General features: G+C 37.2%; 1 protein-coding gene across 2 annotated transcripts; it reads left to right on the forward strand.

Moving 5' to 3' along the window:
- Nucleotides 1-7,945: 7,945 nt before the first annotated feature.
- Nucleotides 7,946-57,765, forward strand: rora.S (RAR related orphan receptor A S homeolog). 2 transcript variants are annotated; one of them, XM_018255571.2, is made up of 11 exons: nucleotides 8,047-8,140; nucleotides 25,108-25,216; nucleotides 33,797-33,882; nucleotides 40,563-40,704; nucleotides 40,872-41,246; nucleotides 44,292-44,413; nucleotides 46,763-46,895; nucleotides 48,254-48,361; nucleotides 49,983-50,093; nucleotides 53,211-53,323; nucleotides 54,252-57,765. In XM_018255571.2, exons 2-11 carry the CDS (start codon nucleotides 25,186-25,188, stop codon nucleotides 54,414-54,416), a joined length of 1,386 nt encoding a protein of 461 aa, XP_018111060.1. In that variant the 5' UTR covers nucleotides 8,047-8,140; nucleotides 25,108-25,185; the 3' UTR covers nucleotides 54,417-57,765. The 2 variants fall into 2 exon arrangements, with proteins under 2 accessions (XP_018111059.1, XP_018111060.1); XM_018255570.2 differs by lacking the exon at nucleotides 25,108-25,216 and having other exon boundaries at nucleotides 7,946-8,140.
- Nucleotides 57,766-72,089: the final 14,324 nt, after the last annotated feature.

The raw sequence follows: 72,089 nt of genomic DNA on the forward strand, positions 1-72,089 counted from the left end.
AATTAAAGCCATAATATTTGAACAAAACAGACCATTTGGCTTTGGTTAAACAGCAGATGAAAGATGTCATTTTATATGTACGTGATAGTATGTCAATCAAATTATAATTACTGTACACTTTTTTAAGGATTAATATTTGTGCGCCTTTGCAGCGGTGGGTGGGCAAAGTTGAAAGGGATAATATATATGCTATCACCTGCACTTTATTACATAGTTTTGTTCATTTTAGCCAATTTTTCTCCATTATACAATTGTTTCTATTACCAACCTCTACTTCCCAATATAATCATTATGTATTTATGCATAATAATACATGCAAACATTAACAATACACCTATTAGCTGCCAGCCCCATGCTGTGGCATCATTATTCATCTTGACTTTGTGGCATTAAGAAGATAGCAGTTGGGCAGCTTCTCACTATAGGCTTCTCACCAAATAAAGGCTATTAGATTTATTTTGATACAAGGGAAACTACATACAGTATATATCATGTATGAGCTTCATAAGATGCAGCACCTTGCTTTAATGTCTGCCCCAACATTTGCCTGCTTTTGGCAATACATTTCTGATTAGTTTGTTGTTTCTTTGTGACATTTATACCGAAGGCTATTCCCATTACTTTCTAAAATCATGCTACATCTCAGAACTTTACCTTCTGTATTACACAGATGGGTGTATGTTACTTAAAGATAACTGATGCAGACAATAGTATCCTAAGACACATTGCAGTTAGTCTTCATTTTTATTCTATGCCATTTATTAAAATATATTTTGTTCTTTAACTTTCAAGCTTGTTATTTCAGCTGCTGTCTGGATACCAGAACCTGAAAATAAACATACACAATAAAAATAAGAGCAGCCATAATACTAAACCCTATTGTCAAATTTTTACTTTGGTTGCAGGGGCCAGTTGCTCCAACACCCAGATAACAGTTTGGCTGCAAGCTATAAATAAAGCAAAATAGAAATACTGATAATTATAAGATGAAGACCAAAACACTGATCCAATAAAGATTAATTTTGAAGAAAATTTCCCTGTGTGCACCAGCATCTACCTGCTTATATTGTTGAACTTCTGGTAGCACGGGGTAATTTTTTTAAAATCATTAGGCGGGGGTGCAATGAGTGTGTGACCACAAAATACATATGGAATTTTGTATTTTTCCATATGTATTTTGTGGTCACACCCTCATTGCACCCCCGCCTAATGATTTTAAAAATTAGTGGTGAGCACAACTTTCCCTTGTTTGTTATAGTTATACAGGAGCAGTGACCAGCTCCATGTTGTAGCTCCCACCTTTCCCAACTATAGTCAGGTGATCCCTCTGGTGTCTAATAAAAGGGCTGCCAAGTTTGGGAGTTTTATTTTGAAAGCAGCTAGTAAGTTGCAGGTAAAACTTAGTCCCTTTGTAAAATGTATAATGAAGCAATAGAATTCTTAATGAATCAGATGAAAATTAAGCGTAGGACTGGCCAGATATGGGATGACTTTGACGTAGTTGGCCAGCTTAAATATTTTTCAGTAGCAGTATGCACAAAATGTCTCTGTCTTAAATATATTGATAATGGGTTGAGTGCAGAGGAATTTTGTATTTTTCCATCAGGAAAAAAGGCTTAATTTTGAACAGAATATTGTCACATTTAGAGCTTTAAATTCACATGGCTTTTAAAGTTCAGATTCAGATGCAAATTCAAAAGGTGCTGGGATGATAAAATATTTACTTCTAAATGTCAGTAAATAATATCTTGTACTATTGCTTGAATATAATCACACTCTCCCACAACTTGCAATTTTCATAAAGTGAAATAAACATCTATTCTTAGCAATTCACACAACTACCCACCAGCAAGCAATGTGACACATGTTGGCACTTTTCACAACAATAGGACAATATTATCAATGGGTATGAATGAAGACCAATCAAAAGAACTTGCAGGACTGGATTGTGAGCTGCAAACACAGAAATGGTTTATCTGAACAAATACATTTGCGCTAAAAGGAAAACTGCAAACAGGAAAACTAACAAGCAAAGAACAGGGAACTCACAGACTTCTGCACAGTATTAAACTGTAAAGCATGTAATAACAGTATTGCCTGAAAAATGGAAAGGGAGATATAGCTGAAAACTTCAAGGAATTGTTCAGTATAAAAATAAAAACTGGGTAAATAGATAGGATGTGCAAAATAAAAAATGTTTCTATTATAGTTAGTTAGCCAAAAATGTAATGTATAAAGGCTGGAGTGACTGAATGTCTAACATAATAGCCAGAACACTACTTCTTGCTTTGCAGCTCTCTTGGTTTCCACTGATTGGTTACCAGGCAGTAACTAATCAGTGACTTGAGGGGGGGCACATGGGTCATATCTGTTGCTTCTGAATCTGAGCCGCATGCTAAGGATCAATTGCAAACTCACTGAACAGTTATGTCCCATGTGGCCCCCCTTCAAGTCGCTGACAAACTCAGAGTTAGAGAGCTGAAAAGCAGGAACTCGTATTCTGTTCTTTTATACATACACTCACTCCAGCCTTTATACATTACATTTTTGGCTAACTAACTATATTAGAAACATTTTTTATTTTGCACAACCTATCTATCTACCCAGTTTTTGTTTTTACACTGAACTGTTCCTTTAAGGATAACAAAACTTTGAATCAAAAACCTAGCTATCTGTTATATAGTAGTAAACTACAGGTCCATGGTTCAAATGCAGGCGCCAGGCAGGATCTTACAGTGGTTTATTGATCCACCTATAGACTATTTATCACAATATACCCCTTGCTACCCCGTGCTTGCATGATAAATCTCATTTTGTGACACAACCTGTGTACATTTACTATCCTTGCAATTGTGTGTTTCATTTGTGATCTCTAATACTGCAAGAACACCATACTGATATGTTCATCACAATCACAATATTCAAATAGTTCCCTAGTAGGTTATTTCTTTTCAATATTACTTATACACCTTCAAATATTTTAAAGAGAATTCAAAGAAACTGATCTGATGCCTTTGTTCAATGTCACTATAGTTGTACAAGTTTATCACTTTTTTTTTTGTCTGATGATTTGAAAGCGGCCCCCTAACCTTTCTGTCTTACCCCTTGGTGACAAGTGCCAATGGTGATGTGTGTCATACATGTAGCAAAGGGATTAATAGCTATTACAGACAGAGGGGAATAGGTGACCTTGTGGCAAAGACAGAACTGAGGTGTATTCTGAGACAGTCTGCAGGGACAGTTATATCCAAGCCAAGCTGTGTCCTTTAGCTTGTTCACATCTGACAGACACAGATACTGCAAAGTATTTTATTTTTTTACACACAACAACAGTTACACAGTGACACAATATAGATATGTAGCAAACTGTGAACTTTATTTCACTAATACAATAATGCGCAGGAGGCTGCATGCATACAGTATGCACAGAGGTACAATACACAGGGTTATATCAGCAAGTTTAAGTTCTCAGTAAACACTGCCACTTTTAATATGAACTGAGGCATTTTCATGTGGCATTTTCATTTACTTTTCATGTGGACCAAAGCATCATCCACATGGGATAAAGTAAGAACTGTCTTGATAGTAACTGTGTTACTGATTGTGTTATATCATAATAGGTAGGGATAGCTTTAAATCAGCAACAGTTTAAGAGCCACAGACTGCTAGTTATTACACAGTGGTATTATTTGACTGCATTAGGGATTATACATGGGACTGCCTTTTCTACTTTGCTGGTTAAGTGTGTTTAATGGTTAGCAGCCACAGTTCATATTTACTACATTTAAGTACAACTAACCACATGGTGAAATGAGGTGCAGAAAAGTGCATTAGGCTCCGTCATATGCACAATGTCCTATTTGTCTGCAACCTAATGCATTGTGGTAATGCATTTACTTACCCTTAAAATTTAGATTGCTCCCTTGGCTGTTGTGTGCTTAATACATTTTCAAACACAGCAATAATGCACATTTAATATACTGAAATTATGTTTGGGGCAACAAAACTACTAGTGGATGTTCAAAGAAACCATAGTATGTCATACAGGTTTGCTCTCTCAACTTGTGTTTAGCCAAATGCTAAGTAAAACATTGTGATGTGGAGGAAATGTGTCTCTCTTGTAAACACTTTTACTCACAAACACAACTGAGTGGTTACTCTTACATGTATGAACACCCCCCCCCCCACAGGACAGGACTAAAACAATATGCTACAGGTATGGGATCTGTTATCCGGAAACCCATTATGCACATACAGTACCTCTCAACTGTATCATTTTCTGCAGAACAGTCCCGATTTTGACAGCTCAGCCCACAGACCCTGATTTTTATTAAAAAGTCCTGAGTTTCTCCTGCACTGACACCAGAAAAAGATGAAAGGTTTCTGAAACTTTATTAAAATAAGACCCTTTTTTTTTCCAAAGAGCCCAGAATACTAAGCAGCTGCACTTTGATACAGTTGTAACAATTTAAGTTTTTCTTATATTTTCTTTGCAATGTCGAACACACAAGATAAAAATGAAGCCAGTTATTATCCTAAGCATCAGTGCCCACTGGGTCTTTTCACTGCTCTGCATTTACAGTCGTTTTTTTAAACTTTGCCTGTCGGTTATGAAGGTGAAAACTTCGGTGCAGCTTCTGTTTCTCCTCTAACAGAGGAAATTGCTAGAGGAATACAAGTCTTACATGACAATAGAAACAATGCAAAAAAATATTAACCAGATCAGGGGCGTAACTATAGAGGAAGCAGACCCTGCGGCTGCTGGGGGCCCCAGGAGGTATAGGGGCCCCATGAGGCCCTAATTCGTATACAATTTCAATAAATGTTGGTAAAATATGTCAATCTCTAGACATTTTGGGGGCCTGAAAAATAATTTGCTGTGGGGCCCAGTAACATCTAGTTACGCCACTGAACCAGATAAAACAGGGATATTTTATTAGAATGGCCAAAAAGGTATTAGTATGAATAGTGTGAACTCTCTGCAGAGAGAACTTGGTTCCACAACTCCTCATTTGTTTCCTTCCCTAACTGCTCTATTGAACATATTTATTTCCTTATATATTCCAGTTTTAACAAAGAAAGTTGAATAAATAAATGACAGAAGTAAGTATAGATACCAAATGTAAAGGTTTTATTGAAATATGGAATATATACTGTAAACTTAATCTGTTGCGGGAATCTCATGTCCCCCCAGGGATGATTATTGCCAAGTTGCTGCCAACACAATGTGTACACAATACACCAGTATGGACAAACGATATGGCCATTTTAATAAATTGCTTAAAAATTGCTGCTTGTGTCATTTCCCAGTTGCAGGTATTGACGCAACCGTTAAAGTGAACTCTGGAATCACCAGCTCATCCAGGCTTGTGTTAGATCCAAGGTCCCCTAGCATTCATGTATGCAGGGCCGCCATTAGAAATCACGGGGCCCCGTACAACAAAATTTTTGGGGCCCCCTGGGCCCCGCCCACACTGACGACCAAGCTCCGCCCCATATCCCGCCCACATCGCAGTTAAAAGACCACACAGACATCAGCGCTAAAAAAGTAACCCCCCCCCACACAAGTTGTAAAAAGCTATTGATGGTCAGGGCCCCCTTATAAAAAAAATTGGGGCCCCAAAAAAAAAAAATTAAAATTTTTTTTTTTTTAAAAACATTGGTGGCAGGGGCCCCCTGTTAAAAAAAACTTGGGGCCCCAACAAAAAAAAATGTAAAAAAAACTAAAAAATAAACAAACATTGGTGGCAGGGGCCCCCTTCTAAGTTAAAAACAAATTGGGGCCCCAAAAAAAATTTGAAAAAAAATTAATTTTTTTTTGAAAAAAAAAAAAAACATTGGCGGCAGGGGCCCCCTTATAAGTTAAAAACAAATTGGGGCCCCAAAAAAAAATTTGGAGAAAAAAAATTTTTTTTGAAAAAAAAAAAAATGGTGGCAGGGGCCCCCTTACAAGTTAAAAACAAATTGGGGCCCCAAAAAAAATTTAAAAAAAATATAATTTTTTTTTGAAAAAAAAAAAAAAACTGGTGGCAGGGGCCCCCTTACAAGTTAAAAAAATTTGGAGCCACCAAAAAGAAAATTAATTTTTTTTTAAAAAAAAACCCCAAAAAAAACAATGGTGGCAAGGGGCCCCTTACGAGTTAAAAAAAAAATTGGGGCCCCAAAAACAAAAGTTTTAAAAAAAAAGATTGGTGGCAGGGGCCTATAGAATATTAAAATAATACATTGGTGGCCAGGGGATTAAAAAAAAAAAAAACACAAACTGGTGTTCAGTAGAATTGAACTCATGGCTTCAGTACTTCAACTTCGCCTCCTTTCGTGACTTCGGGTCTTTTCACCGCTTCAGGACTTCGGCTTCGGCTGTTTTCGTGACTTCGGGTCTTTGCGCTGCTTCAGGACTTCGGCTTCGGCTGTTTTCGTGACTTCGGGTCTTTTCGGCGCTTCGTGACTTCGGGACTTCGGCTTTTTCCGTGACTTCGGGTCTTTTCGTCGCATCGGCTTCGGCTTTTCGGCACTTCCGCATTCGGCACTGAAGAGGCAAGACGTACGGCTCGGGCGCTCGTAAGGGGGGCCCGGATCTTCAAAAAAATGCAGCGCTGCCGGGCCCCCCTTCATGCCCGGGCCCGGTACGCTTGTCCCCCCTGTCCCCCCCTGATGGCGGCCCTGCATGTATGCACTTGCATTCTATTTATCAGAGCAGGCTGGATGGGTGTATTACCACTGCACTTGATAAAAGGCCGAGATCAGGCCTGAAACGTTGCTTTGTCACAGGTCGGAAGCCATATATTCAAATAGAGGCTTTTTAAATTAAATTCCTGCATTGGTGGTGCTGTGTCATATACTGTATTACCACTCCCAGCAATAGAGACAAGCTTGCATTGAGAAACTCTGTAAAGTTTGGTAGAATAGTATCATGCAATTAACTGTCTGTTGCACAATATTTTGGGGATCTTTTTGGAGAATTATATTGCTGTTTTCTATTTTTCCCTTCAATAGTTCTGGATGATGTACAGTATTAGAAGACAGTCTAAATCCTAAGAATTCAATTCAAAAGAATGTCAGTCTATAGGTGATTACAGATGTCACCACTTTGGTGTATATACTGACTAAAGTATAAATTAAGTTAAGCTCCCCATAGACGCGACGATTCTTCTTTGGTGAACTACCGATTTCAGCGCAGTCCGACCAATCTGTCAAATTATCGTGCGGTTAGTGGGATTCGAACGATCGTACACCTTACGATTTTTCGCCCATCTGTCACAAAATTGATCGGCTAGGTTAAAAAGTCTTTATCGGTCCCAGTGCAATCTATCTATGTTTGCAGGGCCAAGCAGGCAGCTCCCCTTCAGTTTTGCTGGAAATATCACCTGAAATGGTCTTTTTAGTTGATGGACAATTCGTACATTTAAACGATCATTTCGAAATAATCGTGGCCTCACGATAACGATTGGCTCGTTTACAAAGCTTTACATCTATGGCCAGCTTTAGTAGATGTTTGTCACATTCGTGGTTGATTTGTGTACAGACAATATGAACGTTTGTGTAGTGGAATCCCCCTGTGAAATCAGTGGAAACTACAGCTTCAAAGCAGAGTCGGGGTCCACTTTTAACGCTGTGACAGCTTCAGTTTCACATTCTCTCTCATATTTCTGTGTATTTCTCGCCTGGTTTGTACTGTGCCTGTTTGAAAGAAAAAGTCTATCCCCGCTGCAGCCTCTGTCTTCCCTTCTATACTCTTCCTCCTCACTTATGTCTCTAAGTGATCCATCTGCTTCTGCCACTCTTCCTCCGCGTGTGAATCCCAGTCTTTTTCAGCGTTGCCGCCCCTGGAACTCCCCATCTCAACCTTCACTCACTGCCTCGCCTGCTGCTGTCACACGGTGGCCACGTGTAAGGCGTGTTCCAGGATGGAAGGGGTGTGTCTAGTTGGACAGTTTCCGGGAATTTGATTGGTCGCTCTGGCGGTTGTGGGACGTGCCTGCTGTCAGTTTTGCGGGCGTTACCTGAATAGGTCACATGGACTCTCATATGGCAGCTACTGGAGGGGGATGTGGTAGAGCGAAGCTGGCAGCTGGCGAGGTTGGACTATACGGGTGCTTCTGGGGCACAGCCATGTATTATGTGATCGCCGCCATGAAAGGTGAGCTTTGTATAATAGCAGAAACTAGCAAAGGATTGACACCGAGGAGGGCTGGTCTGTAACAAGTACTCTGAGCCCTCTGTGCATTGGCTTCTCCATACTCCTGCCTCTTTCCATTCCGTCGGTGTGTTTGGCCATTTATTGGGGTTTCTTGGTGACTCCGCTTCATACAAATTATGCTCTAGCCTAGGACCTTTATAGGGTATGGGTGTCATCTACATGTTCCCATAGATCAGGGCTCTCCAGCCTGCGGCCCTTCAGCTGCCAGTGTTCTCCAAATACAACACTAACTCACCTCCAGCTGTTCTTAGACTTCAACTCGTAACATTGCCCCAAGGCTTCAACTGTTGGAGGAACCAGGGAGCCAAACAGCTGGAGGGGACCTGAGGGGATTCATTGTATCCACTTACCAACCAACTCACTTTCCTTTTCCAAAGGTGAATATTTCATTTGAATGGAATGGTGAGGATGACATTTAATAGTGTTAACATAAAGTAGCAGCAAAGTGTCGCAAAACTGAGGAAACTGCAGTGTTTAACCTTAGTTAGCTGAGTATTTCTACATGTACAAATAGGTACCTTTCCAATGCTGCGCCTGCTTCACTTTGTGCACTTGAATTATCAGTGCCACTCCAGTAGAGACTGTGTCTACTTCACAATAACTCTCTTTAGAACAGTAAAGTCAACATCCCCTTGCTTGTTCACATTATACCATCCCCAAGCGCAAGGTAAATTGTTCCAATTCCCAAACCACTACATTAGACCAGATATAGGGCTCTGGTGGAAAAGTAACATTATTAAATGACTTCCAGCAAGTGTTGCACTCGGGGAAAGCAAGGCACAAGTGTTTCTAAGAGTCACAGGCCTGCTCTTGTGTTGTAGTGAGACCTCTACTTAATCCGTGTGCCTGTACATGTGTGTGCTTATAAATGACTTGCCATTAGCATCAACAGACCTGCTAATTATGTATTTCATAACATCTAAGCAAACTGCTTGTGTCTGTAGTTCACATCTAATTGCTGTTACTAACCCCTTGTTTGCCAGAAATAGCTAGTTTTGTCATTCTGAAATATTCGTATAGGTCACATTTTTATTTCACCTGTTATCTCATGCACAGATCATTTAATGTGGCATTTTAAAATATTTTTGTACCTTTTTGGTGGAAAAAAATTCTCCCTGAGTTTGAAATCCATCAGACAACAATACACAAGTATCTCAGCATTTGTGTTCATATACTTTTAAGGTTGCTAGCATTATTTAAGGTTTTCTAGATATGTAACGTTTGGTACAATAAAATAACATTGAGAAAGTTGCCTGACCCAGTTTGTGGTGTTTTTAGGATATGTAGATAACCATTTACTCAGTCAATCTGACATTGCAGTACTCAACCCAAAGTGAACATTAGAGTGGATTTTACTTTCTTAGCAGGCAGTATTATTACCATGAGCACACTTAAATATTAACTAACATTTTTTAACATGGTAAGATGGAGAGAATGGGGGAAAGCTATTTAACAGCTGCCAGGGGAGAATTACCGTTGGTTTAATATATCCTAATAACCATTAACATAGATGTATATTTATATTATGATGATGTCTGTGTAAACTTAAGGTCCATATAAAAATAAAGCAATAATCTGAGCCACAAAATAAGAGAGATGTTGTATAAGGCCATAGCATAAGCACTGTGTTATATGTTTAAACCAACAAAACACATAATATTATAACATTGCGGTTAATGAAATATTAATTGTACGCGGTAGTACCTAAATTTACAGCTCTGCACAGGGCCTGTGTATCAAGTTTCCTATTATAATGTTGCCCTGTATCCATTAACACTCGACTACTGGGATTGCAGCTCTGATTCACATGGGATAAGAGAGGTATTCCCTTGCATTCTGTTATTAATTTTAAAATTTGGAGTGGTACATGGTTTCAGTTGAAAATTTATTTTTTAAAGTAAACTTAAGATATATTCTGTTTATTTGTTAGTGTTGACTCAAGAACTGTAAATAAGTCCTACAACTGTTAAAAAACAATTACCACTGGCACCAGAAAGATGCATACGTTTAGCTGTAGAAGTGGTAATGTGTGGTCAATTTTTAACAACAAACATGTGTGGTGTTAAAATACAAACCATAAAACACTATTCTACATCATGTAAAAATTCCGAAGCTGTGTAATGTATTTAGGCAAGTGTGTAGCTGAAAGGGAAATTCTTGTGTAAATAGAGGTGTTGAGAGCTTGAAAAACACAATGTAGAAACAGTCGCTTTTTATGTTACTTCTAACACTGATTGAAGTTCCATTGACTGCAATGGGTTACAACAGGTTTGAGGTGCTGTAAGATAATGGTATATAGATATATATGTGCATAACACATATTTTACACCATTTTATGGTGTAAAACATTTTACACACCTACAGTGACCGGAGGAAAAGGGCATACAAAATATCTTGCTCTTTTGAAGAAAATGCTTCACTAAGAATAATTCTTCAACATATGTCTTTCTATCTGAACTACAGCTCTCAGACTCCCAAAGCTGGAGTAGAAGGTAGGAACTGGGAGTTGTAGGTCACACAGAAGCTGGACAGCCACAGATTCTGGTATTCTACAGCACTATAATCATTGTCATAGTTCTACCCTTGGTTGTAGTTCAGACATCAGATAATCGCATCTGTAAAGAGATGTGATGTTTAATGGCTGGGAAATATCCAGGTCATTAAAAAAGGCAAGTATCTAGAGACAGAAATACCCCAAAACATATGGATGCGTAGGAAAATGTAACTTGCTCAGCTTCAATTTCGTATGACTAAGCCAACTAAAATGAGAAGGGATTTGCCACTCAATGCTGGGTCAGGAGGATAAATGTGTCAGAAGTCTTGTTTAGGTTACCTTGCTACTTATTCTTTAAATTATATATATATATATATATATATATATATATATATATATATATATATATATATATATATATATATATATATATATATATATATATTAAGTGTTACTGTATCTTTTCCTGTGTGGGTGGTAGATGGGGTGATGAGAACAGAAAATGTTGACTGCTCACCCTCCAAGCGGTTCCATTCAAAAATATATTTATTAGTGTGTTATATGCATATAAATGGATATTTCCTGTCACTGTTGAGATGGAAGATTATTTTAACAAATATTTTAACACATTGGAAGGGTAACACATGCCACAAAGTTTGCATGTGTGTGTCCATGAAGCCTTACTCTAATTTGATTTAAGCTCTGATGCTGTTCACTAGAACTGTCCATCTAAACGGTTTTTGGGCATGATGTGGCCATTCAATATATTTTATAGGCCCCCAACCTTTTTAGTAGGCAATTCTGTCGCTCACCATCTAGAAGAAGTTGAACATTACCTCTGTACACAAATGTTTTTGTGTAGGGCACTCATCGGCTTTGTAGTGTAGCTTTTCTGCACACAATTAGGTTGCTTTCCTATTCTTATTTTAATATAATTTGTTTATACCTTTAAAAACATGATTGAATGATTCCCCTTTCCCCATTTTGAGTAACACAAGTTACACAATGATTTCTTCTGTGGGTAGTAGAAACAAGAAATTAAATGTAACATTCTTCTCATGTTTGGACCATGTTTTTGTAAAATTAGAGCAAACTGTATTTTTACCTTTTGATATGAACAGTCCAAAATCCTATACAGGTACAAGTGAATAGAGAGCTGGGGAGTTCCCCTTCTAATGAATTGTAGTGAGCACTGTTTTCACTCCCCTCTCACTTTCTTTCTGACCTTTAAGATTACATTCTCACTAAAACTTTATTTTACAGATAAACTACAGGCAATTTGAAAGCATATTTGTCCTTTCAATTTTGTAGAACCCTGTAAAACAGCATTGGAATGAGATTTTTGGGAGATTTTTAGAGTGGCCTCCTTACAGTATTGTGTAGATGAAGGAATCTTTGACTGATAGGGTCAGACCAATGCTTTAATCTGCAAGTCTGTCAGACCTTCACACACCCTGCAAACATAATTTACAGACTGTCATAGATAATAAAGTTATACTTTATATACAACTAGTTGGATCAAAGTCTGCATTAGTGCACTGTGAACAAGGCCTAAAAGTTAAAATATTTCATCTAATCCCTAGCTACAAGGTGATAGCTGCATGTCAATATGAGAAAGATATAAAGGTCAGGTCATTTTATATTTGTGAACATTGAATTCTGACATTTTTACTATTTGTTGCAATTATTATGCAAAGTAAAGTATAAATCTTATTTATTCCATATTTTTAATTAACATTAAAACATAGACTGCCCAGCCAAGTGTTACTGACAAACTATGCTATGTAAATTACTGAGTCTGAATATAATATAGTTATAATTATGGTTTTTCAGTATTCACTAGATAATATTAATATTTTAATGTTTTGTTCTAAAAATATGAAAATTAATAATACTATCATCACTTTAGAGTATAAATGTTGACACAATAAGATTGATAACCAGTTTGTAAATATATACTTTCTCTCTCTCTCTCTCTCTCTCTCTCTCTCTCTCTCTCTTTCTCTCTCTCTCTCGATATATATATATATATATATATATATATATATATATATATATATATATATATATATGAATAAATACAGATTTTTTCACTAAGCATTGGAGTGCGGGTCCTTGATATAATACTAGATGTTCAATATTTGGCCCAGCACCCGAAGTTGATAAAGACTGGATCAGAGTGCGAGCGCTTACCGGCATATACAAATAGAGAGAGAGAGAACATTATCTATTATTTAACACCTAATATTGTCATGATTACATTTATTATATATATTTACTATGCTAACATTGCAATATATATATATATATATATAATATGTAAATACAAGGAATTTAAGATTCAGACTTCACAAAACCTGTTGATATGATAATTAGTTTCATTTGATTATTAATATGATGTGTTATATGAGACGGTTATATGTAGTTTTGGAAAAAAAATATTAAATGCATGTATATTTCTTTCTACAAATGAACTGATCTTCGCAAAAACTACCCATATAGCCAAGCTCATAAAAATATCCACAAAATCAAAATGCCGTAAGTGATATTTTAGGTCTTATTGTTTCCAGGGATTATGTTTTATTCAGTGTGTAAAGAACATTTGTAATACAGGTATGGGACTTGTTATCCAGAATGCTAGGGACCTGGGGTATTCCGGATAATGGATCTTTCCGTAATTTGGATCTTCATACCTTAGGTCTACTTAAAAATCGTTTAAACATTAAATAAACCCATTAGGCTGGTTTTTACTTCCAATAAGGATCAATTATATCTTAGCTCGGATAAAGTACAAGATATGGTTTTATTATTACAGAGAAATCATTTTTAAAAATTTGGATTATTTAGATAAAATTGAGTCTATTGGAGACAGCCAACCTGTAGTTCGTAACTTTCTGGATAACGGGTTTCTGGATAATGGATCCCATACCTGTACTGTTTTTAAATAGCTTTATTATATGTTTTGCTGCAAGTATATAGCTTTCTCATCTGTTAGCTATAGGAAAGTACTTTTGATTCTGAAGTGCTCAGGACTGGGCAGATAGGAGTATTTCATTTGGAACCCCAAATTTAGGGTAGTAATGGAGTGTATAATAGTCATTAATTAGCATAACAGTTACAGTATTTGCTCTGTTGCTGGATTTTTAACGACCAATATATTAAAAGGCAGTTGTAGTTCATCGTAAAGATTCCACACACCATATATAAAATCCTAGAAGGGCAGTACATATTGTTAGAAACTTTCACTTGTATAAATTCTGGTTGGATGCTAATATCAGCCCACTGGCAGAAATTTATAATTTGGAGAAAGATAGCAAATGAAACTTATTTAATAGTCACTCTTCTTATGGGCACAGATTTAACTCAGCTTACTGAATATGTGTTCTGCTGATTCCCGATCATGCACACTTGCCACAGGGCACTTTGCTACATCTCTAGACAGATCTCATGATGATGCCAGGGCATAACCAGTTTCTGTTGCATTACTCATTCCCACTTGGAACCACAATACATATCGTGCCTCCACCCTGAGCCAGCTTCATCTACACAGGATTAAGACTTTAGTCTTGCCAAGTATCATAAAGTATAAACTGTGCAAATTATAGTTCAGTGCCGCCTTTGTTGTTATTGTTCTAAGTTATGTAATTTGCCCTTTCTTAATGGCTTCCACTTACATGCTCTAGACAATACTATGCATTCTACTGAATACTACTCTTAAATGTGTCCCAAATCTGGTAACTCTGAAAATTCTTAAATTATGCTGAAGTTAATTGTTTGGCTTGTATTTCCATGGCAAGAAATAAGTAGCAAGGAGGTAGCCTACTTTTTACTGCAGATCACCATCATCAACAGTCCTCCCGTTCCAGGGGGGTAATCTGTTATCTTGTTTTATTGCTACATCATATTTATATTAGGCTGGTTATGAAAGCTGGTATGCTAGGCACGTGCAACCCTAATTACATCACTGCTAATATATGTAATTATAAGTGTAATGACCCTTTATTACCATCTTTCAAAGCAAGTGTAATACTGCAAGCCTTGTTGCCAAGGGCAGGGAGGGTCAATGCCTCCGTGATAACAGATGTAATACATTGTTTAGCAAAGAGAACACACTCTAGCTCCGACTCCTTGATGAAGAGACACAGATTTCTATGACGGATACTTAAGTGGACTTGATTATTTAAGAAACGGTTCAGAATTTTTAACTGAGAATTATTTTAATGTAATTTGTCTAAATTTTACATTAACACAAGCAAAATGTATTTAATGACAAATCTCTTATTTGTCATTAGTTGTTTGATTCTTAAATGGTACTCCAGATTCATAAATGTGGTTCTGGGATCACTAAGTTAACACAAAAAAACAATGTATTGGAGTGAGGCTTTTGTGAATTTGACAATTTTTAAAGACAATTTTATTCCATTCATTCCATTCTTTCTTACTCTAGTTTTATTCCAAACGAATATGCCGTCATGCTGCATCTGGTTATCTGTCCTGCTGCATGTGAATTTTTTTGAACTCTTCTGTGATGTAGTAGCAACTGTAGTCTTTCTATATACTTAAAAGGCATCTCATTTTTTAAAACCTAAAGGGGATCTTCCAGTTACAGGAGTGCCTGCCAAAAAATACTATTACATACAGTAGATGCATGCACTCATAGGATTGCTATGTACCTATATTGGTCAGGTGTTTCTTATGAATAACTCATTTGTCTCTATTTAATCTATTCATAGGTAAAAAAAAAAAAAAAAGGTCATAAATGGAAAGACATTATACAACCATGGGATCTGTTATCTGTAAACCCGTTATGCAGAAAGCTCCGAATTATAGATAGGCCGGCTCCCATAGACTCCATTCTATCCAGTCAATGCAATCCTTTTTCTTTTTAATAATAAAACAGTAGCTTGTATGTAATCCAAACTAAGATATAATTATTCCTTGTTGGAAGCAGAACCAGCCTATTGGGTTTATTTAATGTTTACATGATTTTCTAGTACTTATGGTATGAAGAACCAAATTACAAAAATATCCGTTATCCGGAAAGCCCCAGATCTCGAACATTCTGGATAACAGGTCACATACCTGTGTAACTTTGACTACTCTCTAATAATGACCGTTTTCTAAAAACTGCTTCTTTACCCGAGACACTAAGAACTAATTTAGAACGTGTTTTTGTAAGGTTTATAGCCATAATAAAATGCCATAATATATAGGTTTAGTATCACAATAATGTTCAACAGGACATGTTATTAAAAGGCTTAAATATGTATTTATGCATTTGAGGAAATACACGCTTTTGTAACACCATCATGATGTTCTAGTTTACTATAGAACTTTTAGTTGGTTGAATGTAGTATGAAGTATATTGTCCTGATATCTACACCTTATATTGAGAATGAAACTTTACTTGAAATATGTTCCTATGCGTTTATGCATATTTAGTATCTGATACTGTCAGTTACCCATATCATCATGTAATTTTATTTACTCTGGTGTATGTGATAAAATAGGTGTTGTGTTGATGATCCCTTTTTAGACTGATATTCTACTTAACGTTGTTACCCAGCAAAGGAAGTAAATGCTTCCTGCTGTATTTTCCTTTCTGCGTGTCATTACAGCAGAGCCTATCCCACCAATGGACACCAGAGAATGGAATACAAGGGGTGAATGTAAAGAATGACGTTGTAAGCTCAATTTATCGATGTCTAGGAAACAGTTGGTTTGCAGTTAGTTTGCAACGCAAACAACTTTGTTTCCACTACCTGACATAATTCATGAGGAAATGATTTACCACCTGTTTAATGGAAAAACAGTAAAGTGTTCACAATTTTCTTTTGAACATTATAAAGCATTCTTATAAACAGGGGAATAGTGTAGCCACATCTCTCCTATAGTAAGTGAAGGCTAATATGTTTTAAATAAACATTTTGAAAGATGGTAAACCGCTAAAAAGTAAACGTATCTGGGAATTATCACTGTAGCATGCAAATAAAAGTTACATTTATTCTGTCATATAACACTATACACATTATCGTTCACGCACAAGTAAAGGTGGCTGTACACGATAAGATCTGCTCATTTGGCAAGCTCGCCAAACAAGTTCTTAACTCGATATGCCCACCAAAGGCAGGGTGATATCGGGTTAATCTGATCGTTCGGCTCTAGAACCAAACAAATGGATTACAACAAAAGAATTGGGCGCCGGTGGGACGAGGGTCGCATTAACCAGCCAACGTGGTCCTCTATTGCCAAAAAATCAAACCTGCCTGATCAATATCTAGCCAATATTTGGCCTGATATTAATCGGGGAGACCTGTCGGAATGCCCCCTACATGGGCAGATAAGCTGCCAAATTGGTCTAAAGGACTGACATTGGCAGCTATAATCTGCCCGTATACAAAACTAGTCGACCCTTTAACATTTTACGATTTATAATAAACCCATGTGTCATAGGAAGCTTACATTATTATCAATGGGCGAGAAGTGTGCTACCTTATTCTGCATGTGTAATCAGAACCCAGCATGCAGTGCATCTGGCACAACTATTTACCAGGCACCTTCATTGCCTTTCTTTTGATTTTTTCTTTTTAAAAGGGATAGTATACTTTTGAGTTAATTATTAGCACATTAACTTGGCACATTTTCAGTTGGTCTTCATTATTTATTTTTTCCTCTTGTGCCTCTTTCCAGTTTTCCAATTGTGGTCATTGACACTGGTAGCCAAAAACTATTGCTCTGAGAATTTTACTGTTATTGTAACTTGTTATTGCTTATCTTTCTTTCAGACCCTCTACTCTCTCTAGCCTCTTATTCAAATCATTGCCAATTCCAAACAAAACAGCTGCAGAACAAGAAGCTAAATAACTTAAAATTCACAAATCACTGCCAGTACAATATAAAAGTTAATTCAAATGTACTTTGTACTTGTTCACAGCTAAGATTTAATTCATCCCTATTGGAGGTAAAACAAACCTATCGGGTTAGAAAGACCCATATCCAGAAAACCGCAGATCTTGAGCATTCTAGATAACAAGTCCCATACCTGTATCTTCCAGTATGCTTTATGTATTACCTTTCTCTGCAAATATTATCATACCTCCCAAGTGTCCCGTTTTGACAGCTCAACCCGCAGTCCCAGATTGTTACTGAAATGTCCCACTTTCTCTTTGAACTCCTGCACTGAACAGCCAGAAAAAGATACAAATTTTCTAACATAATTGCTTTTGGCAGAAAGCCCAGAATACATACTTGAATACTTTTGTAAAAATTTAAGATAAGCAGGTCTCTTGGGGAAACTATGATTTGCAGCTTAAATGGCAATTCACCTTCATTAGCAAAACTGTAATAACACAAAAAAAACACAGAAATGTGTTCAAACTTTAATAACCTGACAAATTTTGTAAAATGGACATGTTAATTAGGGGGTGTGGCCTTACTTACCACAATGGATGTGGTCAAAAAATCGACAATGCAAATCTTTGTCCCTCCTTCTATTTACAAAATGTTGGGAGGTATGTATTATTGCTCATTATCCAGTTCTCCTTGTTCACCCTTTCACCACAGTGAGTGGCTTTTATCACAATTTCATAATGGTTTATTTGATATCTGCAAGGCGGGGTACAAATTGCAGAAAATGGGCGCAATCTGCCAATCTAGCAATTTGCTTTGAGCCTTGCCAGTAAGGAAGTTTTTTTTTCACCCCATGAAAGCAGTATTGCCTGTACTTATTAATGGAGGGGTAGGTGGGGGGAGGTATGTACGTATCCATTTGATTCTGCCCCCTACCCATCACCTAATGTGCGCGTCATTTAGATGCACACCTTAGGGTGAAGACACAGGGCTAATATAAGCAGCTACTTGTCAGAGCTACAAAAAAAGACAATGTTAAAATTTACTGATTACTGTCTCTATGTGTGTTTTAGCAGAGGCATTGTCTATGGCAGATATTTTCTGGCATTTTTTAGCTGTGTAGCTACAGTAGCTGCTACTAGTAGTTCCATGTGTCTTCACCCTTAGGGAGCACTGGCAGGACTCGGCTAGACCCTGCACAGAAGTGTTCCCTGAATGAGCACTAAGGAGCGTGCATTGCTCATTCTCTTCTGTCTGGACTCTGCTGCAGAGACACATAAAGTGCCTGGGTATTCTTGTATAAAGTATAGAGTTACGACCAATATTTCTAACTTCTCCTATCAGTCAGTGCTTCCATTACAGAAATTGCATTTAATTCCTGACATCAGTCACAGGGACAAAAAGAATGTTGGCAAACAGAAGGTCGTAGTTGCATGGTCAGTGATCTCTGATGTGTGTTTTTCTTGCCACACTGAGGCATAGTGTGCATCAGCATGCATTTGCTGTGGGACTGGGATAGGGTATTTGTTTTGTAATACATGTGTGTGTGTGTAGCAAGGAAACTTTATGCCATGTGTCAGAAAGGAATTCATACTGTTCTAAACCTTTCTAAAAACAAACAACAGAGGTGTTTTTCAGTTAAGAGTATTCATATTCCTGGATTTAACCACTGTGTACCACACAGTCCTATGATGGTCTAAGAGAAAAATATAACATATATAGTTATTTCCCCTGTAGTTTTAGAACCCGTATAGATCACTGAGCTGCACAGCAAAATCAGTTTTAGGCCCAAAGTTCCATGCGTCCATCTTCTGCGTCCTCGGTAACCTGACTGAGAGATCAACAATTTCCATGTAATTCGGCGCATGCGCAGTTGTGCAAATTGGCAAACTGCTCCAAGTGCGCATGTGCAGAAATACCGATCTCGCAGTCAACTTACAGAGGATGCGGTAGATGGACGCGTGGAACTCCGCTGGAAGAACATGCGGCGAGGGGTAAGTATGGGGGCATTTCCCCGGGCAGGGTAGTTAGCCTGGGGGGAGGGGGGTCTACCTGGGGTGGGGGGTATATTTAATATTTTGCACAATATATCCAGTTTCATTTTCACACTGAACAGTTTTTAAATCATTGGGATAGATTTCTGACTTCAAAAACACAAATAGAATGCAGAAATGTTCTATGAATTAGTGCACATGTATAACATATATAGTTACTGAAAAGGAGCCACTAAGATTGTAATCTGGCCCCAAACCATAATATAAACCAGTCTTTTAAGATGGCCATAGACGCAAAGATCTGATCGTACGAATCGAGGATTCATACGATTTTCGGACCGCGTGTGGTGAGTCCCGACATTGTTCGTCCGGCGGGGAGCGGTCGTTTGGTCGATCGGACAGGTTAAAAGATTTGTGTCGTCTGCGGGTAATATCTCTGCATGTATTGCCGATCGTACAATTTTCAGTGGGAGACTGCCTTGAACCATTTCATGATGGTCTGTGTGCTGCCTCAGAGATCACCTGACCAGAAATATTACAATTCTAACTGTAACAGGAAGAAGTGTGGAAGCTCATGTGACCTAACATGTATGGTTTGTTTGGCTTGATTGTGTGCACCATGAATCCTAGGTTCCCAGGGGGCAGCCCTTATTTTTTAAAATGACAATTTTCTATTTATGATTACTCTATGGCAAATACTAATGAAAAAGTATATTATTATGAAAATGGTTTATTTACATGAAGCACCGTTTTACATATGAGCTGTTTTATGCAATATATTTATATAGAGACCTACGTTGTTTTTTACTTAAAGAAAATTAATAGGATATAGAATCATACTGGTATAGAAAATAAAATTATGTATCAACTGGGTTACTCAACCTAGTTGATTTAATTTGTAATTCTCAGGGAACACTCATCTGACCTGTCCTTATATGACTGCTGGTTTATGAATATCTTTTAACTGGTTCTGGCTCTGTAATTAAACTATAAACAGGTTACTGTAGTGAGCCCTGTTGCTTGGAATTTGAGTTTCATGTTCTGTAAAAATACACAGTTTGTCGGGAGTTACCTGGTTTAACATGGTTGGAGAGATTCTCCCCATAAAATAATGTATAATAGAGCTGACCAATTTGCAGGTGAGGTTGGTGTTTTCTTTGGTGGGTTTGTAAGGATGTATTATTTGCTGTTTCTCTAAGGTCGGTGTTTAAACTACCACTCATTATTCTTTAAGTATGTGTAATCATTGTTCAGTCACTTGTTCTTGATATGTCCAGGTGGGTTTTTAAAATCACTTACAGGATATTCATTTTATTAGAATCCAAGGGGAAATGCTTTTATCGCTTGTCTATATTATGATCATATGTTGATGTATTCTGTGTGTGGGGTTGTTACATAATTTAATAATGTAAAAAATAAAATAGAAAGTATGATTTCTTAAACACTGTGGTGGGAGCGTTTATTTGATATTGATCCAGAAAATACTTGAAAAAAAAATATTTTAGTATTTCTTTACTATTTAAAGCATATCTTATTATTTTGAGCCAATATTGTGCTGTCTGTAATGCATGGCATTGGGATCAACTATAAATGTAATAGTATTCCAGATTTGAGATATTTTTCTAGAATTGTGTGACAGGGTTAATAATATAAGCTCAGAACTCCAAATTAACAGAGAAATAGTCAAGCAACATTTAAAGGCGATCTGCGGGGTAATTGAAATATTAGCAGTTTTAGTCAGTTTTATACTGCTATGCAGTTTTGGCTTAAACTATCTTTTTTTGTAGGCCTAGGGAGAACTAAAGGAGAACTAAGCCCTAAAAACAAAAAGTGTAAAGAAAAACAAAAAACCTGTAATACAAAAATTACCCAGATAAAAGCTGCAGAGGTTCTATAGACATCAGTGAGAGCTACACTGATCCTATTGGACCATTTTTAATCAATTAGGACTTTTAGTGGTTTTCTGTTCAGATCTGCTTGGTACAGCCATTTTTTTGTTACAGCCATATTGTGGGCCGTGGAACATTCAATAAAACACATTCATAAACTGCTTTACATACTTTGGATTGACATACCTTACCGCATGCACACAAGAGCAAAAGATGCATTAGGCAAAGGCTAGGTGTAACCATTCTGTTTATGGGTACCAATGAGTATCTTATTTTCCAGGAAAATTAATACAACGTTAGTCCTCACATTGCTGCATCCTTTCTCCTTAAAACTTAGTTCTGTGCAGCTTCTAGCCTGTGCAAAGCCATTTTGTTACGGTCTTAATGAATAATTGTTGTGGTGACATTGTTTCCAAACATAGCGTTTAACTAGTTCCTGTGTTTGTTCCATCTCTCTCCATTTTTTTAGTTTGTAACATCTACAACTTCATACCTGAACTGTTGCTGCAAGTTTCCACTTCACAAACAGTTAACTGGGGCAGTTCTTGCAGGGCAGTAATTTAACAAACTGATTTTGATTTGAAACTGATTGTTTCGGACTACATTAGTACCAATCATCAAATCAATCTGGACTTTAGGACTCCACAAGCGTTTTCTGCATCCGACAGTCGTGTCACGTCGGATCAACGCTGCCACACCATGCGACAATTCTATTACTTACCTTATTTTTGTTGCATGCGACAAGTCGCATGCGTTTTGTCGGATTGCGACAGAAACGCTCATGGAGTAGAGGTTTTCAGATTTTTTCTTAGCTAGAAATTGTCGGAAAAACATTTATATTTTTTACTGCATCGTACAGTGTTTTTTTTGTTCACCTTTTTATATTTGGATGTTGTCATTGACAATCGTGGTATTAGAGTTTGTGTTTTCAAAAACCTTTAAAACCACTAAAATCCAAACTTTAATAAATAAGCCTCTTAGCCTACCTAGCCTACTATTAAATATATACTGAAAAATGACTGTGATTTTAGAAATTGAAAACATAAGGAGTCCCCAGTAGAGGTACTATATTACACTTGCGCACAGTTTAGACTACTGTCACAGGGTGACTTGACTAGTCACATTGGTCATTTTTGTATGGCACTAGAATCCTGGGAATTGGAATTTAGTCGTCCAACTGCCAATCTAGCAGATCTGCCATCTATGGCCTGCAACACTACAGTGTTTTTGGAGTATTCAGACCAGCTTTTCTGTTAATCTGCCTGCTGCCAATTACTGAGGCAGAGTCCATGTTTTTTTAAGTAGCAGTCACACACTTTATTTTATTTGGACAAATAGCTATTATGCTTTCCATGTGGATAAAATAGGCATTACAGTTTTGCATGTCCAGTACTGATATCTTGAGTTGTTCTCTTGCTGGATTGTAATCATACAGATAGTATGAAAATGGAAAGGAAGGGAGGGGTGAAGAGTAAAGGAATCCAAAAATTGGGGGGAAAAAGGCACGATATAATTATCAAAAAATTACAAATTCTGACCAATGTTGTGTCATTATTAATATCCAATCACCCGTTAAATGAGTTTAGTTAGTAGAAAAGCCATTAACTATGGCAGATTAATTCATGCTACTGCAGGCTTTTAAGGCAGTCTTGTATGATTCTAGTACAGTTCGTTTCTTTGTGTAACTGAGGAGAGTTCTCACCTGCAGTTTACCAGTTCTCATACACAAGAAGGCAAGATTTCTGTGTTCTTAATGCATGTTAAAAAATTGTGCAAAACAAAGTAAATGGAGCAATACTCATGACCGTGTATTTTATAATCTGAACACAATATTTATAATTTTCTAGTATTTGAAGCATGTTCTAATTAAATTGGGTGGTGAAATATTGTTATAAGCATAAAAAACATCATACAAGGACACTGAGACCTCAGTTGTTCATACAAGGACACTGGGACCGTTGTTATTATATAATCTTAAACATGTGTTTGTATCAAAACACAAACTGGTAGCAATACATTTGGAAGGTCTTAATACTGCCATCCCTTGGTATTGGGTATAAGTGTTGGAATAGATAGTAAAATATGTCAAATACCAGAGCATAGCAAACAAATACAGATGATGGCTAAGACTATTTGCAAATATGCTTTATTAGCTGTCTACTAATGCTGAATTGTTTCACCTGAAATGCCATGCACAATATACTGCTTATCTTAAATTGTTTCTTTGCTTATCTTAAATTGTTACAAATGTGTTTAAGTGCACCTGCCACATATTCTGGGCTCGCTGTCAAAAGCCAATTACGTTTTAGAAACTTTGTATCTTTTTCTGGCTGTTCAGTGTAGGAGATCAAAGAGAAAGTCGGCACATTTCAGTAACAATCCGGGACTGCGGGTTGAGCTGTGATAATTGGGACTGTCCTGCGACAAACAGGACAGTTGGGAGGTACGAAATTATCTTCATGGTAACAGGTCAGCTACTTGTTACTATGAAGGCAATTTATTAAAGGACCATATCTTCTTCATCCCACTTTGAAGTATTCACTCCCTGGATTTTGTTGAAAATAGTTACTTGGGCACATTTCTGCTGACTAGAGTTTGTTGTTAGAGTTTGTCTCTTCAGTTATTTTTTTCTGGATTTTAAAAGGGGAAGGGGTTTGTTTCGAGGATGGTATACCTAGTGGCTTATGAGCCGTATGTTTTTAGTGTATTATCACCATCATCCTGTTTAGTTGAGCTTTAGCCTCATGGGGATTAAATATTTTTTTAAGATAACTGCAAACTCTTCGGGGCAGATATGTGAGATCAGAGCTCACCACAGATTAAATCACCCACTTCCTCTTCATTCCTATAGGATTTTTAGAATTGTATTTATAAATGGGTGAAAGTTAGAACTCACCATTTGATAAATACGGTTTAAAAATCCCATAGGGATGAATAGAACATGTGAGAGTTATTTATTAAGCTCTAAACTCACATTTTGATAAATCTGCCACTTAATTTTTATTCTCGATATTGACACACTCCAGAATAGTTTCATATAATTTGTCCTGGCATTCGATACATACATAGTGTCTTTAAAGGGATTGTTCACCTTTGAGTTAACGTTTAGTATGATGCAGAAATTGATATTCTGAGACAATTGGTTTTAATTTTTTATTATTTCTGGTCTTTGAGTTATTTAGCTTTTTATTTATCAGCTCTCCAGCTAGGTCTAGATTACCCTAGCAACCATGCAATGTTTTGAATAAAAAACTGGATAATAATTAGGAGAGGGTCTGAATAGTAATGTCAGTAATAAAAAGTCTCAATAAGAATACATTTGTAGCCTTACAGAGCATTTGTTTTTCAGATGGGTCAGCGACCCCCATTCAAAATCTGGAAAAAGTTAGAAGACGGCAAATAAATACCAAAACTGTAAAAAAAAAAAATATGGGTCATTTTATAACATACTAAAAGGTAAACTTAAAGGTGAACTGCTCCTTTAAGCATTTAGACTCTATTATCCAGAAACTATAATGCCTTTTTCATAAATGTAAGCTACTTGTAGGTATAGAGATCATTAATGAATCTCCTAAACACCCACATAATTAAAAGAAAGATATTGTGCAAATACATTCTTTATAAATACTGAAATTAAATAAACCATTTTTAAATCTCTCTTTATTTGTTTTCAAAAATAAGGAAAGAACCAGGGTACACAAAAGAGGAAGGGGGAGAGATAACCGTAATAGTACACTACAGTACTTTGGAAGTATTGTGATGGAGAATGGAGAGACAAAGAAAAAATCAGGTGAGTGGAAGTATGTCATAATAGTAGGAAAAGGCATTATGGGACAGACAATAGGGGTAATGTAATAAAAGGCACAAGATTCGTCCAGGTCTAGTCACCCACAGCATCTACTCAGAAGTTTGCCTTGAAACAAGTGACGACTAATTGCTACCTGCTGATTGGTTGTGATATTAAATTGACCTATTGAGAACAGTGCATCTTTTTTTTTTTTTTATTACATCCAATGATCCTTACTACAGGACTCTTTCAACAAAAAACATCATACAGATCAATTTTAGTAAATATATTGTTCCAAACGTGGTTAATACTCTTGTGGCCGTGTGAATTTTGAGCTCACCACAGAAAACGTACCCACGTTCTATTCATTCCTAAGGGATTTTTAGAAGCATACTTATCAAATTCTCCCAACTGTTACGTTTTTAGCGGGGCAGTCCCAATTTTGACAGCTCAGCCCGCAGTCCCAGCTTTGTTACTGAAATGTCCCCACTTTCTCTTTGATCTCCTGCACTGAACAGCCAGGAGAAGCTACAAAGTTTCTAACTTAATTGGCTTTTGGCAGAGAGCCCAGAATATGAGGTAGGTGCACTTCGATACTTTTGTAACAATTTAAGATAAGCAAGGAAACAATTGTAACAATTTAAGATAAACAGGTCTCTTGGAAAAACTGTGACTTGCAGCTTCAAGGGCGATTCACCTTCATTAGCAAAACTGTAATAACACATAAAAAGCACAGAAATGTGTTTCATAACCTGCCAAATTTTGTAAAATTAATATGGTAATTATGGGGTGTGGCCAAAAAAGTTGATGTGGTCAAAAAATGTCACACAGTAAAAATTTTTTGTCGCTCTTTCTATTTCCAAAATGTTGGGAGATATGCAAAGGTTAAATTTTAACTTCACCTATTCATAAACTCATTCCCAAAATCCCATAGGAATAAATAGAAAGTGGGTGAGTTTTTTTTGTGGTGATTCTGCTAATTTCACACTTTGATAAATCTGCCAATTTTAAATCCGTTTTTGATGAAGCAGTGCTGTACAGTGTTCCCTCTTGGGTGTGTGCGCCCAAAGTCTGAAGATTGTGCACCCCGTCCCCCAGCCCCCCCCATTCATGTAAATAGACAATTGTAAGGGCCATAGCAAAGAATAGGATAGAATGCATACTAGGCAGAGGGATGGACTACTGACTTTGCTTAAGAAACTATGTTCAACACCAAAACATTTGCACTTGTTTTATTTATGTCCTAAGAACTGAGTGAATTAAAATGTTTCTTCTCACAAACAGTCCAATTTTTTTTCTACTGATGCACAGTAGTGAGACAAGGCATTGGGCTGCCTATCTACACACTGACATACCTAAGCTATTGTATTTTGAATAACTGATCTGCTATACAGTACAGCCCTACACGGCACCTCATTGCTGTCTGCAGTGCTTCAAGGATCGATCGTATTTATAGAAATGGTATTAGAGATTTTGGAAAAAACAAAATTTTTAGATGCGCTTGCAGGGTATCGATACATAATTCATAAATCTTTTCTGATCAAATTTGAATGTGTCAGTTAATTCACTTTACTCAGTTTCATTTTAAAACCCCTCATGAACCCGGATACCCATGTCTGTACCAACTTTGATGTCAGAACAAGGGGTAAACAGGGTGGGGCTCGAATATAATTGTGTGTGTGTCATTCACATCCTGGACAGAACCAAAATCTTGCTGGATTTCAATCCTGGGAGTTTCATATCTCTTAATATATACTACAGCATTGCATCACTGCAGCAGCAGTACGGAATACTGTATATTATATTTTTTATGCATTTAGTTTTTATCTCTTTATGGAACATATTCTTGCTGGTTTTTTTTTTGTTTATCTTGTGGTTAACTTTATTTTGTGACTGCAGTAACCTGACTAATAAAAGATTCAATTATTGCCCAACTGTTTCATTAAAGGGGTGATTCACCTCTAAATAAAAATTTAGTATGTTATAGAATGGCCAATTCTAAGCAATGTTTCAATTGGTCTTCATTATTTTTATATCGTTTTTTAAATAATTTGCTGCCTTCTCCTGACTCTTCCCAGCTTTCAAATGGGATTCACTGATCTAAAAATAAATTCTCTGTAAGGCTACACATTTATAGATTTTTATGGCCATGTCCCTTCTCTATAAATTCAGAAGTGTGTCTGGTTGGGGTTGGGTGCTGGAGAGGTGGGTTAGGGTCAGGTCATCACTAATCTGTGGTCTGTCAGTCCTAGGCTTAACAGGCCTATAGACCCCAATGCGGTGCTTGGACCCACTCCTTGTTCCCCGGTGGACATCACCTCAGTAATTCCGCCCTCTGTCTGCTCATCTCCTTTATTTGTGATTGTGTTTTGACCCGTGTTATATCAGTACATAGCTGGGAGTTGGGGACTGTGCATGTTTATATGCTGCTCTGCTTATTCTAATTCTTTTTTTTATTACTGTACATTACTATGATTTTTTTAATTTACACTCTGATGTAAAAAAGAGTTTTTCTCAAGCCTCTAATACAACTAAAAAATTCCTAAACATCACAGGTTCGCAGACAGGTGAAATAAGCGTATCTTTAACTATTGCTAATCATTATAATCCATAGTTTTTATCTCAAAAAATCTTTCTCTGTTTCTTCCTGAAGAAAGCTGATGTAATGTGTCTAAAGTTGCAGAAACAAGTTATGTAATGTTGTTCATGTACGTGTTATGAAAGCAAAAACTCCACCTGCATATCACACTTATAATTAAGTGTACAGTACATAAGCCTTTAATAGATAATATACACACCCTGTTTTCCTATATATAAACAAGATGAACATACCCAACCACACCTTTCCATCCCTGTTTCCTATACTTTTTCTCTCTTGTTTCATTGAGTCTCCACAACATTATTTGTCATAAAGCACTGCGTATCTTGACAGCGCTATATAAATAAATGATGATGATGATGATGATGATACATGTGGGAAAGGACCTATTTTCTGTGATACAACTGACTACCTAGTCTCTCAGCTCTGCTAGACCTGTATTTGTCAAAGCATTAGTATTGTGCTGCACTTCTGTTCTGTTGTTGAGTGGGTTTGGAACAAGGCTTTGGATATCTTGCAGCCCTGAGTACCCGAAAGCTTGTGGGCTCCAGTGTCACTGCAGTTTTCTTGAACAGGTACAAGAAGAAATGGTTATTTGTTTTTCCTTACTGTGAACTATACCGTAATATGATGCAGGCACAGAATGAATGCATACCTCCCAACTGTCCCGTTTTAAACAGGACAGTCCCAATTTTGACAGTTCAACAAGCAGTCCTGGCTTGTTAATGAAATGTCCTGGCTTTCTCTTTAATCTCCTGCACTGAACATCCAGAAACAGATACAACGTTTCTAAAACTTAATTGGCTTTTGACAGAAACCCCAGAATATGTGCCAGCTGCACTTTTGTAACAATTTAAGATAAGCAAAGAAGCAATTGTAACAATTTCAGATAAGCAGGTCTCTTCTGGAAACTGTGACTTGCAACTTAGGGCAATTCACCTTCATTAGCAAAACTGTAATAACATAAAAACCACAGAAATGTGTTCAAACTTTCATATCCTGCCAAATTTTGTAAAATGAACATGGTAATTAGGGGGTGGGGCCACAAATGGGCGTGGTCAGAATTCTCCTCACTATATGTGCGGCAAATCTTTTTGTCCCTCTTTTTATTTCAAAAATATTGAAAGATATGTGAATGTTGTTTAACATTCCAGCATGGAAAGGTCCATTTAAAACTATTCTTGTAGCTAGTGGCATTAGTTCTTACTGAGTATGTAAAATAAATTTTTATATTTTGTTTTAATGAAAATAAAGACAGGGCAGCGGGAGCTTCCATTAATATGCATGTCCTATATTTTTCTAACTCATTAGCATTTATCATTAATCATATTGACTTTCAATACAAATAATTGTATGCAAATAAATAAAGAAGGGACCAGGTATCCATGGTTATGCTGGAAGCTCAGTTTCAGATTTATTTGTGCAGGTATATTTGGATAAGGTCGGCTGCCTCCTCCAGTGGATTATTGAAAACCTACTCATCTGGTCAGGACTGTGCTTAAAGGGGATCGATCGCGAAAATGAAAATTTAATATGAGCATAAAATAAGAGACTTTCTAAATATAATCAATTAAAAATTCTGTACTGTTTATGAAATAATAAAGTTACTCTTCATTCTCCCACTCTGAGCAACCTGTCTCTCTTCATTCTCTTTTCATGCAGTTTTGACTGACAGGTCTAATGCATGCTTTGGGGGGTTGCGCCCTTTGCCTAGAAGATGCATTAGAGCTTACTCTTATAAAATAACCTGCTCTGATGGAAATCCTGTTTCTCTGTGTGCAAGGTGTTTGCCAGATTCATTTATACTGTAGGGTTTTGTGATTTAGTTGGTTATTTGAGGTGATGTAGAAGATGTATTAGACCTATACAGCCAATCAAAATCTGACCCAGACCTCAGCATGAAGAGAGCAATGAGAGTGACAGGTTGCTTAGAGCGAGATACTGAAGAGTAACTTGATCATTTCTTAAACGGTACAGAATTTGTAACCGATTATATTTAGAAAGTCTCTAATTTCAGTGAGATGAAGCTTACAATATATACAATTTTCATTATTACAATAAATCCCCTTTAAAACAAAATAGAAAAATGAAATTTGAAATTTTGTTTGTTAAAGGAGTACAAGTATGGGCTCTGTTTTCTTGAATGCTGGCATTATCCTCTTAGGGGATCTTTTGGCAGTTTAGAGAATCAAGTCTTAATGGTGCTAATGTTTAAGATATTAAAAAGCCAAAAAGGATTGTGTTATCATAAACATGGATTTATATTGGTTTTAGTTAAATCATCAGTTACAATTTTACAGAGATGTCAACCACCAGGATTTATTCTGGATTTATACTGGGCAGAACCAAACTCTTGTGTGGCTAATGTTGAAAGTGGGCATGGCCAAGCATTCCGAAGGGTGGCTAAAAATCTTACTGAAATCACTTACAGTATGTGAGGCTAACATCTCTGGTCTCATGAGTACAGAAATTAAAAGTAAAAAAAAAAAAACAGTCTAATTAGGATTGCAATGAGGAAACTCTACACACAGTTGTATAGCTCCAGACAAAAGTAGCAATTTTTGGTTTAAGCCGCATTTCAAAGGGATAGGAAAAACAAAGCAGACCAATAGTCTGGGGCAGGGTTCTATTTAACATTTAATTAAAAGGATTCTATCATCGCAGTCTTCTCATAATATATTTTTTACACACATCTAAATATTGTTGGCAATCTTCTTCAGCTTAATGCTTAATAGGTTTTTCACATGTTTTGTCTGTACAATTTTTACCATTACAATTTTTATACCTTATAAAGATTTTTTTAAATATGAAATTTCACTTATATTAACAAATCTTTTTACCTTTACATTGCTAGGCTATGAATCTCATTCTCTGAACATTAAGCCACTATATTTACTTCAGTGGTCTTCTTCTCTTGCTATTTAGAAATTGTCCAAAGCAGACTTTCTTAGGGCGCTATGATATTGGACAAACATTCTGTGATTTTGGATAGAAAAAAATTCAGATTTTAATAAATCATCCCCTGTGAAATTGCTGCAGGTAATATCCCACTCCTGGGTGTTTCAGCTGTGCCATGGGCTACATTGTGGCAACATTAAAGGAGTTGTTCACCTTTCAACCCTTATTTTTTATTCAGTTGGTTTCAGACTGTTGAAGTCAATGGCAGAGGTACGTTGAACCATTTGAAGATTTTAATTGACTTTATTCAATTTGAATTTTCTGGTCATTCCTATTCGATCTAATGTTAGACATACAAGTTTTTCATAAATAACCTCCTGTTATTGTAAGTACATTTGAATTTAAAAATATAATTTTGTTGCCTTGCTACTAAAAATAAACCAGGGCTCCAACTCCCAACATTCCTGTATAGACTGTGCTAGTTTTCCCCCCCAAACATTTGTTGCAGTATATGATCAGAAAGCTAAGGAGAGCTTATAAATATTACAATTAAACTGCATTTTAAAATGCAATATATTGCACGTGGGCTGCTTTCTAAAGGAATAGTGAGTAAATACTATGAGAAAATAACAAATGCATATTTGCAGCAATTTCAGATTTCTTTATAAATGTTTCTTATGTTATTCAACTTTATTTAATTGTCCCAAGAACTGATTTATGGGATCATTTACCAAAAAATTAATTTGTGAGGGTTTTAGAATACTACGAATAAACTCACAAAAACACCAACACATGACCGTTTTCATGGTTTTTGTGCTTAATAAATACCAAACATTCAATTTTTTGAAAAAATTATTTTGTGCAAAAAAAGAATTGGAATTCAAATTCTCTTTTTTACATTTAGGAGCAGATTTATAAAAGTATTAAGTTAGAGCTCACCCAATTTTATTTTATGTTCACATCTGTTGCAATGTTTTAAAATGTTTTCAGATTTAAATATGAGGTATATGGCTCAGTTCTGTGTGTAGGTAAAACTTTGTGGAGGATTTGATGTTCAGCCAAATACGAAAAAAAATGATTAATTACATATCTATTTAAAGAGACTTCCAGGGGACAAGATCCTGCTCGCCACTCCCTTTATTAGATAAGTAAATGTACCTTTTCTGCTGCCTACCCCCTCTCCAGGCCTTGTCCCCTCACCGCGCTGCCAATTATCCATTGTACATGAGGCGATGGCAGAGAGCTGGCCGTCCAGGTTGCTTTGGACACCCGGCTAATTTGGCCCACCTCTGGTGGATGGGCAACAGTATATTGTACACATACATATTGTAGAAAATGTATGTGACTGGCTTATATGTATGAGAGATTGCTCAACACTTTTCTGGTCTTGCATTTCTATTAGGAATGTGTAATGCATATATTTTTTACTAGTGTATTTTACTTATTTTATATTACCAGTGTATTTTTCAATATATTATACAGGTTTTTGACAAAAGCCATAATGTGAACTTGACTGTTTTTCGTGATAGTTTTTCATGATTCTCAGTGAATTCTGTTTTATTCTTAAAGATGGGGATTATTTGATTATAATGCAGTCAATGGGAGACAGCCTTTCCATAATGCAGAACTTTCTGGATAACGGGTTTCCGGGATATTTCTATATTATGTAAACCTGTTTCATATTCCTCATAGTATTGTTTCATTTATTTTAGATTACATGAATTGATTATGACTGATTAGTAATCATTGAAACAGCTGTCCACATGTCGTGTTTGTTTTATTTCTGCAGGGGTTTAAATAAACACAGGTCTAGGTCAGTGTTTGGTAAATGATTCTTCTGTGTGCAATCCTTAAAAAAAATGTGTATGCTGAGACATTAGGGAGATGTGTTTTCACGCAAAAATTTCTGTTTTTAATGTTTTACATGAATGTATGACTTAGATGGAAATTTGTTCTTTTGATTCTTTCTTGGTGACAATAATCTCTGTAACCTGAAAGTCTCTGTAACCTTATGTACTATGGCTGAATCATGTTCAGCATGAAAGCAACGTAAATCTTAACTGTGGGTTTTGATGCATTGTGACTAATTATATAAGCATTTGAAGTCCCATTAGCAATTTGTTGCTTATAAATGAGTAGCTGTATCACACAGACGGATGGCCAGTAGTGACTTAGGGGCCTATTTATAAAATCTCAAATTTTTCTGGTTGAGTTTTTAAGGGGAAAAACTCATATTTTTAGTGGGAAATTTTTTTTCCAGTTTGTGAAGCTGCTAAAAATCCGAATCCAAAAACACTCCTGCTAAAACCTGTTGAAGGCATGTAAAAGTCAATGGTATATGGTCCCTTTTACAATTCAAAAATGTTTTTTACCTTCATGATTGTTGAGAGTTTTAGGTTGTTTGACACTGGTTTTTGTTCGATATTTCGAGAAGTTCACGGTTTTCTGTTATACAAATAATTCAATTTTTTTTTTTGGGCGACAATTCAAAAAAATTGCATGATTCGAATTGTCGCACAGTTTTGTTTAGACTTTTCTCGCATGGACAATTTTCAATCTGAATTTTAAGTAAATTAAGCCTAAACATGGTTGGGAGTTAGGTCCAATTTTAATTATTAATATAATGGGAAGAATTTGAGTTTTAATAAATAGCCTCCCAATTGTGTAATTTTGCCCTTTCACATAAGGACAGCATGAGTGAGAGTGGTACAGCTATATTGTAACATGTACAAGCAGTATAAATAGGTAAACACTTTATTTTGCTTAGCTTATACTGGGCTTGATATTAAGGAATATAAAATAATGAATTAATTGGTCAGCAGAATTCTTTCAAACTAAGCTGTTCACTTATTTTCTTTCACCTGTTATATTTATAAGAAGGGGTGTGAACAAACATGCAGATTTACTCTAGTGCTTCACATTGCATGGCTCATTTTAATTATCTAAAATCTTATGATAACAAGCAGCTATAGTCTAAATGGGAGCCCTGGGGGAGCTGGAGACAGCGAGAAACTCGTGTAGATCTTTGCCTTTGTTCTTCTTGTGCAACTTGATAATTGACTTTGTGCTTTACTCTCAATCTACAGCTCAAATTGAAATAATTCCATGCAAAATCTGCGGAGACAAATCTTCAGGGATTCATTATGGGGTCATCACATGCGAGGGTTGTAAGGTACAGTACAATTTGAATACATTATCATGAGCATTATGTAGTCAGACTGTGTTGGTGAATATACACATGTGTAAAGCAACATGGGTGCATCATGCAGAAGTAATACCATTTAATAGTGTCCATAGCTTTATGTTAGAAGTTCTATTATCAGTAGAGAACTTATGTATGTGAATTTCAGCTGGCTTACACATCAGAACCCTAAGATAAAGGTCACATGTACTGTACAAGCCTATATATATATATATATATATATATATATCTATATCTATATCTATAGAGAGAGAGAGAGAGAGAGAGAGAGAGAGAGAGAGAGAGAACCGGCACTCACGATATTAAGGTCATCGGTGCCTGGGTGCAGTCTTCAATCAGGAAAATCAAATAGACGTAGTAGAGATCGCACTCACAGGTCTTAGGTATAATAAATAACTTTTTATTGTGGGTAGTCGCTGACGTTTCGGCTGACACAACAGCCTTTCTCAAACTAGTTGAGCCACAAGTATGGTAAGTTGGCTGCAGATCTGGTCATTCTGTGAACAGGTTGAAATGCAGATTTTCTAGTGTGTGTCCAGCTTTGTCCCACCTTATTTGGAAGCCATGGAATACTAAAGGTTTTACAAAAACTGTTTTATAATTGCATATTTGTCTCTAGTATAAAGGTCAAAACATATTTTCACATGGAATTTGAAAATGAGGCATCATGTCATACAGTATATCTGTCTGTAATAGTGATTCACTAATTAATCATTAGCAGTAATTCCCAAGTAGTCATCAGTGGCATCTCAGATTTTCCACCCACTTTCTGTTACCTACAGAATTTCAGTTTCTTGTGTCACGTTGTCTGTTTCATGGACTTTGACCAATGGAACTTTGCTGGCAGACATGATCCTAAAGTGCAACTGCCGTTATTAAAGGCATGCTAACAGTGTATGGCCAGATTTGATTCTGACACAGTAAAACATGTTTTTTACAAAATGCATTAGTTAAGAGCACTCCTCCAGCAGAATCCTGTGTTGAAAGCCATTTTGCTAATTTTTACATTTTTGCATTTCTCTGACTAACTCTAATAAACTTCAATCACTCTGTACTGCTACACTGCAAGTTGGAGTTATATCACCCCGTCCTCTTCCCCCCCAGCAGCTGATCAACAGAACAATGTAAAAGTAACTGCTTTCTTACACCTGCTTTGCTAAAAATGCTCCACACTTAGTGGTAGATATTAGAATATCACTTAATAGTAAAACACCCAAATCTGGTCATGACTCCAGTTATACTGAGTAGTAGAACCAATCGCTCATCTGAAAGCAGTTCCCATGTAAAGTGCTGGCTTTTGCTGAAAGCACAGAATCGGGCACAATGACCTGGGGTGGCTGCCAACACACCAATATTACAACTAAAAATACTGAGATAGTAGCATGAATTATTTGCAATATACACAGTGTAATTTGGTAATAAAAAGACTATACCGAAAAAATTGTTCAGTATTACAGTGCTGACCTTGTGAGTTAGATGTGGCCCTCCAGGTAGCTTATGTGGTTGCCAGACATTTCCTGCAGGACTTCACTATTTATATTTGTTTTTGTTATATCACTCCATGAGAAAGTTGGAAGCGCTACACTGAGTAAAACTATGTGACAAAGTTGAAGAAAAATAAATCAAATCGCCAAAAAAGAACATTATAAATAACCCTTTAACTGTGATATTTAGAGGTTCTCCGTAGAGTTGCATTAGCTCATATTATTGTAAATGGGTAAAATAATTCCAGCTAATTCCAGCACCAACTACAAGGGTCCAAATTAATGTTCAGTCTGCTCCCTTTCTGACTAATTAGAAGACCTCATCAGGGGCTGCCTGTTATGCTGTCTTTTATAAACCACTTGCTTTGCCGATTAACCAACTATTCAGGGTTTCAAGGTTCAAACAGCTTGAAAACACTTGCTCTTTTATGCTCATGACATTTTGCTTAGGGTTGGCACCTGTCCGGATTTGACCCAATCAGCCCAGTTTTCAGAAGGGCTGCCTGGGTCAAGACAGTCTGCCCTGTTTTCCAAATAAGGAAAACCGGGCAGGATCTCCCTTGACCGACATGGCGATCAGCCAATTGCATCATAGTCCTGCGCCATGGCAGCTCTCGCACTGCAGCAGCATCACTGGCCCACCCGTCTGACATCATGGCTCTTCCTCCTGCCTGGATAGAGGGCCATTGAAAGGTGGCAACCATCATTTTGCTATATCTCACAAATGCATGTCCAATCACCATAAATCTAGGAGGCGTGTTTATGCAATGCCTTACCTTTGATTTGGTTATGTAATTTTAGTCCTGGTTTAGTTTACATATAGTATATATAGTAAATAAAGTACCCCCTCTTGTAAAATATAAGGATATTATAAGTTACCGAGGAGTTTCATGACCGGCCGAGTGTTTTTATACAGGTCATGGAACTCCAAGGTAACTTCTAATATCCTCATATTTTGCAACTGGGGGTACTTTATTTATTATAATACACAAGTTTCAGTGAGTCATGTGACAGAAATGACATCAGAACTCACCGTTTATAACTGATGACATCAGAATCACCGTTTATAAGGAAATAATTTACAAGATATTCATGGCTTTTGTGTATTATATAGTTATATAGTTCTATAGTATCATAAACATCTATAAATTTATAACCAGTTTACAATAGTTAATATTACTTTTTTCAAAATAAAGAAAACTGGCAGTACACCCTCTCCTCCTACTCTCCTACTTACTCCTGGTAAAGTGGTGTCTGAAGAAAGTTTAAAACCTAAGTTATTTTATTCATAGCTATTTTATAGCCAATTCTAAAAATTGCTGTTAGGCAAGTACAGGGTCGGACTGGGGGGGTCAGGCCCCACCGGGGCTGCCACATCAGGGGCCCCCACACCCCCCCAAGGCCCCACCTCCCCAGTCACAGTCCTCCCTCCCCAGCAAACCACCCTCTCCCGTCCCCCTTGGAGCATAGCTACTTCATGCAAGCGAGTGAGAAGGTGGGGCAAGTGGGTGAAGTGGGTGGGGCAAGCGGGTGGAGTGTGCGGAGAGGGCCAGAGATCAGGATCGTAGGGGGTCTGGGCCGGCGGGGCTCACAAGGGCTGGGGCCCATTGCGTTTTTTCCCGGCATCCCTCCGTTCCAGTCCGACGCTGGGCAAGTATCACCTGGGAACTAATACGTCCATGGTCCAAAGTGAATCCTCAGGGCATTTCAATAAGAAACCCAGGACTGTGAGCTGACATATAAAAATCGGGGCTATAATGAGGGCTTATAAAGGACTTACAATCTAGAGGGGTCTTCATTTTGTGTGTAAACATTTCTCTCATTAAAAAAAAAGAAATCTGAACAGTTGTGTGACAGCAATCTGCACATCATTTAAGTTTGATCAGAGGTTATGGAAATAGAAATAAAATATGACAGAATAACATTCACATCCTTCAGTTTCGCTAGTTAGTACCAATCTGTCTGCATTTTTTTTGGTTGAGGCTGTTTGACACAAATCAATTTAATACGATCATTTAAAAATGTCCTTTTCCGCTGTAATAATAAAACAGTACATTGTACTTGATCCTAAGCTACATAGATCTATGCTGGTAACAAAGCAATTATATGGCGGTCACTATGATGAGCCAAAGTGTGGAAAGATCTCTTATGCAGAAAACCCCAGATCCCAATATAATAGATCCTATAACTATATCTATTTATATCTATTTATCTCTATCTATATATCTACACACACACACACATTGCTATTAGTATACAGTGCTGTATGTGGTGGAAATGTATTTAAATGCATACATATACACACATAATCTGGAAGTTCTTCACTTAGAACTCTGCTTGGATTATTCCATTCACCATTGGGAATAAAAAATTGTCCTTTTGGTCGGAAAAAGCACTACATTTTAATTGCAGCCCCTATTTGAGAGATTAATGAGCCAGAGGATTCTTCCGCAGCCAGCCATAAATCACGCAGCTTTCGGAGAGTCTCCTTGTCACCCACTGGAGTGGAGACTTCTCAGCGTGCCCGCCGGTACAGAAAGGCCTGGCAGCTGGCAGCTGCTTCCTTGTAATTAAACAGCCAATGAGCATCTAATTAAGACATATGTGTATACAGAAGAGGAATTGGGTATGGTAATGAACTCCAGGAGTCCATTCATTAGCTAGGAATTGTCATTAGAACACAGAGAGGCCAAACTTAGCTATGTCTTCCAACTCAAGGTATGTGCTCAGAGTAGGACTTGAACTAATTCTAAACAATTCAATGTTTATATAAATATATATATATTTTTATATATATATATATATATATATATATATATATATTTATATCTTATTTTGGAACCCCATTTACAGGTCAGGTACTCACAAACTCAAAAACCACGATTGTCATTGAATTTATTAAAGGAAACCTATATCACCAAAATCAATACTTAAGCAACAGATAGTTTATTTCAAATTGAGTGGCATATTAAAGAATATTTCCAAACTGATAGATATTAAAATATGGTAAATATTGCCCTTTTACATCTGTTGCCTTGAACCAACCTTATTTTTCAAAATGGCAATTTTCTATTTATGATTACTCAAGGGCACATACACCATGAACACCTTGAAAACCTCTAAAAATGCAAGTTTTTCAGACAATTTCTAGCAAAGAAAAAATCCAAAAACCTCTAAAATCGGAATTGATTTAAAATGGTACAATAAGATCAGGGCAGCTCCCATTCACTTCTCTAGGATCTCAACCACTTTTACTTTGCAAAGTTTCTCCTTAGAGGTTTTCTAACTGTGACTTTTTTGGACTTGATGCCTGAAAACCACAACATTTTCGGATTATTGAATGAAACACAGCACAGATTAGGATATCAACAGGACATCTGCCATTAACTTCTACATGAACTCGGCATGAGTACTTTTATATTCAGAATTTTAACACCATCGGAGCTTACTAAATGTAAAAAAAGATTTTTCCCCTTTAAAAGTCCGATCAGAAAAAAAATCGGACTTTGATAAATAACCTCCTTAATAAATCTTGAAAAGATTTTTAGAAAAATAGGAAAACAACAAATTTTTTGAGATATGTGGAAAAAAAAAACAAATTTGCTTGTTAGTAAATGGCCCCCTTAGTGTTCTCCTTCACATAGAACACTATGGGGTCGATTTACTAAGTTTGGGATTTCTATTTTTTTCAGGAATCCTATTCTAAAAATAATCTTAAAATCAGTTTTTTTTTGTATTCCTCTAAAACTCAAAAACATTTGAAATTTATTTAGTGTAAAAACCACAGAAATCTCTAATACAAAACTGCACCAAGTAAAAGCTGTAGAGGTCCCAGAGAAGCCAGTGAGTGGTAGCTGCGCTGATCCTATTGGGCCATTTGAAATAAATTTAGACTTTTCTGGGTTTGTTGCTAGTAATTATGCAAAAAAACTAAACTTTTTAGAGTTTTGGAAATATTCTTATTTTTTAGTTTATCGTTGAGCATTTTTTTTTGTACGTACTTTTTACATTTGAATCATAGTTTTAGAGGAATAGAATTTAATCGTGGTTTCAAAAACCTCTAAAATTTAACCTTAAATTAATAGGACTTAATGCTTCTTACTGCAGCCTTATGCTCCAGTCTCATCAGCACATCCACCCCCTCCTGAAGTGGAAACCAAAGAGATTCCACTCCTTATATACCCTTTGCACAGGAACACCTCACACTGATCCCGAGCCTATGGTTCCTCCACAGGACATAAATTGCAGCTATTGGGACTTCCGCAACTAGTAGAAAAATTAAGCATTGTTTAATTAATTGCTAAAAAAATCTCTAAAAAAATATACTATATAATATTACAAATGGAAAAAGTTATTTTGTAGTAAAAATTCTTCCTAATCAATTTTATTAATTACTAAATGAGATGTAAACCCCACCCCCTGTACCAAAAAACAACCACTTAAAATCTAAATATAAAATGTAGAACAGAGCTCTTGGGCACTATCTTCCACCGGTTCTAATTCTTTTGGGTCTAAACGCCGATTTGAGCATGCACAGTTGAAGCTGATTCCTGACTTGGCCCAACTGCACATGCTCCCGCAGGTTTCGGGTCGGCATTGAGCCCCGAAAGAATACGCTTTAGAATATGTTTAGATTTGATTGAAGATCGTGTGACTTTAAAGCTCCAGACAATTAAGCGTGGCACATTTTTGTCCACAAACCATTTTAAAAAAAAAAAAAAAAAAAAATTAAACCTGAATATGAAGATTAGGGTTGATTCAGTTCTGAGTTAGGCTCAATCTTTAGCTGAAGTTACTATATTTGGTTTAACTAAAAAAATTATGGATTGGGTGTATCCCTGGTTTGAAGAAACTCTGTAATTGAACTGTAAAAATAAAACATAGATGTTTATCAGAAAGCAAACCTGAGGTAAATTTATAGGGACGTTGTAGTCTTCATAACTCTTCAGTAGATGTGACCACTGCTCCAGTGGCTCCCTCTGTGCTGTTTATTACTTAGCTTGAGCTGAAGGTAAATAATGGTGTCAAAGCCTCTGTTGTTGGCTTCAAGAAAGTGTTGTTTTTCCTTCCAAATGTTTGTTTATAATGAATAAATAACCTTTGAGGAAAACCCTATATATTATATTGGTATGTTCAGGCAGTTTCATCGTTTTTGTTTATACACAGGGTTTCTTCCGACGAAGCCAGCAGAGTAATGCAACGTATTCATGTCCACGACAGAAGAACTGTTTGATTGACAGAACAAGCAGGAATCGTTGTCAGCATTGTCGGCTGCAGAAATGCCTCACTGTGGGCATGTCGCGGGATGGTAAGTTGTGATTTTCTCATTTTAATTAAGATAAGTTGGTAATACCTACATTAGTTTACCAGCAGTGATCAGTGGGTGTTGATTTTCTGTGAAAAAAATAACATTTTTATGGCAGAGTTTGTTGGTTGTCTGATCATACCATGTTATGCTATTGTATTACTTTGCAGCTGTGAAGTTTGGTCGTATGTCCAAAAAGCAGAGGGACAGTTTGTATGCAGAGGTACAGAAACATCGCATGCAGCAACAGAGAGACCACCAGCAGCCACCAGGAGAGGCGGAACCTTTGAATCCTGCAGGTTATGGGCTAACCCTAAATGGTCTCACTGAACTTCATGATGACTTAGGTGGATATATGGAAGAAGAAAGCAAAAATGATTCAGCTGTTTATTTAGATATCCAGCCATCCCCTGATCAGTCAGGCCTGGATGTTAATGGCATAAAACCAGAGCCCCTATGTGACTATACACCTGCATCTTCTTTCTTTCCATATTGCTCCTTCACCAATGGCGAGACATCTCCAACAATTTCTATGGCAGAACTTGGTGAGTTGATATAGGATTAAAGTTTCTTGCTATACTCAGTCTTGCCCAGATACTTATCGAGCAATATTACTGCCAGGTAGTTAACAAGTTTATAACTTTCCTACTAGGGATGCTTTAAAGGAATTGATCATTTGAATGTTCCAAATTTTTTATGGCCAAAACTGTCAAATCTGACTAGGGAATTGTTTTCGAGATTTATCATACTCTGGCCCTTTAAGTACTCAAATTCAACCATTTGCCACCGAAAACCTCCTGAATTGCTGTTTCAGTCCATGGAGGATGTCCTGGGATTAATTTGGAGTTGTTTGCACCCTTCCTGACATTCAAGTTTTTTTTCGGGGACAAAAAACTCTTATCAAGTTTTTCTCAGAGAAAATGTTTTTGGGTCCATCATATTTACCCGAGTTCTACAAAATAATTATTTTTAATTGATTTTGAGTTCATGGGAGTTATTAAAAACCCATATAAATTCGAAATACGACCTTTGATAAATGTGCCTTCCCATGTTCCAAGTACAAGCACCCCTGGAACATTATCTAATTTAATGTTTTGTTGCAAATGAACATTTACCCAGTTATTCCGGGTTATAACCAGGTTATTCAAAAATATAAAAAGCTTGGCACCTAAAAGCTGCAGAGCGTGTTTTTTTATTTTGTCAGGAAAAAAATATCTGCAGCAAGCCAAGGTATTTGGATGTGGAAACCAAAAGTAAATCGGCCCCTGTAACTGTACTTTGTTTTTATTTGTATTGAATATTATATTGATCCTTGTTTGTTCTATTAAATTATCGTTCTGCCGTACATCTCTGCATACATATGTAGTGTTATATAAATAAAAATATTTAAAAGTGGTGTATTGAGGCAAAACTGACGTTTTAGTTGGACTTCCAGCCTTCCTCAAGTTACAGAAAAAAAAGAGTGGGCCAGAGATAAACAGTGTATGGCAAGAAACACTCTAAGGGGCAGATTTAAATGTGAGATTAGAACTCACTACAGAAAAACTCATCCAGTTTCTAGTCATTCCTGTGGGATTTTTAGATGCATATTTATCAAATGGTGAATTCTATAGGGCCATTCACTAATAATCCAATTTCTATTTTTTCCATGAATCTCAATTCATGCTTTTTCTGTTTTTCTTAAAACCTCTAAAATTTGAGATTTATTAAGTATAAAAACAACGAAAACCTCTAATACAAAAATTCACCAAGTAAAGTTTGTCACGGTCTTATAAAAGTCACTGGAAGCTGCACTGATCTGATTGGACAGCTTTTAATCAATTTGGACTCTTGAGGTTTTTGAAAAAGAAAATTTTTCCGCTATAGTATTATAGTAAGTTTTCGAGGTATTCATAATTATTTTTCCGATCATTCATCGTTTTATTTGTTCATACTTTTTATATTCAGATTTTTTAATAAATCCCATGACATTTGTGAATGTTAGTTGCGGTTTCAAAAACCTCTAAAACCACTAAAATGAGAATTTTTAGAAACAAGTCTCCAACTTTCACCCACTGATCAATTTGATAAATACACTTCTAAAATCCCATAGGAATGAATAGAAAGTGGATGAGTATGCCTGTTGTGAGCTCTAATCTCACATTTTGAAAAAAGTACTTTACATTCAGTACTTGAGCGTAGATTGAGATGTTCATTCTTTTGATAAGACCCCAGAAAAGGTTGTCATTTAAAATACTATAAAGCATTACTGTACTTTTTATTCCCTTATGAAGAAAATGTGGCTTAAAGGAGAACTAAACCCCTTCGGTGCTAAAATCCCTCCCTCCTTCCCCCCCACCGGGCAAATGCCCCAAAGTTGCTACTTACCCCTTGGCGCAGGTCCTGTCCACAGAGTTCACAGACGCCATCTTCTCCTGTGCGGTCCTCTTCCTGGATTGCCCGGCGTTTGGCGGCGCATACGCAGTAGAGCTGAACCGGACAAATGTTTGTACTGCGCATGCGCCGACAAACGCCGGGCAATCCAGGAAGAAGACCGCACGGGAGAAGATGGTGCCTGTAAACTCTGTGGACAGGACCTGGGCCAAGGGGTAAGTAGCAATTTAGGGGCATTTGCCCGGGGGGGGGTAGGTAGGCCAGGGGGGAGGAGGGAGGGGGGCAACACAGGGGAGGGGGAGGGATTTTAGCGCCGAAGGGGTTGACTTCTCCTTTAACTCAGAAGTATGTTAATAAGAACAAAGATGAAAGCATTTAAAAACAAGGGCAACTGCTGATACAGTATTTCATACATTTATTTCATGCTAAATAAAATGCTAATATTTAAAAAATGTAGACCAATTGGATATTGTATCAGAATATCACAGTGTACATGATACAGACAGCAGGACAGATACACAGTTGTAAGCTCACCAACCAAACCTTCAAAACTACAGAGAAAACTCCCCTGACCTCTCCTGATATTTCTGTTAAATAGGTGGTGATGTTTTTCACTTAAAACATGATTGAAATCTAGCATGTTGGTAAAAATTTGTTTCATTTAGCTAGTAATATGCAAGAGGAAGTTACATTTGCCAGAAAAGAGCCATTGCTTTAGGGACATGTAACAATTTCAGCTATTTGAATGCATGGAATACCCTAGAGTTACATTGTTTTTCTTCCAGTGAAACCCCACATTAGGCTCATGTTTTTTAAGCATGTTCACAGTGGTATGCCAATAAACTAATTTTATCCTGCGGTGAAAGAATGAGAAAATATAATTGATCTGGATGGATCAGATATTTTTTCATTCATATTCCAATAAATATGTAAGCTCCCAGTTAAAGGCACCGCTGATTATGAGCAATATATAATTGTGGAACTTGAAATGCTGTATCTTGAAAGACCTTTATCAGTTTTAAAGGATAACATAGATGTACACCTATGTGGCAGGTAACAATAGAAAGCATGATTCAGAATCATCGGATCAGATTCATTCTTGGTTACAAGGTGAAAATAGTTGAAAGAATGCATTTGTACTTTAACGGACTATAATTATTGTGACCTTAGTAGATACTCCTACCTTTATTATTTTCCCTTCTCTCCTTCTGTCTCAGAACATCTTGCTCAGAATATCTCTAAGTCCCACATGGAGACTTGCCAGTATTTACGGGAAGAGCTTCAGCAGCTTATGTGGCAGACTTTCCTTCAGGAAGAGATTGATAACTACCAGAGCAAGGTAAGGGGCACAGATAGAAGGCAGGATGCCAAAATCTTGTGATGAGCTGAGCTGCAATATATATCATGTTAATCTTGTTTTGCCCCAGTGCTGCTGTTCTCAAAAGACTTAAAAGATTTTTAGGGATAAAACACCCATAATATTTGTCTATCAGCATATGTTTGCAGGGAATCTGTATAAAATAGACTTAAAGGAGAAGAAAAGTTTAAAGTAAGCTTTATCAGAAAGGTCTATATGCATGCACTAGTAAACTCTTAAAGTAATGCTGCTCTGAGTTCTCTGTCAAAAGAAACACTGCATTTCTTTCCTTCTATTGTATACACATGGACTTCCGTATCAGACTTCCTGCTTTCATCTTAAACCTCCAGGCCACGGGCTTGAGCATGATCAGTTTGCTCCTCTTCTCCTCCCTGCTGTAATCTGAGCCCAGAGCTATGACTGAGCAGGGAGAGGCTAAGACAGGAGGTGGTGTCACATCAAGCTAATATACCAGCTGCTATCTTGAGGGCCAAAATGATATACCATGAAAGTCTAATGTAGCAATTTTTTGTAATTGTCAGAATATAACTCTGCCAATATTTCTACAGTTTTTCTGTAAATATTCTGTTTCACAGTGTTATAAATAGACCCCCTAATGACCCTGTTACATGAACCTTTCTATGACCCTGTTACATAAACCTTTCTGCTGAGTTTTAAGGCACAGATTGATGTTTTGCTCTAGGATTTTCTATTTAAAACCTCTTATTCCAATTGAGGAGATCCAAATCGTCTATATATTCTTGATATCTTTGTCACCATGCTTGACAGTAGGTTCTTACAGTGTTAATGTTTTGCTGAAGGACTGTTACACAAAGTTACAGATTTGATTCATATGTCTATGTAATGTTATTCCAGATGTCTGGTGGCTTATCCAGATGCTCTTTGGGGAACATGGGAAGGGCAGCATGTTCTTTTTAGAGGGCATTTTTTTAATCTTTGTGTCCTCTTCTGAAAAACATTACTCTTGGCTTGTTTTACTTATGGTTAATGCATACTGATGATACTGTACCGTCAGGATGAGCAGAACATTATTATTTTGTTAAATCTCTTTTTATGTTAAAAATGAACTATGGCAAAAAATGGGCATTTAATACAAGTAAGTTTCATGTTATGAATATAAAAAAACGACATATATATTATAAAAATAATCCATTCAAATATCTGTACTGTTTCTAAAATCATCATGTTAATTACCCACCTCTCAGCAGTCTCTCTTCATTCAGGATTTTGATTAACAGTTAGGTCTAATAAATCTTAGGAGGGGAGGCTGCCATTGCCTGTAAGGTGGTTTACAGCTCACTCTTTCAAAACAAATAACATCTTCTGAGTAACGCAAGCCCCCCAAAGATGTATTACAGTGTTGCAAAACAGCTGATAAAAGCTGCTAGAGGAGAATTGAGTCCTGTCAGACCCAGATAACAAAGGCATAAGCAAACAACCTGCTTTCAATAGCCATTACATTTAGGAACAACTTTAAAACCATTGAAAATCTTGATTAGATTTGGAAAGTTACTTTCCTTTATATTTTTGTTTATGCAAAAGAGGCTGTGGAAAGAGGTGGAAGACTGCTTTACAAAAAGGTGATAAACAGACATTCCTGTTTATTGTTGTGAACACTAAAGCTGGCCAAAGACGCAATAATCCGATCGTACAAATCATCGTACGATCGGGCTTCCCCATCTCCCGACCTGCCTTTAACCATTCCGATCAAATAAAGTAGAAAAGAAGAGATCAGCCGATGTTCTGCCCCTGACAGCAATCGTATGAAAGTTATGTCCGATCAAAGCTAGTGACAGTCTCCCACTGAAAAATCGTACGATCGGCAATACACGCAGAGATATTACCCACAGCCGACAGAAATCTTTTAACCTGTCCGATCGACCAAACGACCGATCTCCGCCGGACACAAAATGTTGGGACTCTCCACACACGGTACACACCGAAAATCTGATCTTTGTGTCTATGGCAAGCTTAACTCAGTAAATGTATTCACATATGGTGAATATATAAGCAAGTTTAAAAACGTACAACATTAAAATGATTCACTTGTCAGACAAGAAATAGACTAACGTTTTCTGCTGCCAAGTGCTGTTCAAAACGTAAAACATTTTTGCAGTTTTTATTAAATTATATTATGAATCTTTATTACGTGTATTTTAAGACAGTTGTCCATACCATGTGCTATACAAGTATGATTGCTAATGTTTTATAATATAGGTTGGTTTTAATATGACTGAAATATATTCAAAAGAATATTAAAGCAAAGACTTTTTGTTTGAGAATTTACTTTGCCTTGTTTTTTCAACATAGCAGCGGGAAGTGATGTGGCAGCTTTGTGCTGTGAAGATCACAGAGGCAATTCAGTATGTGGTGGAGTTTGCCAAACGCATTGATGGATTTATGGAATTGTGTCAAAATGACCAAATAGTGTTGCTGAAAGCAGGTATATATGTGATTTACCATTAATCACACCGCAAAAAGACAAATCCTGATAGAACCAATTTAATTTCTTCCATAGATGAATACGTTTCTACATGCTCAATTAAGTGATGTTTTTTCCATATATTTTCCATTTATTATAGTTGTGATTATTAAGACAATAGGGGGGTTTCTTAAACTGACTCTTTTAAAGATTAAAAATACACGTATTTACCATTCACTTAGCTTTACAGTTGACTAAGAACAGGCTACTCGGAGTTACAGCATAATTGCGCACGTAAGTCAGCTGTTTGCAAGTAGCACACAAAACAATCTGGGTATTACATGGGTTGACCATGGGCACAAATTACTCATCTCTCTATTTCCTGCATGTACAAAAAATAGAATACACAGGGACAGTGCACAAAGAATACATTATCTAGTATTATACAGTTAATCAGTCCATTACTTTGAATGTCGATTAAACACCTTCATCAACAGTCTGAACCAAATCAGCAAAAAAATGTTAGTACCGCCATTCTCTTACTTGCTCACTGTTAGCCCCACAGCATTAATTTATATAACACTTGTGACAGCTTACAATCCTCAGTGGGTATCACTCACAACAAACTTTGTGCTCTAACCTGAGCATAATGCCCTAGTCCTGCTACTGCATTTCAACAGACCCTGGAAATTTAATCCCTCCTGCACAGTATCTACACTTTTAGATAATCACCATATAGAGGTGTTGTCTTTTTATATTTATTTAAGTATTTCAATTATGGTGTGGTTTTATACCCCAGCTTTTAAGTATGTTTAGCCACCCCCAAGTAACAGACAGGAATCACAGTCCTGTATGGGTGTCTCAGCTGCCAGAGCTTCTATACATGTGCAGTCATACTTTGTCTGATCAGTGCTTTTCTTTTCTGAGACTTGAAGTTAGTTAAATATTTGCTGTGGATAAATGGGTGGTATGGGAAGGAGAGGGGATTCTTACACATAAACCCAGCACTGCAAGGAAATAATGCTGACCACAAAGCCGCTGTTAGCACTGGTTAGCATTATTACTATTAAAGTGTCTGTGTATCTACATTCAACATCAACAACAGCAATATGTAAACGCAAAGGAACATACATTTCCTATGAAACATTTCTCTGCAGCCATTCACAATCCTCAATGTACCATTGTAATAGCAAATTATTGTTTTAAACTTAAAGTAGTATACTCAAGCACCTTCTGCCCTTTTATGTACAAATTCAGCCATTTATTACCATTTATAAGCTGTCTCCAAGCGAAACCAATACAATGAAATGAACAGAAAGTGTATTTTAAATTAATTTATTACTCCGACTCTGACCTGCCTTTTTCTCTTTGCCCTGCAGGCTCTTTAGAAGTTGTATTTATCAGAATGTGTCGTGCCTTTGATTCACAGAATAACACAGTCTATTTTGATGGCAAATATGCTGGCATAGAGGTCTTCAAAGCCCTAGGTAAGTTTTCCTCACATGTACAATTATTGTGTACAAACACGGCCACCATGTCTACATTTCATTTTGTATCCCTGCTTGTGAAAGCCAAATTATTAAAGGGGATCTATCAAGAAAAATAAATATAAGCTCCATCATACTGCAATAAGAAACATTCTAAATACAATCAATTAAATATTTTGTGTGTGTATATATATATATATATATATATATATATATATATTCAAGGAACCAGCACTCCCATATAAAACTTCAATTATTTATTGTGTTGTACCAATGTCCAATGTTTGGTCCTTGTTAGGACCTTTCTCAAGGTCGATACAAAACCATTTCGACCAATCTTAAATAACATTACATATTCAAATTCTCCAATCAGTGCTTGATATCCAAATTTATCAATTAAGTGATTTATCAATTAAGTGATTTGTATCTTGTGACCGACCATCTTTACCTTAGTGGCATAAAAACATTGCTTGATTGATGTTAGAGATCTCATCAGTAACAACAGTATACAATGTTACATGATTATGCTATTGGGTTACAATGTTATTTAACCTTTTTAATAATGAGAACATTGTTTTCATATGGAATGTATGTATTTATAAGAAAATATTTAATTGGGGGTTACTAATGATGTGATAATGCTGCAGTTGTTGATTTCCCTCCAGTTTGTGGTTTTAAGGCATGTCCATAGTAGATTTTGGCACTTTGAGAAAGGCCTTTGGGTCTTAAGCCATTTTATTAATTATCTTCACTTTCCCTCTCTCAGCATCTGTTTCTCTTCATTCTGTCTTCATGCAAAGCACTGCGTATCTTGTCAGCGCTATATAAATAAATGATAATGCAGCAGCAGTTGGGTGTCAGATATTCATTGACAGTTAGATCCAATATATCTTATGGGGGGGGGGGGTTCCTCTCCTAGCAGATGTATTAGAGCTCACTGAATAAATGATTCCAGTACAAACAAAATCTGCATTTTGCACAAATCCTGCATATAGAGAGACATGATGTCTGGTCTAATAGAGTGAGCTCTAATACATCTTCTAAGCAAAAGGAGCCCCCTATAGGATGTATTGGATCTAACTGTCAATGAATATCTGACACCCAACTCCTGAATCAAGACAGAATGAATAAAAACAGATGCTGAGAGAGGGACAGTGAAGATATACTTGATTATTTTAGAAACTGATTATATTTAGAAAGCTTCTTATTTCAGTATGCTGAAGCTTATATTAAATTAAAATTTTTGCAATAGTTTCCTTTTAAATTGATCATCTATTTAAAGCTTCTTCCTGAATTCTTTGAAGTCTTTTCTTTCAAATATACTTATTTCTGTTTTTGCACATTTTACTGATCTTAGTTCTGACATGTCCTACCACTATAACATACATGAGAGCTCTTGTGGGTTATACACATTATCATTGACTGCTTGTCATTATAATAGTTGTGCTATTAAATTCAAGTTTTGTTGCTAATACCTGGCAATTTGTTTTCGAATATAACTGGGAAATGCTGATATTTCTTAGATGCATTTTGTAGGTGTGTACAAAATAAATCTCTATTGCATGCTGCACTCTACTGGGCTGATTTCTTTCACTCACATCTACAAACCATTGTTCTGCAGGATGTGAAGACTTTATAAGTTGTGTCTTTGAGTTTGGGAAGAGTTTGTGCTCTCTACATTTAACAGAGGATGAGATTGCCCTTTTCTCTGCCTTTGTTCTGATGTCTGGAGGTATGTTTCATTGTCACACTAATTTGAGTGTCATATATTGCTCTTATGCCAATGTCTTTGGGCACTTTGCACAGGTCCAGGTTTTATTTAATGAGTTTAAATCGGGAAATGATAGTGCCACTATATTGCTTTCATTTGTAATATAAATGTAAAATAAAACTAGAAAAGGAAACCAAAGTAACATTTTAGTATCAATTGAAGAGGATGAGGCATTAGTAAGGTAATTAACTATTTTGCAACATATTAGTTGTAACAAATATTTAGGCTGTATCCAGTCCATCATTTGCTGTCTTTATCCCACTGACTCCACCTGAACTGTTGTTATTATTTCCTAAAAGGCAAGCAAGCAATATAAATATCAAATATACACTATACATATACAATACAATATACATCTTAGAGAATTATAATTAGAATCATAATTGACTGTTCATTTTGCATGGTTTGCTTGCTGGCTTTACCTTTACTTTATTCTGAAATACGTTTTTAAGACATACAGTATTTGCGCAAGGTTAGGCCTATACAAAGAGCAATAATTATAGAAGTATTTATGATTATTTATATGAGTAACAAATGTGTTTGAAAAATTGTGGTTTTATGACTTAAAAGAGAAATACCAAAAAATTATAATTTAATATAATATTCATCTCACTCCCAAAGACTCACTTTTGGGGGGGGGTCACCTTTGCCTTGATGATGTATTAAAGCTCCCTCTTTTCCAAATCACCAGAAATACTCTCTCTCACAACATACAGGGTGTGTCTGGAGTCATTCAGGGGCACTCCGCCAATGAGGCGAGCTGAGATGGCAGAGAGGTTTCCAGGGGTGGCAAAAAGCCGATCCGGTACATTTGAGAGCCGAATTTCCGGGTTTTAAACCAGAAATTCGGCTGTACTATCGCGAGAGAGCGCAATTGCGCTCTCTGCATTAGTGTTCCTGCCTCCCCTCCCGACAGGTAAGCTGGCGAGGGGGGGAGCGTCATTGCAGATGGCTCATTCTACAGAATCGGCACTGGATTCATTTGTATTGTTTGTACTGGAGTCAGCTATTTGAGTTAGCTCACCTGCTGGGAAAGGAAGCCCCCTAAAAGATGTATTAGACTTACCTGTAACAAAAAACTGACCCCAGACTTTTGCATGGAGAGAGTCATAGGAGTACTACTTTTTTACCCAAGAACAGTCCCACAAAACATGTCTGGCTTTCTAAATCCGTATGTCAATCACATGGTGGACTATGCGTGTTTCCACTTTGTGGGGAGGTAGGGGGCATTTTGTGGATACTCTTCTACTATCACTGGTGCAATAACTTTGAAAATTGCAAAAAGATTTTTACAGACATTAAAGGAATTGTTCAGTAGGTATGAGACCTGTTATCCAGAATGCTCGGGACCTAGGGTCTTACGGTTAACGGATCTTTCATACCTTAAGTCTACTCACTTAGAGCTTATAAGGCGAGCTGTGTCCTACTTTGGGAATCATTCTTTTTTGTGTAGGCACTTTCTAGCCATGCGTTTATTTTAACATTTAACTTTGCACTGCCTCAGTTTTTATTATAGAAAGTTTTACCAACTGATGGATTGATTGATTTGTATATATATATATATATATATATATATATATATATATATATATATATATATATATATATATATATATATATATATATATATATACAAAGAAGAAGGTAAGCACTCACAGGTCTTAAAATGTTCAAAAGTGAAAATTTATTGAAGAATTTTTTCTGACGTTTCGGCTAAACCTATAGCCTTTCTCTTTGAGAAAGGCTATAGGTTTAGCCGAAACGTCAGAAAAAATTCTTCAATAAATTTTCACTTTTTGAACATTTTAAGACCTGTGAGTGCTTACCTTCTTCTTTGTATATCCTACCATTTTGGCGCAGCACCCAGGCACTTTATACCCTACAGACGAGTAGTGCCGGCCCTCTTTGGACACTATATATATATATATATATATATATATATATATATATATATATAATCACAAAGAAAGAACCGCACTCACAGGTCTTGTCAATGGTGAAAAAAATGCAAAAAACTTTTATTTCAACGTTTCGGCGCAATGACTTGGGCCGTCTTCAGGAAGTGAAAGTCATTGCGCCGAAACGTTGAAATAAAAGTTTTTTGCATTTTTTTCACCATTGACAAGACCTGTGAGTGCGGTTCTTTCTTTGTGATTGTTATGCAATTATCCACTAGGATCAAGAGTGCACCATTTATATATATATAATTAAATATTTAATAAAGTACCCCCTATTGTAAAATATAAGGATATTATAAGCCACAGAGGAGTTCCATGACCATATAAAAGCACAAGGCCGAAGGCTGAGTGCTTTTATACAAGTCATGGAACTCCGAGGTAACTTCTAATATCCTCATATTTTCCAACAAAGGGGTACTTTATTTATTATAATACACAAGTTTTAGTGAGTCACATGACAAAAATGACATCACTACTCACCATTTATAAGGATATAATTTACAAGATAATCAAGGCTTTTGTGTAGTATATATATATATATATAGCACAAAATGACAGCACTCCGAGGAATTTTACAGCCGAAACAACAAAAGAATGATCAAAGTTAAGGTTTATTTAATCGAACGTTTCGGCTCCGTACTAGAGCCTTCGTCAGGGGAAAGATGAAGGCTCTAGTACTGAGCCAAAATGTTGGATCAGTACCTCAACTTTGATCATTCTTTGGTTGTTTTGGCTGTAAAATTCCACGGAGTGCTGTCATCTTGTGCTTTATTTATTATATGGACTGGCACCCAGGTAATAGTGAACTTTGGGTTGTGCGTTCCTTTCATTGCTAATATATCTTTCTGTATTGGGTTACTATCTATGCATTGTAATTTTATATTGTGTTGTGCCTCCATGTGATTGTATGAGCTCGATTATTGCAATAATCTTTTTTTAATAAATTGTGGTTCTTCTCTTAATTAGACCTAAATTTGCTTATTTATACTGTATGAGTCAAATCAAATTCTGATCCTTATATTTTAGATTATTGCATGCCAACAGCCACAAAAATTTGGGAAAAAATTCGCACAAAAATTGTGCAAAAAATTCGCTAGTGACAGCTTTTTTTTTCTATTAGACCGATCATGGCTTCAGGAGAAAATGAAGATTGAGAAGCTCCAGCAAAAGATTCAACTGACCCTACAGCATGTTTTGCAGAAAAATCACCGTGAGGATGGTATTCTGACAAAGGTGAATTAATATGAAATCTCACAAACTACATTAAATTTATATCAGTTTGATTAACTTGTTTTCTCTGCCAAAATAATTTGCAACTCAATAAATTGGTAATCTTTAATGCTGGCTGCTTTTCACTTGAACATGATAAACACGGAATGAATGATATTTATTAGGTTACACGTATATCCATTGTTGTTCCATGGACGCTTTATGTAATATATATTATTTGGCTGTGTAATAATAATAACAATAATAATCATCATTAATTAGCTGGATTAACTATGGAGGACTTGTATATATTCTAGTATGTGTACTGTTACATTCTACATGTATAGCATTTTAAAATATATTTTGCAAATGGTAAATCTAAGAAAAAAGGGGAAGCACATTTTATAGTGAAGGTAGGACAATTTTTGGGAGGTTTATTTTTACACTTTGTGGAGGACAGGGTGGACAAACCTGCAGGCCCCAGAGGAGTAAAAGCAAATTATTTTGAGAATTTGCTGCACCCCTAACTTACCCAGCATAACAAATGCTGTTTCCATTTTTGGTTAAACTGGTTTGGAATAGGGATGCACCGAATCCACTCTTTTGGATTCGGCCGAACCCCTGAATCCTAATTTGCAAATTTATTACTTCCTTGTTTTGTGATAAAAAGACACGCGATTTCCCTCCCTGCCCATAATTTGCATATGCAAATTAGGTCGGCCAGGCAGAAGGATTCAGCCGAATCTGAATCCTGCTGAAGAAAGCCTAATCCTGGCCGAATCCTGAACCGAATCCTGGATTCGGTGCATCCCTAATTTGGAATACTGTAAAACACTGCACTCTTCAAATTTGAAAGAAGATTTTGCTGCATCGAAGGTCAGTAGTAGCTCTGAAAGAAACCACCACTGTGATGGATTGTATATAAAAATGTCATTTGTTTCTTGTTTTCCAGTTAATATGCAAAGTCTCAACACTGCGTGCATTATGTGGACGGCATGCAGAGAAACTCATGGCATTCAAAGCAATATACCCAGACATCATCAGGCATCACTTTCCACCACTCTACAAGGAACTTTTTACCTCTGAATATGAACCAGCAATGCAACTGGATGGATAGACAAACCATTAGGCTAATATCTGGATTACCCACCTGCATAAAAATACATTTGCACACATTACATGTGCATGTAAACAGAAAGGCGGAACCAAGACACTTTACACAAACCTGAGTCAGTGGGGAAGGTGATGGCTGCCATGATCAGACTTTTGTCCTTGCCCTTCTATCCCACCAATCAGGTTTATTGTTTACAAAAGGCTAATGAAAGAGCTTAAGGACCAACTGCAGGGCAGGCTATTAAGCTAGAACCACTCCTGCATTTTAATCATGAGACTTCTTAGGTCTCTAGCAATACAAGTAAAATATTTATATATAAATAAATATATGTATTACAGGGTATGTGGGCATGAACATTTTTTTTTTTTTTTTTTTTTTTTTTTTTTAGGATATGGAGATATTGTTTAAAGTTTAGGGGCCAGATTTAGTTTATCTGGTCTGAATCAATAAGGCACTTTTCTGGATTTGTTTTGCACCGTTTTCTTATTTCCTGATGCGCGCTCCCTTGTTTAGTGAAATGTGTTTGGCTGTTTCTTTTCCCTCTTTGCTTGTTTTTTTTCTTTCAAATGCACATCTGAAATTTGAGACTTAGTGAAAAAGCAATAGATACTGGAGGAAGATGGCATAGAGGTAATTGCTGCTGTTTTTCTCTGACTGAGGACAGAAAATACAGCTGGTCCAGTTAGTGTGTAGAATAAATGTTTGGGTGTTGCAAGGAGTTATATAAGTCTTGAGTGAGATGAAAGTAATTCCTTCATAATAATGAATGGATCTTCTGATAAGCTAGGCATTTGGATGTGTAAAGGAACAAAAAAGCTGAGGTCACCTTGTGTTTCACGTGGTAAATGTCAAATGTATCCATTAGGTGTCACTGTATCACTTTGCCTTGGGAAGGCCACCTATAAGCAGCCACTTGGAATTATTGCAGGTTACAAACCAATCAATTCGAGTTTTTGGGACAATTCCTAGCGGGGAAAAAAAAATAGAAAACCTCTAAAAGTGTGAATTGATTTAGAGCGTTCCAATTGGTTCAGCGCAGCTCCCATTGACTTCTATAGGACCTCGAGAAGTTTTACCTGCCGATGTTTTGTTAAGAGGTTTTCAAGTTTTTTTTACACTTAATAAATCTCCAATTTTTAAAACTTTTTTTTAAAAAAATTAGAAAACCACAACTTTTTAGAGATTCATGGAAAAAAATCAAAAGTCGATTGTTAGTAAATGACCCCCTTAGGGTTTCTATCTTTTCTACAAAAAATACAGTTAATAACATTGGCATAAAGCTTCATTTTTGCTGGGCAGGTGGCAACCTTACCTACTAACTAAACTCTTAACTTTCTGCCTGTCAGTAAGTTTCTGACAGCAAAGGTTTAAACATATCAACATTTATCAAAGCAGATAGCTGTGAATTTACCCTGCAATCTGCCTTGGCTCATAAAAGAAATAGGAAATATTATGTGAGTTCTAACCATATTAACAGTCTGGTAAAAACATACTAACCTTTAATACATTATATTTTATAATATGGTAATTAATGATAATTAGAAGATGTCTAATCAGTGATTGGCTTTTTTTCAGCCAAAAACATTAGATTGCAAAACATTAGATTGGTTGTCATGGGTTTTTGCTTAGGTGCAGATCTGCCCACTATTAACAGATGTTAAGGGGCCCTTTTTTTTGAAGATCCTAGCTGGCAAGGAGACCATATCATAATAAAACAAATTAGCTCCTAATGACAGACCAGAATAGAAAAATATGGACCTAAAATTTTAGATTTAACACACGTGAGCATATTTTGCCATTTGTATCTATCCATTCAGCATTAGAGAAAGGCCTCACAAGCACCTGGCACACAATATAGTCATTTTTAGATGCAGAGTAATACTAATGTGTTAGACTTGTTTCCAGTGGAAACAGACATTCAACTGTAGAAACAAACTTTTTTTTTTAATTTCCTGTTTTATCTTATGAACAGACTATGAAATAAGAACAAGATAAAATGCAATGACAGAATTATCCTTGTTGCCTTACTCCTAAAATGGCTACAGTAAAGGTATGAGCTGACACACCATAGTCCACCAAAAGCTTTTTGAATGTGTCTTGAAAGACTGCTTGTTTTCTGCAGCCTGGGCATTGGCTGATGCATTTTGTGCCCTTTGCTGGACTCTTATATTCACTTGTTTCTTGACTGGATTGGTTTTCTGCCTCCCCAAGTTGTGGTTTTTTGGCCTCTGCACCCAGACCCAAAGTCTTACAAGCGGAATCCTGTACTTAATGTTTAAGAGAGCATTGAGTGTTTTTCTGCTTGGTATTACCCCTGAAATGCACTTTATATTTTCCAGTCTAAACTGATCACTAAAGCTCTTATACAGTATGTGCATTTCTGTTCCTAATTTAATAAGGAGAAAGCAGTATCCCAGACACTCTCTGTTATGAAAGACCATTGCAAATGAGGGACACATGTAAATGCATTAAAATATCTCAAATAATCCATGCCTGCAAATTACCCAAAGCTATAAAACATGTCATTTATTTAATCTCAGGAATTGTATGATACTTGCTTAACTTGAACCTTTTTGTAGCACTTGGTAACTCAGTGAACAAGAAGTGATGCCTTGAAACGGCTCCTTTGTGTTCTTCATGTTAGATATCACTATAGAGACTTTCAGTATTATACATGGAGCAGCAAATAGAAGCAACAGCTTGTGCTACAGTACTGCACTCCTCTATATATCTTTTGCACTAACAGCATTGTTAACAGTATCATTATGGTTTAACTCCATGGTGCTACGCTCTTTACCAGGGCATGGAGAGTATCTGAAAGAAAATATTGTTGGTAGAAGTCGTTTATTAAGTGATAGATATTTGTACACAAGTGATGGCCAACATGTATTTGAATAAGAACTAAATTTGCCAATAGAAATGATCACCAGGCCAACAACAGATTGTAATAAGGCCTTATACAGTCCTGTCAGAAAAGGACAACACCGATTTCCAGCCATATTATCAGTCAGACAGGCAGCCTTTTGGCCCCATACTATAAATGGTCTGGCTTCTATGCCCAGGTTAAAGGTCACTGGTATACGTCCCCAAATATCCTTGATAGTAAAATCAGCATTCCCCTCAAGTCTCACACTAAATGACCTCAGACTGGTCCCTTACTAGGAGAACAAGCCACCCATTGTAGGAAACAGTGATCTAGTTGTGTTCAGGGCTTTAAGTTGGAAAAACTTGTGCCATCTTTAAAGGAGAACAAATACCATTTTACAATCAGGGTTCCAAAACGTAGGCACCCCCATGTGACTACTTTTACTTAAATGACACCCCAGGCCGGTGGTCCTATCAGCAGAAAACTGCATCGGCCTGAGGTTCTTCTAGTGAGCACCATGGAGCGATCCTCTTCCTGCTGCTTCAGTTTTCAAATTTACGCGGCAGACGCATGTGCAGTAGAGCGAAATAGGCGGCTTTTACGTTAAAGTTCTGCTTTTTGCTCTACTGCGCATGGGCAGCCATGAGAAGACATGAAGAAGCAAGAAGAGGATCTCTCCATGGTGCTTGCTAGAAGAACCCCAGGCCAGTGCCATTTTCTGCTGATAGGAGCACTGGCCCGGGGTGTCAGGTAAGTAAAATTAGTGACTTGGGGGTGACTAACTTTTGGCACCCCCAAAGGTTAAATGGTATCCATTCTCCTTTAATGAAAACGAGTTGCTGCCTCCGAGTAACCACTCAGAATGAGCTCATGGCTTACATTTGTTCCTTTGTGCATTGTGCAATAGCTTTGTCTAATCAATTTGTGTGACTGTGTCTGTGTTTGGCTGCTTTCATAAGTGTTACACTGAGTATAAAGTGGGTATGGAAGAAAATAATATTTAATATAATGCCTGGACCACTTTAGACAGCTTAATAATAAAATTCTATTTTTGTAACCCTTGTATAAATATTAATATTTAACGGCACTTGAAATATTCCTGCAATAATAATGTGATTTGTGTAGCATATGTACTGGAAAAAAAAAACAGATTTTTGTAATGTGAAAAAAAAATAGATCCTGAATGATTATTGTACACATTTTGTAAGAAAAAAAAATGTAGTGTAAATCTTTGTATTTTGATGACATTTGTCTCTGGTTAAAAGAGAAACTAAACTAAAAAAAGAAATGTTTCATGTTCTTAAATGTGCCATAGCCAAAATCTAATTTTACTTACGCTCTGAGATTATTGTAATGCCATTTTCATGACATGATGTAAGAATGAATGTGCGGCATTTTACAGTAGCGCCGAGTAGCACAATTTAAATTCAACCCTAAACAGAATCTTATGGAGAGGTGTTTTTGCAGAACAAAACTTGAAACTGTCATTGTCTCCTTTGATTTGTATTGTACCCCATCCCAGATCTTTCTTATGTGTTTTTTTTTTTTTGTTCTGTACATTTGTGGTCAGTTCTGTTTGAACTAAATTATAGCAGAACCAACGCTGTCTCTTTAACTGTGGCTTTGAGAGTTGTTAATGATTTCTCAGGCCTTTGATGTTACCAAAATATTGCCAAGACTTGTTTAGCTGTAACGTGTTTAAAGAAAACGACTGGAACGCCTGAGACAATAAATCCAGTTTGGAATGCATCTAATTTTATACATTTGATTTGCCATCACTAAAAATCTAAGATACAGAAGGGATCAAAGGTTTGGAGATCAACTATTTTCCTTGACTTCTCAACTCTTTTATTGTTTTCTAAAGCAGAGTACATAATGGTGGCTATGTGGGTTGTACTCAGTATTTCTGTAGGTTGCTGCATGTTTATTTTGCATATGCTATTATAGTTGGCTGTATTTGCTTTAGAACATTCCATGTGTATTTTTCAAATTTTGTGTGCACTTTCTAACATAACTGTTCCAATGTGCGATATGTATATAGAACAACTGACAATGCATATGTTAAAAAAGCACATTCTGACACTCGTGTACCTCTGTATGTAAATCAATTTAGGTAGTGTATATGTATAAAATATATAACCACAAAATGGAGGAGCACCCACATGACCATTCAACAGCTTGACTGGGTACAGGTACAGAAGTGTAGCAAACCAGAGTATTGCACTCTTTACTGATGACTGTAGTACTCTGCAGTCATTTCATATATATATATATATATATATATATATATATATATATATATATATATATATATACCTAAAAAGGCTCGAGTTTAGGAGCTGAAACGTCGCAATAAACTTAATGTCTTTTTTTCACTAAAGTCCTGTGAGTACAGTTACTTTTTTGGCTTTTATACATTTGGATATAACCAGCACCCAGGCAGTTGATTGTTGCCGGTCATCGGTGCACCAGCTTAAACTATATATATATATATATATATATATATATATATATATATATATATATATATATATATATATATATATATATATATATATAGTCAAACACAAGTCCTCTGCACTCAACCCATTATCAATATATTTAAGACAGAGACATTTTGTGCATACTGCTACTAAAAAATATATATATATACACACACACACACACACACACACAACAGTATTTCCTTTCCCTCAGGGATTGAACTACCCCTTCCATCCCAAATCATTCCAGTAGGCTGCTGGGTTTCAGACATACATGTCAACGTTTCTGATTATATAGAAGAAAATGTCAGGAGGCTTTTGTAGGTGCATAGAATCTGAATTCTTGAATATTGTATCTTTTAGCACTACAGTTCTCTGGATTCTTAGAAATGGATGCTTTTTACAGATTTCGTTTCTCAGGGCAGGTATAAAGTTGTAAAACTAATATATAAACTTTTATTGGACAAATAAATCGTCTGTTAGGCGTTAAATGGCTTGTGTAAGAAAAACTGCAGTTTGATAATGTTGTTTTTGATCATTTTAATGCCAGTGTGTTTCTTTATACATGAGCCTTTACATAATAATGGCAATTTAGCCCAACTGTTAACACCCTTCTGTATCTTCACAGAACCAGGGCTAGGCACCAGACTTCAGCCCCGCCCCGCAGCCTTCAATCAGTGCATGCAGAGATGGTACTGCTGTACTGCACATGCGCTGATGGCATAGGTTGAAACCCTATTAGCTGCAAAACAATGTTGGCTGCATTTAATGTTTAAATTACTTTTAGCATTAAAGGACATATAAAGCCTAGATTTTCCTACCATGTATATAAGTTGGGCATATATTGCCCTACCCAAGCAACATCATTTGTACTGCATATACCCCCTCCATTTTCCAGCGCAATCAGCAAACAGGACATATATGCTGTAAAGTTCATGCAATGCAGAATGCAGGTTTACACAGGCACAACATACTCAAGTTCTGCTGGGGTTGAGCACTGTAATGGTTAAGCTGAACTCATGAGAGGTGGTTAGGTGAAAAAAAAAAGGCTCAGCCAGCTAGATCTATGGGAACCAGCAATGCTATCTCTTCATTGGCTGTTAGACTGGAGGGTGTGAGCTGAGCTGAGATGAATTGAGCATGCTCAAGAGCGGACAGCCAAAGCAAATTCCTGAGGGAGGGGGCAGAGTGGGTTAGAGGAGGAGAAGGATTTCTAAGTGATTAAGGGGATGCTGCAGCCTTAACCTTTTAACAACCACAGTGATAGTTATCTAAAGATTTCAAAGAGGTTGTTCACTGATTAAATTTTTGTGGAGGGGGTTTATATGTCCTTACAGGTATGGTATTCCACCTTAAAGAAAAGACCTCTTATCCGGAAAATCCTGGCATGTCCAGTCATGATATTTCTACTTTGCACCGATTTTCCAGTCTTCTGGAATTAATACATTGTGCAGGTTTGCAAAAGCAACACTTTATACATTTTGTTTAGCGATTTCCAAATGGGTAAATTACCCATGTGTCTGGCTCACTTATATAAGGAAACCCCAAAAGTATACACTTATATAATGACAGGGCATGTGAAGTGTAAAGCAGAGTATAGTGTAGGGCTTGTATTATAATATATTTGGTTATAGTATGTTGTCTATTTAAGAAATGTATTTGTTTTAGATACATCCTTGCCCCTACCCAAGATGCCATTGTGGCATGCCACAAAAAGTGCCTTCCACAACAATCTATTCTTTGTCTTAAAGTGCACACTTAAATAAACTATTTAAGGGGTAGTGTAGTAAAAGTCACAAAGTATACACCAGGAAGCAGATGTATCAAAGGTCGAGGTGAATTTTCGAATGAAAAAAAATTTCAATTTCGAACTATTTTTTGTGTACTTCGACTAAGGAATAGTACAAATTGGATTTGAATTAGAAAATTCGAATATCGAAATGTATTATGTACTGTCTCTTTAAAAATTAGACTTCGACCATTCTCCATCTAAAACCTGCTGAATTGCTGTTTTAGCCTATGGGGGACCTCCTAGAAACTATTTGGAGTCAATTGGTGGACTTTGAAAAATCAAAGGTTTTTATTGGAAAAACTTTGAATCGAATTCGATCGAATGCTCGATTCCTTTGATTCATACGATTCAAATTCGGCCGAATATGGACCTATTCGATCGAAAACGGACCTATTCGACCAAAAAAAACTGTGTCTTAATTTCGGTTGGTCTTTTTGAATTTCGAAGTTTTTTCAATTCAAAATTCGACCCTTGATAAATATGCCCCCAGGTCTAGTGAATAGGAATGAGCAAAGTATTTTGCCGCAAAAAAAATACCCATTGTCAAATACCCAATTGTCACGTAGTTTAAAAATTGTAAATCGGAAAGCAGGTGACCCAAATGCTGCCTACTGATTAGTTGCCATGGGATATTAGACCTGGTGCAAACTTTGCAAATTGTATTATATTCGACCATCAATATCTTTATTGCTTGTATTTCTATACAAGCAAGGGTTGAAGGGCTCCCCTGCTCTCAGCTGTGTATATTTGCAGGCTGAGAGAAGTGGATCTGCTTCATGTCCCTGAATCTGAGTACACGCACGCACACACACAGCAGAGCTAAGTGGAATCAGTCTAAATACTTGAAAAGAGGCATCTCCATGCTGAGCTCACACAGGTGAATCAGATGCAAATGAATTGAGCAGGGACATGGAGTGGATCCGCATCTCTCAAACTGCAATAATTGCCTCACAGACTGAGAGCCGCTGAGCCCTTCAACCCATGTGCTCATGATCTTAAGGGCTCTTACTCACTGGCGTTCTGACCTGCGCTCCCCTGCGTTCCGTTTTTTGGCGTTCAGCCGCAGGGGAGCGCAGGAATAGACGCATGTCATTATTTGAAATGGGGCTGTACTCACTCAGGCGCGTGTAGGCGCCGAACGCAGGAAAAATGCAGCATGTTGCGTCTCAACCTGCATTCGGCGCCTACACGCGCCTGAGTGAGTACAGCCCCATTTCAAATAATGACATGCGTCTATTCCTGCGCTCCCCTGCGGCTGAACGCCAAAAAACGGAACGCAGGGGAGCGCAGGTCAGAACGCCAGTGAGTAAGAGCCCTAAAGGAGAATTCAAACCTGTACCCCCCACCCCACGTAGACCCCCCCCTCCCCGGGAAATACCAGGTCCTAGGTAAGCTGACTGGGAGATCTGCAATTTCCAACCAATTCGGCACATGCGCAGTTGTGGCAAACTGCTCCAACTGCGCATGTGCCGACATACCGATCTCCCAGTCAGTTTACAGAGGACCCGGAAGATGGATGCGTGGAACTCCGCTGGCAGAATCTGCACCGAGGGTCAAGTATAAAGTATGGGGCATCTCCCCGGGGGGGCAGTTAGCCTGAGGGGGAGGAGGGTCTACCTCGGGTGGGGGGGGTGCGGGGTTTTTTTTTTATACAAGGTTCAATTCTCCTTTAAGATTACAGCTATGCCATGATGGAGTGTTCACATTGTATTTAGATGAAGTGATTGCCTGTTTACCCATAACCCAACCCAAAAGTATTTTTTAAATCAGCAATATCCAGAATCTGACCGGAAGGCACATTTTGATCATTCCAATCTTCAGCATTTCCCTGTGGCCTGTGAGTCCTGTCAATAATATTCCATTACTCGTGTAACATATAGCGCTAACAGTGATGAGACAAACTAGCTATAACATCTGAACAATTTTTCATTGTATTTAATAAAACAGAACACTGCATACTGCAATTATTTTCCTTCCCCACCACAACAGCAAATTCATTTACTAGTCTAAAAATATTCAAAGGTTGAATTTTGGATTCATGTGAATTTTTTTAATTTGAATATACTCACAAGTCAGCTGGGAGGTTATTTAAGAAAAAATGTGAATGTCTAATATTCGATCGAATGATTCCGACCTGAAAATTTGATTCAATTTGTATTTGATTTGTATGAATTGAGTTTTTCTCCCGAAAAAAAAACTTGAATGTCAGGAAGGCTATTAACATCTCCAAATGGCTCAACGGACCTCCGTAAATGAACTCGGCAGGCTTTAGGTTGCGAATGTTTGAATTAAGATAGTTTCCGTAGTTGAGATGTGGTAAATCTCACATTCAAATTTACATTCAATTAGGGGGATTAAAATTTGAATGTGTGAATTTTTATACTTGAAAATTCGAATTTAGTATTCGACCCTTGATAAATCTGCCCCTAAGTGTATTCTTTGCTTCAGGAGTTAGTGTTACCTTTAGGGCTCTTACAGACGAGCGGTTTTACCTCGAAATACACACAAACACTAATGCTAACTTTTGATTTATTTTATTGTAAAAGAAAAGAGGGTATCATAAACCTATGATAGGTTTGTTCACTTGTTAACTGCTTTTCCTGCTCTAGGAGCCACACACCGCACACCCCATGTAAAATGTAAAGCACACAATTAGCGACCGCATACATACGCTCTCTGTTCGTGACATTGTCACATGACGTTTCCTGGATTGGCGGAAGTTCAAGCTGGGCCACGTTCATATCCATCATGGGCCGCAGTTTGGACACCCCTGCCTTAGAATGTAGAACTTCTCCCATACAAAACTGCACAAAACTGATTCTGCTGATTCTAGTTCAAGTATTACCATTCATGTTAGTTGGACAGGTTTTTACCTCCTCCATTCCAAACGCTCTTGCTTTATTTTTATGATCCATTAAATTGTATATTTGTAGTGCTGTGCATCGTTACACAGCTGTTTTTACTAAATAATAGCAAGCCATCTAGGCCCTGGGGCAGCATAGCAACTCCAACTATATTATACCATTTTATACCCAGTGCGTTTTGGTGCGTCTCAGGTTTGATTTCCGATTACAGCAAATCGCTTTCCATCAGTTTTGACATTATTTTGAATGAATCCAGTACAGAAGATGCAAACCCCTCCACAGACTAAAATGGACTGTATCATGTACTGCTGGACTGTAAATTTGCTGCAAAATCCCCATGTCAAAAGTGCTGAAGATTCCTTTGTACAATGTGGGTATATACAATAAAGGTGCAGCTGTGAGGTACATTGAGGGTGGTGGGTATGTTGGGTGGGTACATCCTGCAGAAATGGGATTCTGCAAAGGCTCCATAAAGACACTATGTATGAGACCAGTAAAACTGGAACAGAAATGCTGTTTTGTTACGTAAAATGTATCTGACATACACATATTGTACATGGAGAAACTGCAAATAATATATTCTAAAGGTAATGTCAATAAGCTATTGACCAATAAGCTATAAAGACCTTATATTCACATTATTATTTATTTAAAAATATTTTTGACATTACTGTCTGTGTTTTAAACAGGAAAGTCTCATAAAATACATCTGGAGAATAATGGCGCACATTTTTGCATATATTGTCGCATAAATATGTCTTAATTTCATTTTCTGCTACATTATGTAAAATACATTTAAGAATCTTTCCTAAAACAATATATATTTTTCTATAGCATTAGAGTTCGCCTCCTGTAAAGAGATCCAGTGCATCGGGTGCCCTACTATCCTGCTATATGCGATTGCTGTATACAAGCGGTGTTGTAAAAAAAGAGAAACACTCAGTTCCACTCTGCACGTGTGTGTCCCTCTCATGGGAGGCAGCTATACAGCATTGGTGCATCAAAGGCCTCACTAACAGGACTGGGTTATGGAATATTACTATATACTGTTTAAGATCTTTTTAATATGTTATATAATCTGTTCAAGGCCTGGCTGAGCCTTATCTTGTTAACCCTTTTGTGTTTCTCTTGTGTGGTGCTAGCTTATAGTATATATTTTGTGAACAAGAAATTGACCCCAACTTTCTGGGTCTGTTCATTCTGGCTGAATATATATACATACATACATATATATATTTATAAATATAATTTAAAAAGTTCTGCTCCTGTCCAGTAGCTGTCTGTATCAGATACTATGGTCAGGGATGTCTAAATACAATCATATTGTAAATTATTCTGCAATAAATTGAATCAGGATCTGACATCTGAGTGTGTGTGCAATGTTTTATAATATCATATACATATAAATATTAGATTGCCAGTATACAACCCCCTCCCTTCACCCCTTTGTTGTAATGGTTTAGGTATATAGATTAGTAGGCGTCCTGTAAAGAATATCTCTTACCCTGGTGGTCCAGTGGTCTTTCCTGGTGGTCTAGTGGCTGGCGGGGACGCACGATGCGGCTCTGGCATGGGCGCCCGCCATGTGTGTCCTACCTCCTTGAGTGCCAGTTTCCTTATGGTGCGTGCTGGCGTGATTACATCACGCGCAATGGCGCGAAATTCAAAAAGTATTTAAAGGGGCTTTTGTAATTTACACATGGCCCACTGTTAGGTTCTATTAGTAAAGTTCCTGGGTGTATATTCTGTATTGACCCTTGCTTGCCTACTCAACTATTTTGATCACTCCAATCCTGACCTTTGCCTGCCTGATTACTCCGACCTCTCCGATCCTGACCCTGCCTGCTTGTGACTACTCTGACCTCTCCAATCCGACCTTTGCCTGTCCACTGACTATTCTACACTCTTCTATCCTGATTCCGGCCTGTCTGACAATTCTCTGCTTGTGCTGGCCTGGCCTGCCTGTTCCTGGTGTGTTCTTCCTTCCAGTATCCTGGTGAGACAATTGTGCCCATTTGCTCGTCCAGAACCGTTAGCTTGCTCCTCTCTCAAATAAGTCCTGACGGCATCCGATTAGCCTAGGGCTTCTCCCGAGGTGAAAGGCGGCGGTTAGAGGCAGAAGTGAGAGTCGAGACCAGGGAGCTTAGCTTGGGTCCTGGATATAGGGTGCCGAACCCATTACGCAGGGGAATCATTAGTGCTCTAGTTTCTTTTTTTTTTAAAGGTACATTTTATTGGTTTTAACAACACAGACAAGTACAATACAATATCTGTTAGAATGACATTGGATTAGTGTAGGGTCAAGTGTAAACATATACAGACAGGAGAATACAGTCACTTAGAGTTACAATTGTTGGTATAGATATGGATGTAGCTGGTGGTATAAATCCAGGTTGCATCTAGTTTAGGGAGGTAGTTTAGGTATCCAGGGTAGAGTCCTGCAGCGAGTCGAGTACCTGCGTGTTGCAGGTAGACGTTTCGGGAGCGAGTATAGATGTGGGTCGGCGGTTTTCCGGGTTTGCGGGTCGCAAGTTGGGTCGCTGGTCGCCTCAAAAGCGAGTTTTACTCCTTTTTTTCTGATCAGGCCTACTTCTAATGGTGTCACCGGTTTACAATGACAGCACTTCCTGTTTCTTGATGGTCAGCGGGCCGCGGATCAGGTTGCGGATAAGGTAGTTGCGGGTCAGGTGTGGGTCCAAGCGGTTAAGTATGTGGGTTGCGGGTCGGGTTTAACAAATTGGTTCTGCACAAGACTCTAATCCAGGGGGTCCTGGTAATGCTCTAGTTTTATAATTATCTACCTCACAAGAACCAAACATGGAGTAGCTTCAGTTTCCCTGTTTAGCTCAAGAAGTAACCAAATCCATAGGCTGTGACTAAAACAATAGGCAACTATATTTAGCACAAGCCCTATGCATTGCACTCATGTGGAACAAAAAGGCATACTGTCAATAACTCTTGTGTTAAATACATGTGGTACACATACACTTTGGGAGCTATTTATTAAGACAATTTTTTTCCCATTATTTTAATAATAAAAATTTGATCTATGATCCAACAATTCAAACACTGTCAGTATGGCAAAAGTCACAACAAAATCGCGCAACAATTCGAATTGTCCTCCCAAACACAGCCAGGCCGAGCAGGCGCCCTAGGCAATCTGGCCGGGCACGGGCTGGAAGTGCCCATGCATGAATAGCTGCATGCTTGCATGCACAAATCGACGTATGCATTCGCAGAAGCGCAAATAGACTAGGAAGAAAGAACAGAGTTAGGGAGAGAGGGGACCAGACATGGGGTAGGCAACAGAGAAGGTACGTGCCTTCTGACCCCCCCTCCCAGCTTTGCTCCTTAGGCATGTGCCTACTCTGCCTACACCTAGTTACGGCCCTGATCCCAAATACTTTATTCAGATTTTCCAATAAAAAGCAGAGTCAAACTGCCTAAAACTTTTAAACAACCATAAAGGCAAAAAACATGTTCCATTTGTTAAAGGGACCATCTGCCATTAACTTTTACATGACAAGTTTTAGCTGGAGTATTTTTGGATTTAAATTTTTAGCAGCTTTGGAGTATAATAAATCTTGAAATCTTCCTCGAAAAATTTACGTTTTTCCCTTTAAAACTCGACCAGCAAATTCCAGGTATAATAAAAATGCCCCATCATTTTGACTTCTAAAATATAAAAGGTGTTGCCATTGTTGTGGGTAAAATAATGTATAACCCAGTAGTATTTTACATAAATGTGACTGGAACTGCTGTAACTTCCCTAGCTAAGGGAAACTTAAAGGAAAATTATACCCATCAAAATAAACACTTAAACAACAGATAGTTTACATCATATTAAGTGGTATATTAAAGAATCTTACCAAACTGGTATATATATTTAAGTAAATATTGCCCTTTTACATCTCTTGCCTTGAGCCACCATTTCGTGATGGTCTGTGTGCTGCCTCAGAGATCACCTGACCAGAAATACTACAACTCTAACTGTAACAGGAAGAAGTGAGGAAGCAAAAGACACAACTCCGTCTGTTAATTGGCTCTTGTGATCTGACATGTATGGTTTGTTTGTGAGTACAGTGAATCCTAGGATCCCAGGGGACGGCCCTTATTTTTTTTAAATGGCAGTTTTCTATTTATGATTACCCAATGGCACATAGTACTAAAAAATATTATATATTATTATGAAAATGGTTTATTTACATGAAGCAGGGTTTTACATATGAGCTGTTTTATGCAATATATTTTTATAAAGACTTACATTGTTGGGGAGTTTTCCTTTAAAAGAGAACTAAAGCTTAAGCAAAGAAGTAGCTAGAAATGTTGTACATTATATTTTGGGCTTCTGTACCAGCATAAGGCAACCACAGCCCCTTAGCAGTAAATATATGTGCCTCAGATGATGCCCCAGTAGCTCCCCTGTTGAGCTTAGGAACTGACTCAAAATATACAGTATACATAGAATAGAAATGTCACAATATAAGGCTCATTAGTAATACAGATAATTACTACATGGCAGCACAGAAACCAGTGCAATTATCATCAGAATTTAATAATCAGTCCTGTAGCATCATCTTAAATTACAGACCAACCTAATTTTCTGCTTGATAATTTGCGACAACTCCTAAGTTTAGCTTCTCAACAGCTGCTCAGAGCCCACTGAGCATTTGAGTGTCACACGCACTTTCCAAGATGGTGACCCCCTGTGACAAGTTTGAAGTCCGGGATCATTGCTGCTATTGGCAAGCTGAAACTTTATGCTGGTGCAATAAGTTCAGTATATAAAATACAAAATTTTTAGCCATATTAATTTTTTTAGGGTTTACTTCTCCTTTGATTAGAAAACAGTCTTACCTAAATGAATGGGCACAGTTTGCCAAACAACCCACTAAGAAGTGTTATAAAACCCAACATGTTTATAATGAATCGTTAAATTATAATATTGCAACATTCACACACTAAAATGGATAAAGTAATGATAACTTATGCCCACTAGATGGCAGTACTTGATTACAATACACACTATTATCCTGCTACTGTCTCTGTAAAGTTGATATTACATATCACATTAAGTGTAGAATAGATGATAGATAGATAGATAGATAGATAGATAGATAGATAGATAGATAGATAGATAGATAGATAGATAGATAGATAGATAGATAGATAGATAGTCATATGAAAAAGTTTGGGAACCCCTCTTAATTCTTTGGAGTTTTGTTTATCATTGGCTGAGCTTTCAAAGTAGCAACTTCCTTTTAATATGTAATATGCCTTATGGAAACAGTCCTATTTCAGCAGTGACATAAAGTTTATTGGATTAACAGAAAATATGCAATATGCATCATAACAAAATTAGACAGGTGCATAAATTTGGGCGCCCCAACAGAGCTATTACATCAATACTTAGTTGATCCTCCTTTTGCAAATGTAACAGCCTCTAGACGCCTCATATAGCCTTTGATGAGTGTCTGGATGGCTGCATTTTTGACCATTCATCCATAAGAAATCTCTCCAGTTCAGTTTAATTTGATGGCTGCCGAGCATGGACAGCCTGCTTCAAATCATCCCATAGATTTTCCATGATATTCAAGTTGGGGGACTGTGACGGCCATTCCAGAATATTGTACTTCTCCCTCTGCATAAATGCCTTTGTAGATTGTGAAGTGTGTTTAGGCTCATTGTCTTGTTGGAATATCCAACCCCTGCATAAAAAGAAAGATCATAGCATTAATTAAAAATTATTTTAAAGGTAAAGTGCAGGAAAAGGGGGTAGAAAAAACAAAGGAAAGTACGCAGTCTATGGTTCCAATTGGGGCAGCAGATACTTACACATGTGCACTTACTGCAACTGCAGACCATTTGCCGAGGAAAGTTAAGAAAGATATTGAGGCTGCAAAATTTGTCGATATTTATGACATAACGAGGGAAGCAGTACAGGCAAATGAGGATGGAGAGAAACAAGAGGAGAAGGGGAAGAGGAGTAAAACAATATTTGAATGATTGAAGGGCTTTTTGGTCTTCGCAAGTGTGTACTTAGAAAGAAAACCAGAACAATGCTTGAATATAATAAAGTACATAGATACAATAATTGATACATATTTGTTTTATAAAGGTTCTTCCTGGTCAGACTATGATAGGGCTTTCAGGAAAAAGATAGTGAGTAGCAAGGTTTTGTCTTTTGGACAAAAGGATATAGACTTGTGGACAAGATGGGTGTCCAAGGATAATAGTTCAACTGGCAATAGCTATAAAGCACCTTATGCATTCAAACCAAAAAATATATGTTTTGCATAAAATGAGAAACGGTGTAATAGGGGCTATGCTTGCAAATTTAGGCATGTATGTTTGACATGTGGATCCTCTCATGCGGTGAGTGAATGCAATAGAAAGAAGGATGGGCAGGCAAACAGGCAGCCTTTTCGAGCGGCTTACCAGAAGAGCGGAAACGCCAATTCAGATGGGCAGGCTAAGTGAGGCATTGGCAAGTTACCCGGATAAAAAAGCAGCATCTTTTCTAGCAACAGGTTTTTTAGAAGGTTTTAAGATCCCAGTTTTACATTCCCCTCCCCCTAGCAAAATTTTTAAGAATTTGAAATCAGCTAGTCGTCATACAGAAATATTAAAGCAAAAAATGGACAAGGAGTTAAAAGCAGGGAGAATGGCAGGTCCATTTGAGGATTCACCTATAGAGGGGCTAGTGGTGTCACCTCTAGGAGTAGTCCCAAAAAAGGAGCCAGGAAAATTTCGAATGATACAGCACCTTTCACATCCGGAAGGAGCATCGGTTAATGATGCTTTAGATGAGGCACAGTGCAAAGTACAGTATCAGTCATTTGATGAGGCTTTAGAGATAGTGAAGAGTCAAGGAATGGGGGCTTTGTTGGCAAAGGTGGACACTGAATCTGCATTCAGCCTTTTACCCTTACATCCAGAAAGTTTTAGGTTGACAGGTTGTCATTTCCAGGGAGCATTTTATGTGGACTTATGTCTACCTATGGGTTGTGCAATATCTTGCTCATTCTTTGAAACTTTCAGTACCTATTGGCATTGGCAATTGTATAAAAGAACAGGCAACAAAGCTATAGCTCACTATTTAGATGATTTTCTGATCATGGGGCCCAGACACAGAGACTTGTCAAGACACATTATTGATATTTTTGCACATGTTGAAGGAATTGGGTGTGCCAGTGGCAGAGGAAAAAACGGTGCATCCAACCACAAAGTTGACTTTCCTGGGTATCGAGATAGATACAAGGGCCAAAGAATGTAGGCTCCCAAAGGAAAAGGTAGTTAAAACCAAGCAAGCAGTTAGGAAATTAGCATCAGCGACTAAAGTGTCACAAGAGAAATGCAGCAAACTCTAGGCTTATTGAACTTTGCATGCAGTTTAATACCGATGGGCCGCATCTTCAACAGGAGGTTGGAGAAATCCACATAAGGGATTAAGAAACCATTCCATAAGATAAGGGTCACAAAGGATTTGAAAGCGGATTTGAGAGTGTGGAACAGTTTTTTATCAAATTTTAATGGTGTGAGGTTATGGGTAGCAGAAGCACAGATTAATCAGCAAGTAGAGTTGCTTACAGATGCATCTGGCAGCATGGGTTTTGGGGCTTACTTGGCAGGAAAATGGTGCACAGGCAGGTGGCCACAAGCTTGGCACGA

Source organism: Xenopus laevis, chromosome 3S (assembly GCF_017654675.1).
Source record: "Xenopus laevis strain J_2021 chromosome 3S, Xenopus_laevis_v10.1, whole genome shotgun sequence".
NCBI classification, from domain to species: Eukaryota; Metazoa; Chordata; class Amphibia; order Anura; family Pipidae; genus Xenopus; species Xenopus laevis.

Bases quoted from the DNA above. Each gene is read 5' to 3' on its own strand.
- rora.S (XM_018255570.2), top strand. From the start codon at position 8,017: ATGGACTCTCATATGGCAGCTACTGGAGGGGGATGTGGTAGAGCGAAG. The intron at 44,414-46,762 runs GTAAGGGGCACA...TTTTCAACATAG, and splicing joins TTGATAACTACCAGAGCAAG to CAGCGGGAAGTGATGTGGCA. The intron at 46,896-48,253 runs GTATATATGTGA...TTTGCCCTGCAG, and splicing joins AATAGTGTTGCTGAAAGCAG to GCTCTTTAGAAGTTGTATTT.